This window comes from Diceros bicornis, chromosome 22 (assembly GCF_020826845.1).
Source record: "Diceros bicornis minor isolate mBicDic1 chromosome 22, mDicBic1.mat.cur, whole genome shotgun sequence".
In the NCBI taxonomy this organism is placed as follows: domain Eukaryota; kingdom Metazoa; phylum Chordata; class Mammalia; order Perissodactyla; family Rhinocerotidae; genus Diceros; species Diceros bicornis.
Window position 1 is genome coordinate 2,961,501 of NC_080761.1, and position 72,089 is coordinate 3,033,589.

Consider the following 72,089-nt stretch of genomic DNA (forward strand, 5'->3'; position numbering starts at 1 on the left):
AGAGCCATTATGGAAAACAGCATGGAGTTTCCTCAAAAAATTAAAAATAGAATTACCATATGATCCAGCAATCTCACTTCTGGGTATATATCCAAAGGAAATGAAATCAGTATCTTACAGAGATATCTCTACCCCCATTTTTATTGCAGCTTTATTCACAGTAGCCAAGATTTAGAATCAACCTAAGTGTCCATCAATGGATGAATGGACAAATAAAATGCAATAGAAAGAAAGAAGATAAATGATAGATAAATAGATAAACAGATAAACAGATACATACATACAATGGAATATTCTTAAAAAAGAAGGAAATCCTGACATTTGTCACAACATAGATGGACCTGGAAGATATTATGCTAAGTGAAATAAGCCAGACACAGAAAGACAAATGCTAGATAATACCACTATGTGGATTCTAAAATAGTTAAACTCATAGAAACAGAAAGTAGAATTGTGGTTACCAGGAGAAGGTAATGGGAAATGGAGAGATGTTGATCAAAGGGTGTAAAACTTCAGTTATGCAGGATGAATAAGTTCTGGAGATCTACTGTTCAGAATGATGACTATAGTCAATAGTACTATATTAGGTACTCGAAATATGCTAATAGAATAGATCTTGTGTTCTCACCACACACACACAAAGGTAACTATGCAAAGTGACAGATATGTTAATAATCTTGATTGTGGTGATTATTTCACAGTGTATACATATTTCAAACATCATGTTGTACAACTTAAATATATACAATTATTTTTGTCAATTATACTCAATCAACTGAAAAAATATCAAAACAAACAAAAGAACAAATACAAGCTTACATATTAAATTTCAACTAGGTTATTATCATTTTCATTCTTTAAATTATAGATAATTATTGTAGCCAGAGGTCTATCATGACAATTTTTCTCCAAAGTAAATGAAAAATTCTGTATCACTGTTGGAGTAAAATATCTTTAGTCCAACAAGAAACAACAAAGAGCCTTAAACAGCATTGCAGTTAAGAATTAGCTATTATAAAATGGCTTTCAAGAAATCCCAGTGTTCCACAGACTCCACATGGCTGAAGGTCATTATTATGATAAAAGTTGACCTCTGGTTAATTCAGAGGTCACTACCCTTATTACTCTCAAGTATCCTAGAACATGATATGCTTAATAAGAAATGGAGGAGAACTAATGTCCTTTTGTATTTTATACCTCTGATCCTGCCCTTACAATTTATGGGATTTTGAGCTCTTTGAGGAGCATGGTTTTTCTTCTATCATTCGTATGCCCACAGACATCTAGGATGTCAGTAGTGTTATTAAGTAATGTTTGCTGACAAAGAGGAAACTGGAAAACCTTTAAATGTATTTACTCTGAACATGTGAACTTTAGAAGACACTAATTTTTCGGTGATCTGTCCTGCACAATTTTTAATCTCTTTCATAGTAACCTCAGTTCACTTGTCTTTATATGGCAAAACTCTCTTTAATAAATGTTTAATGAAACTTTCCCATTTTATTTGAGTTTATTTCAGTTGATATGAAAATAATAGAAAATGCCAAATTCCTAGTATGGGTGAAAAAAATGCTTCTAGTTTAACCAGAATTTCTTAATTTCAACCAAAATCCAGTTGACGTTCAAATGTCCCTGATTATCTTATAAAATTTTTCACACTATTTTTTTAAAAATCAGCATCCTAACAAGGTTCATACATTGCAACTCGTCAATATGTCTCTAAAGTATATCTTAATCTTCCCCTGTCATCTTTTTTCTTTCTGTGCAATTTATTTGTTGAGGAAACTCGGACATTTTCTGGATTTTTATGATTGTGTCACTGTGACATCATTTAACATGTTACTCTATTCCCAGTGTTTGCTGTGAAACCCATATATCAGGGAACATTTGACTGTTTTGTTTGCTGCCACATCTCCAACACTCAGAACCAATCTTGCAGCAATCAATAACTATTTGGTGGTTTTTGACTGAATGCCAGAGGGCAGTGCAGGTGGGCTCTATCAGAGCACAGCTGTAAACACACAAGGCATGTAGGCACAAGGGTCCTACGCTGCTGGGCCAACACTCCACTCTCTGCTCCCCAAACAGCCTCTCTCCTTCCTCAGCAGCACAGGCATACTCTCTGGGCTCCAACCTCTGGGGAGTTCTGACTGACCAGGGGGTATATGAGTACCAAATGTACAAAGAGAACAAGGAGACTCAGAACCCAGCAGGGGGATCGTCTCAGGACCTTAGGACATTCAGTACTTTTGTGGGGGTAGGAGAAGCAGTAAGTAGCTCAACAAATAAATATATAGTGTCAGATATGGATAAGTGCTATGGAAAAAAATAAAGCAGGAAAGGGCAAGATCTCCATGGGTGGACAAGGGAGCCCTCATTGGTAAAGCAACATTTGAGCAGAGATCTGAAGGTGATGAAGGAGTCAGCTCTTCAGGTATCTGGAGCAAGCTTGTTCCAGACAGGGGAAAGAGCAGGTGCAAAGGCCTTGAAGCAGGAACATGCCAGCTGTGTTCAAGGAGCAGCAGGCTGTTGTAGCTGGAATGGAGCGAGAGAGTAGGAGATGGTGGGAAATGAGATCTGAGAGAGGCTAGATCATGCAGGATCTCGCAGGCCATTGTAAGGACTTTTGCTTTTACTTCTATAGAATCAGGAAGCCATTGGAGAGTTTTGCATAAAGAAGTGATATACCCTGATGATTTTTAAAGGACCATTCTAGTTGCTGAGTTACAAATAGATGGAATGTGGCACCTGGGAGACCGATGAGGCGGCAATTGCAATCATCTGGGGTGGCTGATACACTCTATCTTGGAAAGTTGCTTGGCTCATGTTTTTTATTTTAGGCACGTTCATCAGCATTTACTTTCCAGATTCTTAATGAGCCTCTCAGTCTATTTAGGGGATATGCCACATGTCTAAATAATCAGCACACAGTAGAAGGTAGAAAGTGATGAGTACAATAATAGAGGTGCCCACGGAGGGCAAAGTGAGGTCAAGAAAGGGAAGGACTTTAGCCAGCTTGACATGTGAGAATGACATAGGAAAGGATTTTCCTTGAGATTGTCACAAATGAAACCCTATAAATTTTCACAATTAAATTGCTAAAATTTTTCACAAGTAAAATCCACATAGCAATTTGAAATAGGTTTCACTCTAATGAGCTGTGGTACCTATACATACAAGTACCCAAATCCCATGTGTGAGTAACCTTTTACTATAAACACACATACCTTCTCAGTGTTCTCTTGTTTTTAATCCAGTGTGTTCCAAATACCAGTCTGACCTGAGCTGGGCTGGGGTTGGCACCCATAGAGGCACCAAGGGCGATTTCCGTTTGTGTTTTGTATGTAAGTCTCATGGGCTCTACTCCTCACCTTCTCTATCAGAATTTCTATGGGAATTTCTGGTGGGAATCCAGAGTGGTATTGATTTGGAAAGCACTGCTTTAGTTCCCATTTTACTGCTTTCTGGTCCACAGTCTACAACAATAGCCTTCATAATAAACTAAATGTTGAAGGCTGTAGAGGATTTAGATAAGTAGAAATGGGAGGAAAGCCATTTCGGGCAAAAAGGATAGCAGAATAAACGACACCGGATCAGGAAGGCGTGGTGCTCACAGTGAGTTCTGACGACTTTGACAAGTGCTTGATGACTGGGTTGACCTGGGGTGTAGGATCTAGGGTGCTTTGAGGGAGCAGAAAGAAACAACGTTGAGAAATGCCTGGGATTCGATTGCGGAGGGCCTTGCAGGTTGAGTGAAGGACACTAGAGTTCATTTTCTAAGCACTAGGGAGCCTTGAAATGAATGATGACATGATAGAACAATGGTTCAAGAAGCATCCATCTAACAACCATGTGTAATAAAAACTGATGTGTCACAAGACCAGACACAAGAAAGCTTTTTGCAATAGCTCAGGAGAGTGGTAGTCAGAGGCTTCAATTAGGAACTGGCCATTGGGATGTGTAGTTTGGAATGAATGTGAGACACGGAAGACATGATCAATAGAAGAAAGAGGGTAAGGTGAAAGGAGGCACTGGAGTTTCAAGTACAGAAAACTGGGCCAGCAGTCTCAGTTAGACATAGAGGAGAAAGAAGAGATTTGGGAAAAACAGTATGAGTCACACAGATTTTGGGGTGCTGATGACATAACCAACCATATCCAATGGGAGATGATAATACACAGTTCTAAGTTTCTTAAGGTCAATTGTCCCATTTGGATAGAAAACGCCCTTTTCATTTTCAAATTTAAATTTTTATTCTTAAAATTTACTCATTTAACTCAGAATACTCTGTGAATACATATTGAATAAATGTGCTCACTTTTAGAATTTATAACTTGTAGTATCTCCATTTTACTGTAGCTTTTCAAAAAGATCTCAGTCTTTTATGAAAATTATATTAAAATAAATGAGTCAAGAATTTAGGATTACCTTCTCACTCAAGGTCCTATCTGTAATTATCCTCTTGTTTAACATTATTGCTTTTGGATCTACTTTATTTTTTAACTTTAACATTATATTATTCATTACCCTGAATCTAATTTTGATTTAGCAAACTTTAAAGAAATAAAATTGGGTACAGTTTATGACATTTTAGAAATCGAGGAACATATTTAATTGTAGCACCCAGTGTCACACTCCAGAAAGGAGAAATACAGCAAGGCCATTCCAAAGCAAATTCCTTCAGTGCAGCCCCTTCAATCACCTTTGAGTCTTCTTTCTTTACTGGTCCCTTCTCTGTGTCCATTTTCTACTCTCTATGAAGAGGAATTCAAGGATCACATTTTGTCAAGGCCTTCACTACCTGAGCAATGAGCATTTATGTAAGTCAACATCCCCCGTTTTCCTCTTGATCAGGCTTTCAAGGATATTCACTCTCCTTTGGAGTAAGGAAGCAAGTGAAGATCATGTTACATCTCCTTTCATCTTCCATCCTTCAGAGCTCACCGGTGGCCAGGAGGGCCCAATGGGGGAGTATGTATGGGAAGTGAGGTATATAGGGACAAATAAACTCTCTTCTGGAGAGGCCCCCAGGAGTCTTATTCTGCGAGTAAAGAGTCACCTATCTTCAGAACTGTCAATCTAGCACCTTTATAGAGACTAAATTCACCCAGAACGTAAAAAGGAAAAAGGAATGGCTGAGAACTTTCTAAAATTCTTGACAGACAACAAACCACAGATCCAAGAAGCTCAGAGAACACCAGATTCAACTTTCCTAATGAAACAAATTGAAGGCTTATTTTATTAAAATAAAAAAAAGAAAAAGTAATAACTTAGTAGAGACACCAGAGTGGAAGAGAAATGAATCCCATGTGTCAAGAGATTGCTAAAGGACACTAAAATGCTGGCACTAAAAACTATAAAATAAAAACTTAGCAGTCAGTTCCTGCTTCTGTGGATGTGGTAAATAAATATTCCATCCATCACTGTACTGCTGTGAATGAGTCTTTAGTTTACTAGATGAAGGAAAAAATAAATTTAAAAAATGGACCACGACTCATCCTCATACAGTACCTCATAGATGTATAGTCTCTATAAACTATAATATCAATTTATGGTGACAGAATTATTTGAAAATAACTCTGCCATTTAAAAATTCTAGATCAATAACTTTCTTAGACTATTTACTAGATTTAATATTATGAAAATTCATATACAATATCTGTTAAATTGGTGTCCTACCTTTAGAAAAACAGGTTAAATTTGTCCTCAAAGTGAATTAATCACTTACTATTTCCCAGGCTTGCTACAATCTTTAGCAAATAGTTTCCTTTCACTGTGCTTTTTCACTTTGATAGGTTATAGCAATTATGGTAATGGGCCTTTTTATACTTAGAGTATTATTTTTTTTTCTATTTTTATTTGGTGTTTTATGTTTAGACATATTTTTACCTACAAGTCTGCAGTTGTATAATCTCTGGTAAAATTTAGAAAAGTTATTCTATGTTGTATTTGGCAATTTCCTAATAAGCCCAATGAACTATTGTTTAGGGAAATAAAGAGAATACATGCATGGTGGCAAGGAGTTTTATTAACTAGATCCTACTTTTTGATGTATGTTCTTTATTTGTTCCATACTCTCTTGGAATGTAAGTTCCTAAAAGCATAATGATATACAAGTCTCAAATAGCTCAGAAGCAATATTTTTTTAAACTTCAGGTTTGAACACTTGAAGAACCTTCAACTGCAGGGCAAAGTATGTCTGGTGGTAATGAGGGAGATGATGCAGTGCACAGGGAGAGCACCACCAAATTTGCATGCTCTCTACTATTCACTGTCTATATGTTCATCTCTGTGGCCATCTATTTCATCATTAACTCCTGAAAAGAAAATGAACAAAATGAACAAAAAATATTTTCTAATAGAATTCTGACATAAAAATTGATTTAGTATTCTAAAGTAAAAGTATACTTTAAATATTTGTGTTTCCATTTAAAACTATATATATGTGTATGTATATGTGTGTGTGTGTATAGATATATATATATTTGCTAAAGATTGGTTTTAAAGTCATTAGAATGTATTTTTATTTATCAGCATTCATCAGTTTTTGTGAAAATCAATATAAGAAATGATATGGAAGAAAATAGATAGTACCCATAATACTAACACCCAGATCACCACTATTAACGCTAAATTGCCCTACAGCAAATTGGTGTCAACTTGGATGTTCATCAACCATACATAAGATTGTCTACCCCTTACCCCCGAAAGAGCATTCTGAATGAGCAGTAGACCATTATGATGTTGTCTCTGAGACTTGGGGCTTATTTGCAATGTAAACACAGCTCACTTTATCTTGATTAATATTTTGGTTTAACTTTTAAAGTGTCTTTTAAAATTGTCATAATTTGAGAATTTAGTGTCCAAATTCTGTATTATGTCTAATTACCTTCTAAAATGCATCTAAATGCATTTCTTTTCCTTGATATAAACATATTATCTGAACTACTATAAAATTGAAAAGCCGTAACTGAGGCTTTTATTTTTTTAACTTTACAAATGAGATAAAGGAGAGGAGGAAGGATGAGATTCCCCTGAGATATTTAGAGAAATGTTAGGTAGAGGAAAGAAAAGATTCAAGATGGTATTTTGATAAGCATTGTAAATTAGATGGAAAAAGCTGATGTATACGAGGGTAAACAGAAGTGTTACCGCACCAAGTCCGTTTTTGCCCGCTGCCCAGAAAGCCAATCCCCAAGACCACAAGATTGCAGAGAGAGGGTTTATTAATCACAAGGCAGCCAAGTGTGGAAACAGGAGAATGAATCTCAAATCCACTTCCCTGAAAATAGGGACTCAAGGATATTTATGGGGTAGGGGCACGTTGGTCTGAAATGATTGGAGGTGAGGAGAGATGAGGTAATTGATGATCTGTGCAAGTGTAGTCAGGCTACCTGCCTCTTCATAGGAGACATGTTCACAAAATGGCGGCCTTAGCATGCCCTGATGGTGGAGTTCCAACCTCTTGCAGTCAAAATATCACTTATCGGATGCTTGTCTGTGTGGGCCCAGTTGATGGGCTGGTGGTCTCAATCTGGCCTGAAGTGGACAAGGGGTTCAGTTCCTGAAAAAAAAACAGCTCAAACACCCATTACCATGGTGACCCTGGCTCCAGGGGGATGTTACCTATAGGAGCCTAGTGGGAGTCAGATAGCATATTGCCTAAACAGCACAGTTAACAATGGGTAAGTTTATCATGCAGATTTAAGTCCTCGCCTTCTGTTCTGACAAATTTCTAGGTAAGGCCATCACCTCCTTTCCTCCTGGTACAGGGAAGAATATACCTTTACATATGGAGATTTTCTTTACAAATGTAAATGTCTTTTATAAAGGGCAACCAGAACAAGAATGGGCTTAGCATGGACCCACCCAGATATCAGAGATGTCTATGTGATGTCCTGTTCTAGGGGCAGGCCTCCCATCCCAAACTCCTTTGGTTAGTTAGTGGGGGTAGGGGCCAATTCTGATCCCCCATAGTTACTAGCTGCTTAATCATCAATGGCTGTTTGCCAGTTTCAGAAGGAAAACCAGTATAGCACGTATGTGACCACTGAGTGTAGAAAAGAAGGAAGATGAAGAAGGAAGGCGGGGTTGATAGTCCCTCATGTTGGCCCCAAGGTCATCAACTGGCCCAGAATCAACTGCCAAGAATAAAAACGGCAGTGAGAAAGCCTGAAACAAGAACTGCAGCGAGAAAGGTTCAATGTGGATGAAATGTTGGTTTTTGGGGGTACTTCTGTTAAGCCAGTAGTTGTTAAATCAGTTTTCTTTAACAGAAAAACATACTTAGACTTTTACAAGTACCAAAAAAGTGCTAGAAACAATGAATAAAATGTTAACGTCAATAAATTCAAGCAGTATTTTCTAAGCAATTTGTTCCATATTGTCATATTTGAATAATATTTTTTCAGAAGGGAATTCAGGTAGCATTAACCTAACTGGTGGATACTAGACCAAGAGGCAAAAGTATTGATGAATTCAAATAGCCAAAATATGCCTTAGTTAAAATGTAAGGAAACTAGCTATTCCATGCTAAACAATGATGACTTCAAGCTACAGATAGCTGTGGTTCTAAATAAATAGGTTTAAAAAATTAATGACATACTATTATGAAATTATTTTATAAATTTAAAATGCTATTGTAAATAGATTAATTCTCCTGAAAAAAAATCTTCTAATCAAGTGCAAGAATATATTTTATTGTTTGTGTTAGTCTGGGTCATCAGAGAAGCAGATGCCAACGAAACAAGCAAACAGTTAGCCATTGACGATTAACCAGCTAGTAACTATGGGGGATTGAAATTTGCCACCTCAAACTATGTGTCTGCCTGAATGACATTTTGACCCCCACCCCCACTAACTAACCAAAGGAGTTTGGGATGGGAGGCCTGCCCCCGTTACCATAGACATCTCCTGGTACCTGGGTGGGTCCATGCTAAGTCCATTCTTAGTTCTGGTTACCCTTTATAAATTTACATTAGTGAAGAAAATCTCCATTTGTAAAGGTATCTTCTTCCCTGTAGCAGGAAGAAGCCGGGAGACGGCCTTACCTAGAAACTTATCAGAACGGCAGGTGAGGACTTAAATCTGCATGATAAACTTACCCATTGTTAACTGTGCTGTTTAGGTAATATGTTATCTGACTCCCTCTAGGTTCCTATGGGTAACATCTCCCTGGAGCCGGGGTCACCATGGTAATGGGTGTTTGAGCTGTTTTTTTCAGGAACTGAACCCCTTGTCCACTTCAGGCCAGATTGAGACCACCAACCCATCAACTGGGCCCACGCAGACAAGCATCCAATAAGTGACCTTTTGACTGCAAGAGGTTGGAACTCCACCCTCGGCATACTAACGCTGCTGTTCTGTGAACATGTGTCCTACGAAGAGGCATGAAGCCTGACTCCTTGTGCAGATCATCAATTACCTCATCTCTCCTCACCTCCAATCATTTCAAACCACCTTGCCCCTTTCCCATAAATACCCCTGAATCCCTATTTTGGGGGAAGCGGATTTGAGATTCATTCTCCTGTTTCCACACTTGGCCGCCTTGTGATTAATAAACCCTGTCTCTCTGCAATCTTGTTGTCCCAGTGATTGGCTTTCTGGGCGGCGGGCAAAAACGGACCTGGTGCGCTAAAACAAGACAGGATTAAAGGTGGAAGGATTTCACTAGGGGAAATCCCTGTGTGATAGGCAAAAAGGAGGGAGCCAGGAGGGCTGAGAGAACTGCCATACTGCAATGCAAGTCTGACCCCAAGTGAAGGAGAGAGGGGGAGAAGGGGAACTGCAAGCGTCCCAGACTGCTCTGCTGTCTACAGAAGGCTTGGCAAAACCATGAGGAAGTCCTTGAGACACAGTCAGCTGACAAAGGAATACAAAGTTTCTCAAAATTAGTCTGTAACCTCTTTTAGTAACCTCACCACATTGAGCTGAACTGAAGAAAAATTTGAATGTCAGAGCACAGCAGCTGGGCTCTCAGTCTACATTCCCTGGAGTAGAAGTCATCAGGTTGCATTTCCATGGATAGTCATGAAAATATGTAAATTTAAACTATTGTTTTTCAATAGAAAAGACACCTAGAAATAGAATTCCTTGCAGACTGAAATCCAAGGACAAGGGTATGTGCAAAGAAGTGTACACACGTCACCATCTGGTGGCTTAACAATTCTTTAGAGTAAAAAAGCATGTCGAATTATTCCTATTTAATTGAATGGTAGTTATTTGAAGGGGATGTGACTAGAATTTAAAGATCCTGAAGTCTTACAATGAAATTAAATCTGCTTCATAAACAACTATCAAATATTAAAAAGTGCTTATATGTTTTAATAAGCTACTCTATAAAATGTTTCTTTAGGGGGCCGGCCCGGTGGCGCAAGCGGTTGGGTGCGCGCGCTCCGCTGCGGCGGCCCGGGGTTCGCTGGTTCGGATCCCGGGCGCGCACCGAAGTACTGCTTGGTAAGCCATGCTGTGGCGGCGTCCCATATAAAGTGGAGGAAGATAGGCACCGATGTTAGCCCAGGGCCGTCTTCCTCAGCAAAAAAAAAAAGAGGAGGATTGGCAGATGTTAGCTCAGGGCTGATCTCCTCACAAAAAAAAAAAAAAAAATGTTTCTTTAGAAAATCTTTAATTTTAAAAGTAAATTCTACACTAGTTTATTTATTTGGAAAGGATTTATCTCATCTTAAAAAGTACTACCATGTCAATTTTGGTAACTTCTAGTCTAATTCCTTTCTGGAGAACTCATGACAGTTCTTATTCCTTTAGTGTGTTCAAGCACAATGCTTTATTTGACAATTAGGGGATACGAATGTAAGTCTTCAAAGAATGATAGAATCTCCAGAAGCACATTAAGCAATCAGTACATTACGGATAGTATATTCACTGATGCCCATTATAGATAATTGCAAATCAACAGCAATGGAAGAACAGGCCTCAGTTTATTGTCTTTATGAGACATCCTTTTAGAACTTTTGAAAACTACAGAAAAGTAAGCTTATTTTGGTGTAGAAGCTAACTTATTTACTCTCCATTGTTAGGCAGCCACTAATCTACTTTCTGTATCTATAGGTTTGACTATTTTGGACATTTCGTATAGACTAATACTAACTGTACTCGTTCATGACTGGCTTCTTTCACATGGTATAACGTTTATAAGATTCACCCATGTTGTAGCATGTATCAATAGATCATTCCTTTCATTGGTCAATAACATGGTATTATATGGATATACCATATTTTGTTTATTCATTCATCAGTTAATGGACATTTGGGTTGTTTCCACATTTTGGGTATTTTGAATAATGCTACAATGAACATTCAATTTTTTGAAGAGTTTGTGAAGAATTGATATTAATTCTTTAAATAATTGGTATTATTCTAGAATTTGTCTATTTAGTTATGGTTATCTAATCTGTTGGTACACACTTTTTCTCCATAGCATCTCTTATTCTTTTTATTTCTGTAAAGTTAGTAGTGATGCTCTCTTTCCTCTAATTTTAGTAAGTTGAGTCTTTTATTTATTTATTTATTTTTTGGTTAGTCTACCTAAAGCTTTGTCAATTCAAAAAAACAACTCTTGGTTTTGTTGCTTTTCTCTATCACTTTCTATTTCTTAAATTTCTACTGTAATGTTTATTATTTCCTTCCTTCTGCTTACTTTAAGTTTAATTTTCTCTTCTTTTTTCCAGTTTCTTAAGGTGGAAGCATAGGATATTAATTTGAGATCTTTATTTTTTTAATGTAGGTATTTCCAGTTATAAATGTCCCTCTAAGCACCACTTTAGCTCATTTCATATGTTGTTGTGCTTTTATTTTCACTCATCCTAAAGTATATTCTAATTTCCATTGTTATTTCTTCTCTTAGTCATTTGTTATTTAAAAGTGTGTTGTTAATATTCATATATTTGTGCATTTCCCAAATTTCTTCCTGTTTTAATTCCTTATTTAATTCTATTTTGATTGGAGAACATACTTTGTATGATTCCACCATTTTACATTTTTTGAGGCTTGTATTATGGCCTAGCGTATGGTCTATCCTGAGGAATGTTCTGTGTGCACTTGAAAAGAATAAGCATTCTGCTGTCTTGGGGTAGAGTGTGCTATAGATGTCTGTTAGGTATAATTAGTTTATACTGTTGTTCACGTCCGCTATATCTTTGTTGATCCTCTGTCTAGTTATCCTATCCTATATTATATATCTATAGTATATATATTATAGATATCTACAACTATTACCATCTCCATCTATTATTGTTGAATTTTACCTTCAATTCTGCCTGGGTTTGCTTCATGAATTTTAAGGATCTATTGTTCAGTGCGTATATGCCTATAATTTTTATACCTTTCTTGATGTATTGAATCCTTTAGCATTATAGCATGCCCTTCTTTATCTCTAGTAACATTTGTTTTGTTTTAAAGTCTATTTTGTCTGATATTAGTATAGCCACTCCAGCATTCTTATGGTTGTTGTTTTCATGGTATATCTTCTATCATTTTATTTTCAATTTATTAGTGTCTTTGAAGTTGAAGTGTCTCTTCTGTAGACAGCACATAGTTGGATCCTGTTTTTATTTTGTTTTGTTTTTTTAATCCAGTCAGATAATCTCTGCTTTCTGATTGGATTATTTAATCCAATCACATTTAACGTTATTATTGATGTGGTTGGATTGACTCTGCCATTTTACTTTTCTTTTTCTATATTTCTCATATTTTCACCTCAGTTTCTCTTTTGATTTCTTTTTCCTTACATGAATCTTTTCCAGTGTAACTTTCATGGTTTTTTTCCTTTCATTAATTCATTTCATGGTTTTTTTCATTAATTCTTTGAAGTTTTTTTCTTAGTGGTTGATCTAGGTTTTCCAGTATATATCTTAAGTTGTCAGAATCTACTTCACAATATATCAACTTAATTTCAGCAAGATACATAAAAATGTTACTCCTATATACATCATTCCTCCTTCCTCTTTTTTGTGTTATTATTTTTATAGATAATACATCTGTATATGTTACAAACCCAACAATATTTGTTGTAATTATTACTTTATATAATTTTATATATTTCAAAGAAGCTGAGAGAAGAAAGGAAAACTAGTATATATTTATAGTTTATGATATTAACTTCCTTATTTATCATTTCAGGTTCTCCTCATCTGTTTCTGTAGGTTCAAATTATTATCCACTATCATTCTCACCCCACTACAGCTTTGCTTCCACCCACCTCCTTTGTGCTGTTATTGTCAAATATATCACCTTTCTGTTACAGGCCCAACAATATATGCATACACATGTTGTTTTATGCAATTGCATTTTAAATCAGTTATGAGAGGAAGGAAGACAAAATACTCAATTATACTCTCCTTAACAATTATCTACATAATTATGATTAATGGATTACCATGTGGATTTGAATTACTGTCAGGGGTTATCCTGAAGATCTTTTTTCAGTATTTATTATAAGGTGGCTCTAGAAGACAGTGGATCTTCTAGCAACACATTTCTCAATTTTTGTTTGTCTAGAAATGTCTTTATTTCACTTTCATTTTTGAAAGATAGTTTTGCTATGTATAAGATTCTTGGCTTCTTGTTTTCTTTCAGCACTTTGAATTTGCCCTTCCACTGTCGTCTGGCTTCCATTGTTTTTGATGAGAACTCAGTTGTTAATCTTATTGGGGTTCCTCTTCTGTGATGACTAGATGATGAATCATTTTTACGCTGCTGCTTTAAATATTTTCTCCTTGTGTTTGCATTTCAACATTTTAACTATAATGCATCTGGATGTGGATATCTTTGCATTTGTATTTATCCCATTTGAATTTTGCTGAGCTTCTTGGTTGTGTAAATCAATATTAATGTTATTATTATTTAACATTATTCATCAAATTTGGAACATTTTCAACCATTATATTTGAGAATATTTTCTTCAGCTTCTTTCTCTCTCCCCTCTCCTGGTAATCCCATTGTGCATTTGTTGATGTGCTTAATGGTGTTCCACATTACTCTAAGGCTCTGTTGATTTTTCTTCATTCTTTTTCTCTCTGTGTTCTTTGCATTGAAAATCTCTATCAATCGCTCTTCAAGTTTTCTGACTCTTTCTAGTGCCAGTTCAAATCTACTGTTGAGCCCCTCTAGTGGATTTTTCATTTTGGTTGTTGTACATTTTGATGCCAGAATGTCATTTGGTTCTTTTTTATATAATTTCTATCTTTTTGTTAATATTCTTTGTTTGATGAGACGTTGTCATCCTACCTTCCTTTATTTCTTAAAACGTGGTTTACTTCTATTCTTTGAACGTATTTATAATGACTGCTTTGAAGTCTGTTAAATCTGACACCTGGGCCCTCTGTTTCTGTTGCCTGATTGTATCCCCATGTATGAATCACCTGTTTCTCTGCATGTCTCAATTATTTTTTAAATTGGAAACTGTCTATTTTATTTAATACGTTACAGCAACTCTGGATGCTGATCTCCCTTCCCCCAAATTTGTTGTTTTTTGCTTGTTTGATTGCATATTTCTTTAGTCACTTATTTAGTGATGTAGTAGACAGTGCAGTGCATTTCCCCTGTAGTGAGCAGTCTCTGATGTGCCTCACATAGTTTGCACCCTGGGGTGTGCACTCAGTTGCCCTGATTCTCCACCTGCCAGGATGGATGTCTGTGGTTTTTAGCCAGGCTTTCTTGACTGTCTGTTTCCCTAATCTCCCTGTGAAGTTTCTAGTTGGCATGCTTCTATTGGTATCACACCCAGCTGTTAGTCTCCACTAGTTACTAGCTGGTTTCTGTTATTTTCAACAGTTTCCTAGGCCATAAATTGCTGCACAATCTAATACGATGTAAGTCAGACTCCTTTGCAGAGTCTTGTCTGACACTAGAAGGGTTCTTCTTAGCTGTCTCTTTCAGATTATCTCTGTAAAATACCTAGCTGGTCTATCATTTTATTTGTTGCTATCATGCTACCAGCCTCCTCTTCACTGTTCACCACCAAGATACCCATTGTTTTTGACAGTACCTTTAGTCTTGAACTTCCCCATACTATGTTCCAAATAAAGTATATTCCTTTATGGAGAGTTACAGAGCTTTTGGTTTTGTTTATTTTCTCTATTGATTTCCTGTTTTCAATTTTATTGATTTCTGAACTAGTTTTTATTATCTTTTCTCTGTTTACTTTGAGTTTAAATTTCCCTCTTTTTCTAGTTTCCTAAAATGGAAGCTTATATTATTGATTTGGGATTTTTCTTGTTTTCTAATATATGCATTTGATGCTACAAATTTTTGTCTAAGCACTGCTTTCACTGCATCCTACAAGTTTTCATAAGTTGTGTTTTCATTTTCATTCGGTTCAAATATTTTAAAATTTCTATTGATACTTCTTTGACCAATGTGTTATTTAGAAGTACAATGTTTAATCTCCGTGTATTTTGTGGTTTTCCAGCTGTCTTTTTGTTGTTGGTTGCTAGTTTAATTTCATTTTGATCTGAGAGCATAATTTGTAGGATTTACATTTTTTACATTTGTTAAAGTGTTTTTTAATGGTCTAGCTTGGTGAGTGTTCCAGGTGAGCTTCAGTAGAATGTGTAATCTTCTGTTGTTGAATGAAGTAGTCTATAGATGTCAATTATATCCAATTTATTGATGATGCTGTGCAGTTAAACTACATCCTTATTGATTTTCTGCCTGCTGAAACTGTTCATTTCTCATAGATGGGTGTTCAAGTATCCAGCTGTAATAGTGGATTTATCTACTTCTCCCTGCAGTCCTATCAGTTTCTGCCTCACATATTTTGACATTTTTGTTAGGCACAAACACATTAAGAATTGTTGCATCTTCTTGAAGTGTTGATCCCATATTATTAAGTAATATCGTGATAACTTGACTCATTCTACATTCTGCTCTGTATGAAATTAATATAGCTACTCCTGCTTTCGTTTGATTAATGTTAGTATGGTATATTTTTCTTCATCCAATTGGGAGAAGATATTTGCAAATCATTTCTCCAATAAGGAGTTTATATCCAAAATACATAAAGAACTCATACAACTCAACAGAAAAATAACAAACAACCTAATTAAAAAATAGGCAGAGGATCTGAACAGACATTTTTCCAAAGAAGATATACAGATGGCCAACATGCACATGAAAAGATGTTCAACATCAGTAATTATTAGGGAAATTCAAATCAAAACCCAATGAGATATCACCTCATGCCTGTCAGAATGGCTATTATTAAAATGACAAGAAATAACAAGTGTTGGAAAGGATGTGAAGAAAAGGGAACCCTCTTACACTACTAGTGAGAATGTAAATTGTTACAGCCACTATGGAAAACAGTATTACGACTCCTCAAAAAATTAAAAATAGAACTACCATATGATCCAGCTATTTCACTTCTGAGTATTTATCCAAATATACTAATTTGAAAAGATACATGCACCCGTATGTTCGCTGCAGCATTATTCACAATAGCCAAGACTTGGATGCAACCTAAGTGCCCACTGAGGGATGAATGGATAAAGACCATGTGGTGTATATATATGATAGAATACTTTTCAGTCATAAATAATTGAAATCTTGCCATTTGCCACAACATGGATTGACCTTGAGGGTATTATACTAAGCAAATTAAGTCAGATGAAGAAACGCAAATACTGTATGATTTCACTCCATGTGGAAGATAAACAAACACATAGACACAGAGAACAGACTGATGGTTACCAGAGGGGAAAGGGGGATGGGTGGGGGTGTAAGGTGTACAGAGACACAGGTGTATGGTGAAACTAGATGGAAACTAGACTTTTGGTGGGGAACATGGTGTAGTCTATACAGAAGGCAAAATAAAATGATATACACCTGAAATTTATACAATGTTATAAATTAATGTTATCTCAATTTAAAAAAAGTGAAATATATAGTGGCCATGGTTGCACAACATTGTGAATGTACTTAATGCCACTGAATTGTACATTTCAAAATAATACACTTCAAGTAATATAAAACGTGAAATCTTGTCAAAGGGAAGGATCTATACTATGCAAATTGCCATTTTAAAAGAAAGTGCCACAAAGTATGTGCTCTGATGATCTTAAGTCAGGTTTCCATTGCTTTGAACATCTGGCAGCCGGCGGGTGGCCTCGGATGCCCGGGCTCCGGGCCCCACCCCCTCCGCGCAGCGGGACGCGGCGGCCGCGTGTCCGCGGACGTTGACGTGGGCGGGCCCGCCGGGGGGGCGGGGCGCGGCGCACGGCCGAGGGGCAGCCAGGGAAGCCGCGCGCGCCGGCCCGCAGCGTGTCCGGGTCCGCGCCGGAGTTCTCCGCGGGCCGAAGACGCGGAACACATGGTTAGGACACGGGGACGCAGGCAGAGCCCGCATCTGCACGGCAGCGACGAACGAAACCTCCTTCCCATCCTTTGTCCTTTCTCCTTAGGAAAAGACAGGCAGAGCAGGTACCTGTGGGCCACTACCTCCGTTGCCAGGGTTTTGAGCGGCAGGTTTTTAACTATGGTTGGTTTAAATACAAATAGCTGGCTTTCTGCAAATAACAGAGCTTCACGGGAAAGCAAGTATGTGGGATGAATGGAAGAAAGGCTCTGCCATTTAGTTTTCTAAAATAGATAATTAAAACACAGTTTTAATGGGACTGTCAACTTTAAAATAAAATAGCCAGTTATTTACCTGCGAAATGAGTTTATTCGGGAATAGCCAGAGGAATCGTTAACCGGGATGTGCATGCTGTGGCAAACCGTAGGCAAATCCAGAAAACACAGGAGGGGGGCTGCTTTTACAGAGAAGAAGGGGGAGTGGGGAGAGGCTGTTCTAAATGAAAGTTCCTTGGAGAATTCAGGATAGCAACAGCTCCTCGTTGGCCGAGCTGCAGTTTTCCATTGGTTCGGCTTGTTGCCCGGCAGAAAGAGAATGTGTCTTCCTCCTGCTGGGATGGTCAGGTAGTAGCCCGCTTCCTGCTGGAAATGCAAGTGCCCTCTCTTCCTGTGTGCAGTAATGGACAAGGAGCGCTAGAGCCCAAGAGCTCCCTCTCAGGCCTTCTGACTACAACTTTGTTGAGGTTTCTTTTATTAATTTTCACAGGACTCACAGCCAATAATCCAGGGGATTACATTAAAATGACTCCTGGAGATGAGGACAGAGATCTGGAAATCCTAATTGTTTTTGCTTATTATATTAACTGCTATATTGTATGATGCATATAGATTTCTGACTTTTATATTGTCTTAACAAATTGTACTTAGCAGATAGTGTCCCATTTTATCTTGTTCAGTTCTTCTAATCTTTAATTGTGTTTTGTCTGATGGCAGTATTGCCATTTCTTAACTTTATTAGCTGTTGCCTGCTAGCTCTTGGTGCACACCCTTTTTTTTTCAATATTCTAAGTGCATTTAACTTTTTTTTTAACCTAGTCACAGAATTTAGTCCACTGACACTTAGAGTAACAACCACTATATCTCATTTTATTATTTTTATCTTTTTTATTTTACGTGTTAAAAGATAAACCGAGGCGCATTAAAAATTTTAAGAGTTTATTTGAGCAAAAATGGATTCAAATCTTGCAGCATCCGATCTAGCAGATAGAAAGGTCTGAGGAGCTGTACAAAATGAAAGGCTTTTATAGGCAGAAGGGATCAGGAACAAGGAAGTTATACGGGCAAAAAAAAAGTGAGTTGGTTATGTAAGGTTACTTTCCTTTAGGGGATGCCAGGGGTCTACTAGGCAGACTACTCAGTGGGTGCTGATCAGGGGATTCCTGATTGACTGGTTTAAGATTCCATTTCTGGAAGAGCTGAAACTGTAATTAAGTCTGGGTTTGGTGAGTGGGGCTTAGTATAAACAACTTCCATTTTGGGCCTATTGTCTTGTTTTTAACACATGGTTGTTTCATCTTTTTCCTTTTTAAAATTTTGCTGGTTTACTCAGTTTCTTTCTTATTTCCCTTTTTCCCTGTTGGGAGTTTGAGAGCTCTTTTCAACTTTCCCAGTGCTCACAATCAAGGTATTTTTTACACCATTATATGAAAACAAGATATTCTTTTCTCAACAAGACAGTCTACCCCTCACTTTCCTCCACTCGCGTCGGTAGGATGAACCATTTGACGTGTTCTTTCTCCCCTCCTTCTCCCAGTCTTGTCCCCACGTCTTTCCCCACACATGATGCTTGGAAAGTTTTTACTTTTTTCATCTCTCAATTTTCCCTCCTTACACTCCTTTCTTTGGTTTTACTCTGATACATTTACTCCCTGACCAGAATTACAATTTCCTTTACATTTATGTTTTTTTTCTGTTATGTTTCTTCCATTGTAAGAATCTTAATATAATTAGATTTTTTTTTCTTCTGAAAAAGAACTTTGACACGATTGACAAAGATTCTCTCCTTGACCAAACTTCAGTCAGGGTCCTCAGAGCCTCTTGCTCAACTAGGCCCAACTTTTGGGCTTCCATGATCATTTTTGCATTGCCTAGTTTTAGCCAGAATCCCCCATCCTTGATATCTAATCAGCATCCTCGTTTCCTACCATCCATCAGATACTATCTGATCATCCTGGCTTGTCAGCAAGAACCCAGTTAGATCCGTTTAGGAAGAATTATCCTACCCTCACAGTACTTTTCCATCCACTGACCCCCCCTACTATGCTCTTTGGCTATAAATCCCCACTTTTCCTTGTTGTATTCAGAATTGAGCCAAGTCTCTCTCCCCCACTGCAAGACCCCAATGCAGTGGTCCCTACACCTGTTGCAACAGTTCTGAATAAAGTCTACCTTAGCATTTTAACGTGTCAGAATAATTTTTGGGTTTTTTTTTTTTAATTATATATATATATATATTTTGTGTGGGTGTGAGGAAGATCAGCCCTGAGCTAACATCTGCCAATCCTCTTCTTTTTGCTGAGGAAGACTGGCCCTGGGCTAACATCCATGCCCATCTTCCTCCACTTTATATGGGATGCCGCCACAACGTGGCTTGACAAGCGGTGCATCGGTCTGTGCCTGGGATCCAAACCTAGGCCACCAGCAGCGGAGCGTGCGCACTTAACCGCTGCGCCACGGGGCCGCCCCCCAGAATAATTTTTTGTTTGATACAATAAAATACAATATGATCTTGCATTAAATAATTGCATTTTAGAGAAGATTCATACAACTTTAGGGGAGATATGAAACTGAGTAGAACTTTCCTACATTCTCAATAAATGACTTACTTAGAAGATGATCAGCAGACATACTTTTTGAAGAGGGAAAATCCTAAAGAAAGGAATTTCTTTGCCCTCTCTGAAGTATACCTGCAACCACGCCACAACCAGGAAGAAACCCAAGGACAAATGTGTACTCCTGGCATTTGACCAGCACTGCTAGCAGTTGTTTATCAATAGAACAAATAAAACTCATCTCTCACCGTGGTGATGTGCATATAATTCTACTTCCCTATTACTTTGACAAGGCAACACTGTTAAAACACTTGCTTCTCTTAGCTGATTAGCTCTATTCAAAAGTGTAATTGGCCTGTGTGGCCTCCTCTTTCTGTGCTCTTTCTTCACCCAGTGGTCCAGCACCCAGGCCCTTCCAATTCTCTCTTCTCTTCCATCAAAGCCTGTTCTTGAATAAATGCACTTTTGCATAAATACCTGATTATGGTTTGTGATAACACTCTTAAGGCTATGTGTATTTTAACAGGAGGAAAGACTTTGAGGCAAAAGAATGAATCTCTAACTATGAAATTTGAAACAGTAGCACTTGAGGTTGTGGACAAAAGCATCTGAGGTAGAGCTGCCTTTCCAGCCCACTGAAATCATGCCAAATAGACAGATATCTGTCTTCACTAAGTGTGCCACTTGGTTGAACTCAAGAAAAAAATGACTAGATAAGTAAATAGACTATACATGGGGCAATATGGTAGATACTACTCACATGTGACCACTGAAATTCAAATCAATTAAAATTAAATAAAATTAAAAATTCAGTTCCTCAGTTGCACCTGCCACATTTCTAGTGCTTAGACGTGTCTAGAGACTACCATAGAGGACAGAAGATATATAGTACATTTATATTGTTACAGAAAGTTCTTCTGGACAGCGCTGGTCTTGATTACTTACGATTTCAAAGACCAAAACATCTGTGACTCCTAGTTAATGGGTTAAATTAGAAAATCTTAGAATTTTCTATTGAAGGGAACCTTAGAAAATAATTTAGTCCAGCCTCCTTATTTTACAGATAAGGAGGGGTTAAGTGATATAATTAATCTTTGATTTTTCTTGAAAATAATATAAAATTTCCTGTCTTCTTGATATATTTTAGACTTTTGTTTGTTTTTACTCTATAATGTTGGGAGAGGCAGTCTCCATCGGGCTCTGAGTGTCTCTGCATGTTTTTGCTAGGTATGCGAAGAAATGCAAGACCCTGACCGTGCTTTACCCAGGCCATTTCTCAGGGTTGTATATGGAGCAAGCCACCTTGAAGGATGAGGTCATGTCTCCCTCTAGAACAAAGAATAGGCTTGCTCACTGCTTGCTACAAAATCTGTGGATTCCACAAGCTCAGTGTACCTCAGCTGCAGTGCAAACCTCCTGCAGGTGCAGCATTATGCTGGACCCCTAGCATTGTCCCCATGAGATTTGAGGACCAACGGGAAATGACACAAACATGCTGATGCTCATGGGGCTTGCTCTGCCATGAGCTATAGACCCAGGAGTCTTATGTCTTCTGCCAGCATCCATAAAACAGGAATAGGCTAACTTATTAGGTTGTAAGTCAAGTAAAATTAAATCCTAGACCCAACACATAACATCCTTTCTAAATAAGATAAATACCATAGCATAAAAATAATGAAAAATGCATAGGTCAACAGAGTTTTAAATGTTAAAGCTATATGTCTTCTGTAACATCTCTTTACAGAACTCAAAGGGAATTTCTTAGAGCTATTTAGTTACGAAAATTATTTGGCATTCTCATATATCTAGAGCTTTATGTGAAATACAGTCCTTCAGTGGATTTTCTTTTCTTCTACCCAGAATGGATACCTCCTAAGGGTTCTAAGCATAACTGTATTAGTATGTGACTATTTACAGGCTATTGTATTTTCTGGGGAAGACAAAAAGACATATCTTAAGCTTCTGCTCTTCCTGTTTTGTTTTTACATATATATATATTTTTTAAGTTAGTGGTTTTTTTAATTTTTAAACACTAAAAGCAAAATCAAGAGAATACCAATAACACCAAAGTAGTTGGAAAAACAAAACTTAACAAAAATGATAGGTCACCTTTACTGGATTATAGTATTTTAAGTGTTCACATTTTTCAAGACTGTATCTCTGATAAAATTCAAAGCTATGTAGAGAATTCAAAATCTGAAGAGTTTACATTTAATTAGGTATACTCTGAATTGATCTTGTGTTAATCTTGGGAAAACTTAACCTGGATCATCTTCATTAAGTAAAATTCAGAAATTGCAAGATAACAGCATGTTAATTATGATGGACTCTGGATGATTTTGTCCTAAAGCACGTTAGGGTACATGATAATACATTAGATTGGATGTGAGCGTTAATTTATCATAATTGCTCCCATACTTGCCTGTGTTCCCTGCTGAGGTGAGTTTGGTGGGGTGGGTGCAGTGTCACTCGTTCATAGGCTTCTCAGTGCCTCATGAAGTGCACAGAGTAGATGCTCATGAAATAAATGGATGAACTAATGATTCACAGGGACTCATGAGAAATAAATACTGATAACTTATCACAGATTGTTTTGGGTAACTCTCTTTGGGAAATTAGAGCTTCTCTGTTAGCCAGTTTGTTGGTTTATTTTACTGTAAGTTAAAGAAATAAAGCACTTCCTGTACCACTACAAATTTGCATATAAAATTATCATCTTGGTGTAATTATTAAATGATCTGAAAGTAGTAAAAGACTTAGAGCAGAACCAATCCTAAAATGAAGTTGTCCAAAATATGAAGTTTTTATTAACCTTTGATTATGATCTCCACTTCCAGGCACAGGCAAAATGAATATTTACAATTTTCTGAGATCAGTTCCTTCAGACTACATACTTCACTGATGAATTTGAACTTTAATTTTTATACCCTAAGTTACATGCCTTTGAATATCCATCCTTGAATAAAAACATTAACATCTTCAACTCCATGTACTTATTTAATTGTAAGGAAAGAAAAAGTTATATAATAAACATTATTATTCTACTTTTTCATCCTCGTCCTATTATTTATAATATAGCTAATTTTCTTAATTGACTTATATGGCAGATATGTTTCTTCACAGAAAGATTAGTTTCCTCAGTTATATGTGATCAGTAAGTTTAAAGCTAAGCTGCTTTCAAAAATGTTCCCCTGTTAATATCATGTACAATTATTGCAACTTTCTACCTTGCATAATAGATATTTATGACATGCCTCATCTCTCCTGTTAGATGCTGCAGTCACCGAGGACAGAAACAACCTCGCAAAGCAGGACTTGGGAGCTCACACTGTTTCATCTGTGGAAAGAAAAATAAACATTTCTTTTGTCTTCAATTTAAACCTAGTTTTATCATTGGATGAAGGTCCCTGGATTTGATGCAAATTAACACGTAATCTATGAATTCTGCATCTGCTTTGATAACATTTCATTTTTCAAAAAGTGTTAGAAAAATGCCATATTCATTCTGCATGGTTGCCAAGTGAGAGGGTAGGTGTGGGAGCCCTCGCCTCTCTACCAGGCAGCACGTACTCATGATTCCACGTACACTCAGACAGGAGTGCTATTTCTGCCTTGATTGTCACTCACTGGGAAATTATTATTCAAACAAGACAAGGAGCTGCTTTCAGCATGATGAATGCTTCCAGTTTGTGACATAACACCTATGATCTGAAGTGTTTGGAGAAAAGGCTTTTTCTTCCCTTTACCTAAAAACGTTTCCAGTACGAGGGATTTGACAGCATTGAATTCTGTCCCTGATGACAAGATAACTTGTCTCTTTGGTCTCCGGTTAACCTATTAAGTGTCCCATGAGAAACAAATATTAAAAGGAAGTGCAGGGTTAATGATAAGGAAACAGAGAATAGGAAAAAATGATAAAAATAAATCACTTGTAAGTGCTCCCTCAAAGGTTAAAGACACTCCCTTCAAACAAGCAATCATTTAGAGGGAAAGCTGTTTGTGAACAATTCCAGAATGCCAGCAGCTGCCACTCCATCCCACTGTCTACCCCTCTCCCTGCTTTACTCTTCACACGTTAAGTGTCTATAATTGGCAGAATCCACAAAAAGAGGACAGCAGCCGTTTGAAACTTAAATTTTACTCATTCTCTGGAGAAAACTTGAAACAGGAAGCCAAGAAATGTTATTCTATGTGGATTTAAAGTCTGTTTTCCTTCTAACGCCAGTGACAATGTATAATTACTTACTCTGTTCTGACTCAGGTCCGTTTTCTTATTTGTTTCCATGTTAGTGAAAATCATGTGTGTTGTTAATCTTGTGTTTAAATTGCCATAGTATATGTTCTTTTATAATCAGATGGAGACAGGTCCCCACTGAAATATCAATTAATGGATTCCATCAATAGTCACCACGATAAACTAGACAACATTTCCTTACCGAGTAAAGTAAAACAAATAAGGACATCTTGACGTTTTAAATGGTCAGATATTAATAATAACTTTGACAGAATCACATTGCTAAAGCCAAACAAAACAAAATAAACAACCAGCTCCCCCTCCCCCAAACCCTGGCTATATATGACTTCCTATCCTTGACTTATGGAAGAACAGCACTGAATGGGTTGTTCTTTTATTAATATTTATTATCAGATTTTAGTATTAGGTTGTTCATTCTCGGAATCATAATATTAGTTATTCTGGCTTTGGGGCTTGCTGCATTACCTCTAGAAAGACCACTGCTGCTTCTCTACTATTCTTCGCCTGGTGAAGGTGCCCATCAGCTATGTTTTTAAAATCAAAGTTAAAAGCATCAGGATCGTGATGTCTGTCTAGCTTCTACCTGATCTGCAAACTTCCTAAAGAAGAAAATAAATGACATTTTAAATTAAAACAATATTTACAAAAACTCTTAATGCAGATTCTAGAGCATTTTTATTATTATTTACTTCATGCACTTTTGAACCTATTCAGCTTAGATTTGGATGCTCTCAATAGGTGTCTTTCTTGGAAGAGTGATTATTTAAATGCCAAACTCTGAGGCCAATTATACTATTTTAAAAGTTAAGATCAAATTTATTGACTATAAACACTTCCTTAAATGAAAAGGCTTAAATTACACATATGAAAACTCTGAACTCAGCTCTAAATTAATTATGACTGTGATATTTATTTTATGAAATGATGAAATTCCATGTAATACTATAATAACATTGTTTCTATACTTATAACTTCTTTTAATATGACTTATTTTAATGTATTACTGACATGTGCACAATTAAAGATTCTTTTCAATAACCAGAAATTTTTTCTAAAGCTGCCATAACCAAGAAATGGGAAGGGAGGGTTTTGTCAGGAGACAGTTCTGTATAGCATTGGCAGCTCCTGGCGCACACACTGCTCTCCTACACAGACGCGTCTTCCTTACCCGCAACTCCTACAGCTGATGCTAACTAACGTCCTGTAGTCAGAGGCTTTGTAAGTTTTTCTATAATTAAATTTCTGTCCTAACTCACTACAAACAAAGTAAAAGCTGGGCTTGTGGTCCAGCTGTGAGAACCTGGAATGCCCTGGTTGTCACTGGTTGAGAGTCTGTCACTTCACTTTTGTTCTTATGTAGTTGTGATACGACTGACTTCTCATCCACTGATGAGATAAAGAACAATTGTATCTGTTTGTTGCTTGTGGAAACTGGCTTTTATATGGTTTTACTATAATATCCATATTAATGCCCCTCTACTTGGCTTAGAATGAGCAGGGAGTATACTTCATATGTAAACTAGATAGCTTATTTCAAAACGAATTGCAAAACCAACTTAGATTATCATGTACTGTTAAAGACATCCTATCAATAATGAGAAGTACAAGTTCATATCTAATCTGTAAAATTATCATACTTGTAATGGGAGAAAATCACCTTAATTTAATCTTGAAATGCTAGCCTTTATGATAACCATTATGGATGGTACTGAAAAATCAAAGAAATAAACATGACAGTTGGAAGGCATGTAATTTTCTTTCCTTGTTTGTAGCTGGAACTCTGAAAAAATCCATGTCATTACAGTCCTGTTTTTCTAATTCAGATTTGTTTTCTTTTCTCACACAAAAGATATTCACCATTTTTGGCGAGGATAACTGAAAGTTATCCTCACAGAAAGTCCTCACAGAAAGAGCTCACATAAAGCAATAAGCTTGGAGTTCGTCTAGTTTGGAAGCTCAGTGTGATCATTTCTCTGGTCGGTGTTACATTCTCATGTAATGAAGAAGAGCGAGAGCTGGAGTTTTCACTTAAGGTGTAATGTTCTTGACAATCAGATCACTGAGGAGCCAGTTTCAAAATACGCAGAAATCTCTGTAATGATAAATTTTTGTTACGTAAACAAAATGTAAGCACAAGGGTCTTGTTTTAAGTATATTTAAAGAATGAATCCAATCCTTAAATATTCTGGGAGATAAAATCATAATAGAATGCTTTCTTGTTTTGTTTTGATTTATTTTCACTTTTTTAAGTTTTTTAAAAAAGAAAGTATGAAGAAAAAAGTACAGTACCCTGACATACTCATAACTCAGAATGGAATAACAAGATTTCATTTAATTCTCCAAATTATCTTCATCTTAGATTTACGTGCCTAATTCTCCAGTATAAATGTATAATTTAAAAGTAATGCTCTCCACTTTGGGTTCCAATTTTTTCTAAATGGTTAGTTTTTTTAAACACCTTTATTGAAATATTCACATGCCATACAAGTAACCCAATTAAAGTGTAAAATTCAGTGACTTTTAGTATATTCATAGACGTGTGCAGCTGTCACTACAGTCAACTGTAGAACATTTTGATCACCCCTACCCTGAAAAATACTCCATACCGTTAGCAGTCACTCTCTCTTTCTCCTCATAGCCCAGTCTAGGCGACCACTAATCTACTCTGTTTCTACTGATGTTCCTATTCTGGACATTCCACATCAATGGAATCATGTAGTTTGTGGTCTTTTGTGACTGGTTCTTACACTTAGCATGATATTTTGAAGGTTCATCAATGTTGTAGCATATATCAGTACTGCATTTATTTATACTGATGAATAATATTCCATTGTATTTTGCTGAGCCATTAATTGATGCAGATCTGGGTTGTTTCTACTTTTTGGCTATTATGAATAATGCTGTTATGGAACAGTCATGTGTAAATTTTCATTTTTATTAGGTCTATATACGTAGGAGTATAATTTCTCAGTCTTATGAAAGTTCCATCTTTATCATTTTAAGGAACTGCCAATTTTTTTTCCAATATAGCTGCACCATAAATTGCAAAAGCAATTTATGAAGGTTTCAATATCTCCACATCCTCACCAACATTTCCTATTGTCTTTAATTATAGCTATCTTAGTGGATGTGAAGTGGTGCCCTCATTGTGGCTTTGACTTGCATTTCTCTACTGACCAGTGTAGCCAAGCATCTTTTCATGTGCTCACTGACCATTTTGATATATATTTGTTGAAGAAATGTCTATTCATAAGCTTTGCCCATTGTTTAAATGGGTTGTCTTTTTATTATTCAGTTGTAAGTGTTCCTTATATAATTTGGATATGAACCCTTATTAAATACATGATTTGCAAACATTTCCTCCCATTTTTTGGATTGTCTTTTCACTTTCTTGATGGAGCTCTTTGAATATCAAAATATTTAATTTTGATGAAGCCCAATTTATTCTTTCTTTCTCCCATGTTTTCTTTTAAGAGTTTTATAGATGTAGCTCTTACATTAAGGGTCTCTGTTTTTGACAATACATTGTTATAATTATTTTATATAATTTGACGTCTTTTAAGGAAGCTGAGAAAAGAAAAAAAGGTTAGTAAATATTTATAGACTCTGTGACATTAATCTTCTTAGTTATCATTTCTGGTTCTCTTCATTTGTTCCTGGGATTCAGGTCACCATCTGATGTCATGTTCTTATTCCAGCTTTCTCCCACCTGTCTCCTTTCTTCTCTCTTTTGTAAACACATTACATTTCTAAGAAGTCAGCTGTTAATCTTGGTGTCCCTTGTACATGAATCATTTTTCTCTTACTACTTTTAAGATTTTCTTTTTGTCTTCGGCTTTCAACATTTTTACCATGATATGTCTGGGTGTGGATTTATTTGTATTTATATACTTGGATTTCATTGAGCTTCTTGGATGTGTAGATTAATGATTTTCATTAATTTGGGGAAGTTTTCAACTATTATTTAAAAAAATTTTTTTCTGCTCTATTCTCTCTTGCCTCTTCTAGTACTCTCATTATATATATATATATGTAGGTGTGCTTAATGATGTCTGACATTTCTCTGATGCTCTGTTCGTTTTTCTTCATACTTATTTCTCTCTCTGTTCTTCAGATTGCATAATCTCTATTGATCCATCTTCAAGTTTGCTAATTCTTCTTCAAGCACAAATCTATTGTTGAGATCTCTCTAGTGAATTTTTCATTGCAATTTTTGTACATTTGATGTTAGAATTTCTGTTTGTTTCTCTTTTAAAAATAAATTTTACCTCTATTATAATTCTATATTTGATGAGCTGTTGTCATCACACTTTCCTTCACTTCTCTGAGCAAGGTTATCTTTAGTAATTTGAACATATTTATAATAATTGCTTTGAAATCTTTGCCTGCTAAGTCTGACATCTGGGCCCTCTCAAAGACAATTTCTATTGCCTACTTTCCCCCTGTGTATGGGTCACACTTTCCTATTTCTTTGCATGTTGCACAATTTGGTTGGGGGGGTGAAAATTTGACATTTTAAATAATATATGGTAACAACTCAGGATATTAATCCTGCCCCCTCCCCAGGGCTTGCTGATATTATTGTTTTATTTTTTGTTTGTCTAATGATTTGGCTGGACTATTTCAGTGAAGTCCATTTCCCCTGAAGTGTGCAGCCTCTGATGTCACTCCTTATGGAGCATGGCTTTGAGCCTGTTCACAGTCACCTGGGATGACAGTGGTTTTGGCAAGGCTCTCTTTGACTGTCTCTTTCCCTTTTCTCCATGTTAACCTGTCTGCCTCTGTTGGTATCCCACCCAGTTGTTAGCCTCCACTAATTCCCAACTGTTTGCTTTATTGTTTTTGATAATAATCCAAGGCATAGATTATTCCACAGTCTGATCCAATTAAACTCAGGTCTCTCTGCAGGAGTAGTCTTGATTTCAGTCTTTGAGGCTTATTCTGACTCCAGGAAGAGTCATACCTGAAGAGCTTCTTCCCTGGAGGTGGGGACTTGGTGTACAAAAGGAGCCCCAGTATCTCAGCTGCTTCTGCCTCTCACACAAAGCTGGGAGTGATGAGAAATGCTGGCATCCTGCCCTTCTTGAGGTAAAATTGCATTGATGGAGTTAGAACTGAGGAAAGAGGAAATTCTGTCCTCTTGGCTTTACCCACATGGAGTAGAGCTTCCATCATTCTGAGCTGGGGGTGATGGGAGGGGGAGAGAGGAGGGCAGGGAGTGAGTCTTGGCTCAAATGCCTCAAACTCTTGCTGCTCTTACCAAGGTTTCATAGATTTTCTTGAATACATGTTTCTTCATTTGCTATATTCTCTTAGGACATTTTCTAGAGACTGTGAATGGTTTGTTTTTAATAGTAATTTTCACCAGTTATGGTTGTTTCACGTGGGAGAGGATTTATAGATCCTTAGATGGCCATTCTGGAAGTGACTTTCTGAGTACCACAATTTTTTAATTTAAATGTAATGTCCTCTTTTGAAATCTTTATAGGGAGCACTCCTGCAGTAGCTAGGAGGAGGCATATTTGATGACCAACATCTTCCAGATAAGCATCTAGAAATTTTCTTTTATGTTAAAAGTTCTTTCTCAAATTTATTGTTCACCGGAAAATAAAAGCTAAGCTATGGTGGTGTCTACATTGTCCTGAGAGAGAAGATAAAGAGCTTTCCAGCTTCTCCCAAGACATTCTATGAAAAGTTTACTTTGTGTGTGTGTGTGTGTGTGTGTGTAAGATCAGCCCTGAACTAACATCCAATGCCGATCCTCCTCTTTTTTTGCCAAGGAAGATTGGCCCTGAGCTAACATCTGTGCCCATCTTCCTCTACTTTATACGGGACGCCGCCACAGCATGGCATGACAAGTGGTGTGTCGGTGTGTGCCCAGGATCCGAACCTGCAAACCCCGGGCCACCACAACAGAGCGCAGGCACTTAACCGCTTGAGCCACTGGGCCAGTCCCTGAAAAGTTTACTTTTTAACTTTATATCAGATGAATTCCCTCAAATGTGTTTAGTACACGTATGTACACACACACGCACTATATGTATGTGTATATACACACACACACACATATATGTATATATATACACACACTCATATAAATAGAAGAAAGATATTAGGAAGTTATCATTGTTTTGGAATACAACTCCACTCTTTTTTATATTTCCATAAAAGATAAAGAATTCACTGAAAATTAGATCATTCTCATTAGATTAAGTAATCTAACCATAATTTACCTCTTGGCCATTGGAGGGCCTTTTCCCATTCACCTACAATACAATGTCTCTGTCTAATATAATTTTAGGTTACAAAAATAACATTCAAATTGCACTTAGCAAATGTGAACTGGGAATTATTTAGAAATCAATACTTGTGCTCATGAAGAAGTGGTCACCCCTGAAGTTGACATTCATATACAAAGAGGATTCTGTACCTATACCAGAACTATGCAATTTGTTAGATCTTAAATTATAACTTATTCAAGACGATGAATAGAAGACTTGTAAAGGTGACCTTTTAAAAATTTCAATGACTTCTACATAACTAATTCTCAAAATTTCTTTGAAAGCCAAGAGTTGTTTCAATCTAGCACTCAATGTTTGTAGCAATTGAAGCCTATTGTGCTGCTTAACATAAAAATGTGACAGCCCAGGGACACTTTAAAAAAGCTATTAAATTGAGCTTTGATGACTCAATATTCTAAGACATTCCATGAAAGTATCACGAAGTTCAAATATATTCAGACAAGTCAGTATAGTTTACTTAATACTAAAATCTGTCGCTTCCTTTCTTTCAAAACATGACTTGTACCTGAGCAGAAGCTGAGTGATACCTCCCATACTCCTCTAAGAACAAACATCTTAGAGCAAAATGTCTGAGTGGTCCTGTTTATTACATGTCAATATTTAATTAAATATGTATTTTCCCTTCCAGTTAATATATTTGTTTGTAAGAAAATGCAATTTTAAAAATTCATTGCCGCAAATAAAAATGATGCTTGAAGGGGCTTAAAATCAGAACAGCCCAAAGATAAGAGTTTTGAAAACCAAATTATTTTGAGAGCATTAGTATTGAACAGAAGACAGAAAGTTACACAAAGACCTTCCAAATAAGAGATCCAGAGAGGACTGATATCCTATTTAACAGTCATGAAGTTTTCAAAAATAGAGTCATACCCCTTCTAAATTCAACAGAGCAATTTGGGACAGAAATAATTCTATTTCAAACAGTCTTATCCTTTCCTTATAATGTCAAATGGAATGTTCTTCATAGTCTTTGTTTCCCATCCTTGCCCTATAACCTGCTCCTTGGTCACACTTAGCATTTGAACAGAATGGCCTGTGATATGCAGAGAAGGCACAGTCACAAGTGATCCCCCTGAGTTTTTCTCTACATCTCCCTCCATTACGACACAAGTGTCTGTAGCTGCTGCAGTGTCCTGGACACCCTGGCTCCACCCCTGGCATCACCAATGCTCTTTCTTCCAGATCCAGGGCCAGCCCATTCAACCAAAGAGACCAAATGCATCCCAGAAAGCCTCTCTGTCTGGTTGCTGTTCCACCTACAATGGAAACACCACAAATGGAAATGTGTTCCTTGCTCTTGTTTTCAGGATTGTACGTCCATTTCAAACTCAGGCCTATGGAGAGTGGCAAAAATTGCAATTTGTCAAAAAGTTTTGTGACATATATGATTTTTAAAACACAACTTGTTATACGATATCATGAAACTCTAAATGATATTGAATAAAACACTGATTCACATCACTTTTAAACATAGTAAGCTTGGCCAATAATTATTTTAAAAGTATTTCTTTAACTTCAGTTAAGACAGATTTTCACTTTAGTCTCATTACAAAGAGTAAAACATAATCCACATCGACATTATTTTACTTTTATGAACAATGGTGTGCATTATAATGGCTATGTATGAACTATCAAAATTTTCACAATACGAAGAATATATGTAGATAAATTTCTTTCTTGGGTGAACTCTCAAAATAAAGTATGAAAAGAGATTGAGAAGCAAAGAAAGGGAAGCTTGGCAAGGATGAAACCAACCACAGGATCTTATCCAAGTTGTCCCTTACTCCATCCATGCCTCTCTGGGGACACAGTAGTGAACACTAACTGAACAACACATATGTGTGTATTTCATCACGTCAGATTTGAATGCTAAAGGAACTATTCAGAGAAGTCTACAACACTTGGGTGTGGACAAATACCATTATTAAGGCAATAATCCTCCATATTTGGAGCACAGGAATTACCTGGAGAGTTTGTGGAAAATGCAGATTCTTGAGCCTCTTCCCAGAGATTCTGATTCAGTGGGCCTGGGGGTGTGTCCACAAATCAGAGTTCAACCAGCTTCGTGGGCAGTTCTGAAGCCAGAGATTCATCTACCACAGTTTTATCTACCTTCATGTGAAAGCTGACTTAGGTGGATTTTCATGTTAAAAATATTCCTAGGTATTCTGTTAAATAATCTCCAGGATTTTAAATGAAAAAATAAAGTTCCTTAATTTCACTCATCTGTGTTTTCCTTTTTTCAGTCAGTTTGATGGTTTAAAGTCCTTTGAAGAGATCTCATCTCACCCTAATATAGGAACCAACCTTATTTAAAGCTGGGTTCTATGGGGCCATGGAATATACACCTCTCCACGGGCCACCCTTTCCTCCCCTCGCCACAGACTCGTACACATATGAACTCACCAGGTAGCATTTTGTACCTGGAAGTTGTATGCACCCTCCTGCAAAGTAGGCTGTGAGGTAACTGCGATTTAGTCCAGTTTCTAATTGGACTGTGTCCTTATTTGCTCATTTGCATAAGAAATGAGCAAGTGAGAGCTACTTCCTAAATATGCTTGGTTCCTAAGTTGGAGTAGACTAGTTTGAAAAGTATACAGCAAAATATATTTTCCCCCATGAGAAAAATAAACAATGATAAAACAATAAATACGCAAAGGGAAGGAAAGACGTTCATTACCCAGAGCTGTAAGGTTTAAATGAATGGGCTGCAAAAGTAAAGGAGCAGACCTGGTTATAAACATGGAGCCTGTGATGAGACAGCAACAGAAGGCAGAAGAGGAATGAGGCCAACCAGGAGAGGGGCTGGTGAAAGTCTCACCGTGGACAGACTCGCTATGTCTGTGGCTTCGGCTACTCAGGTCTTCTATGGTCTGTTTTTGAGGAAACACTGGAGGACTTCTGTCCCAATTATAAGACAAGTTCTCTAACTCCACTGAGAATTGAGACTGAAGAAATGGATACAAATGTCTAATTCTCACACTAATGGTGTTGATAAAATGTAGCTGTCACGAATGCCAGTCATCTGTAATACCAATTGTTCAAGCTTGGGAATCAGCTATCACGGGTGTGGATCCCTCTTACTCGTTGGTTACGCCACATCTCTGAGGCTGGTTAACAGATGACAATAGCACCTCAAAATAAGATCTCAAATAAGAAGTACACAGCAAGTTCCTGGAACCTACTAACATCAATAAATAGTGCCAATAGTAGTAGCATTTGTTGTCTGCAATTGTTCTTATCACTGCTTTCATAGTTATGATTTCCTCTTGCTCCATCTCTGCATTCACACCACAGTTCACTTATAAACCAACATTGCTCACGAATGAAGAGCTGGCTGTTGAGCTGTAAATGGATGTGGCCATCAGCCAGGGCAAGGTGTATCTTTCGAGGATGCTGATCGACTTGAAGAGATGCTTCTTTAATGGTCCTCTCTGCCCTCACAAGTTGCCACCAATTGTCATCAAAGGGAGCGAGTGACTTCACTGTGACCTCACAAGGTCCATTCCCCATGTCAAAGGAAAAGGTCACTTCTGTGGGAGCTAAAAATATTAGATATGAATATTGCTCAAGTTAATTCACAGGGGAGAAAATTTAGCCTTGAGTAGACATAAGAAAACACCATGACATGCTCATTATGACAGGAGATAATGACATTGATAGAGGAAAATGTTACTCTGAGTTGGAGAAGGAGGGCAAAATAAATTTGTATCCTGGAGGAACAAAACCAAACACACAAAACTGACTTTAACATATTTATCCTCAGAATTTATTATTCAATCTTGCTAAGTCCTAAATAGTAAAAATATTTATCCATAGCTGGAATACTAAATAGTATCTGTTTTATATGTATAAATAATTTTATTTAAAAATGGTTCAATGCCTCATTTAATTTTAAAAACACTGAGTGTAAATTTTGACAATAATAAATTAAGCTTTGGGTAAATGAAAAACAATGTATCTGGTAAAATATTTTAATAATTCAGTAGACAATTAGTCATTTGATGAGTTTGGTTAAAGCTGCACTCAGCTATAGTCAAGAGAAGGCATGACATTTTTATGGATTATTACATGCTTCCTGCCTCATAGTTTCTCTTAAAGAGAGAAACTTTCTCTTTCTCTTAAAAATGATTAACTAAAATCATTGAATTTTAGTATTTATTAAGGAAATACAACTGATAGAGTAAGAATGACAATACTTTAAAATTTTGTTCTGCTAAAGGTTTTACTGCTTACTAAATGGGCATCCCATGAGTTGTCCAGAGTGGACAACTTACCACGTAGCTCTATCCTGGTAAAGTCTGTGATCCCCAGGTTCTCCACAAACACACCAGAGGAAACTGTGGTCCTAAAGAAGAACTATATGTCAGCAGTAAGTTCTCCATGGAAAGTAGGGAAATGAAGGTATGAAGTCTCAGTACTGAAGGAAGCTGAATTCCAAAATGACTCTATTTACAAAAAGACTAAAAGAAAAAGTCACAAGACAAAAGCTGACAGAATTTTTACTGCTGAACATTAATTATCTATACAAACCTTGCCTGGGGGGTTCTGAACATTCATGTTGTGTAGCCATGATATTAACACCCAAATGGTGATTATTTTGAGGATTCTAACTCTGTGTTGAGAAAAAGCTAAGGAAGCCAAAGCAAAAGTAGTGAGAAAGACCAGCTAGGAGATCAAGAGATGATCTTGTAGACGGCATTCTCCTCATGCCATCATATCATCTTCCCTCTATATGTATCTGTCTCTGTGTCCAAGTTTCCCCAAAAGGACACAGTCATATTGGACTAAGGCCTGCCCTAATGCGCTCATCTTAACTTGATCATCTGCATAGACTCTAGTTCCAAATAAGGTCATATTTACAACTAATGAGGGTTAGGACTTCAATATCTTTTTTTGGAAGAGGGGCACAATTTAACACATACCACATGTTGAGGGGCCTCTTAGTTTAGACACGATTCTGTAACTTTCTGTTTATATGCCTTTTTTATTGTTAAAAAACACATAACATAAAATTGACCATCAACTATTTTTAAATGTACAGTACATCAGTGTTAACTATACGCACAATCTTGTGCAACAGATCTCTAGAACTTTTCATCTTGCAAGATAGAGACTTTACTCCTATTGAACAACATTTCTCTTTTCCCCCTCCCTGCAGCCTCTGGCAACTACCTTTCTACTTTCTGTCTCTGAGTTTGACTACTTTAGATATCTCATATAGGTGGAATCTTGCAGTATTTGTCTTTTTATGACTGGTTTATTTCACTTAGCATTATGTCTTTAAAGTTCTTGCATATTGTAGCACATGACAGGATTTCCTTCTTTTTTAAGGCTGAATAATATTCCATTCTAAGTTTATACCACATTTTCTTTATCTGTTCATCCATCCACAAACATTTAGTTTGCTTCCATCTCTTCCTCATTCAGTGGTCTTGGCAGCCTTGCCGAAAATTATTTGATTTTCTGGTTGTTTCAGGGCTTTCTATTCTGTTCAATTGGTCTATATGTCTGTCTTCATGCCATTACCACATTGTTTTGATTATTGCAGCCTTGTAACAAGTTTTGAAATCAGGAAGTTTGAGATCTTCAACTTTGTTTTTCTTTTTTAGGATTGTTTTGTCTATTTGGGGTCCTTCAAGATTTCATATGAATTTCAGGATGGATTTTTCTATTTCTGCAAAAAAAAAAAAAGACCATTGAGATTTTGACAAAGATTGCATTAAATCTGTAGATCACTTTGGATAGTACTGACATGGTAACAATATTAAGTCTTCTAATCCACAGCATGGGATATCTTTCTGTCTATCCATATCCTCTTTAATTTTGTTTTAGTTTTGTAGTTTTCAGCTTATAAGTCTTTCACCTCCTTAGTTTATTCCTAAATATTTTATTCTTTTTGAAGCTATTGTAAATGGAATTTTCTTAATTTCATTTTTAGATTATTTGTGTATAGAAACACAGCTGGTTTTTGTGTGTTGATTTAAACCCTGAAACTGCTGAATACTTCTTAATTCTAACAGTGTTTTGTTGAATCTTTAGGAGTTTCTTCATAGAAGACCATGTCATCTGCAAACAGAGATAATTTTACTTCTTCCTTTCCATTGTGGATGCCTTATAATTCTTTTTCTTGCCTAATTGCTCTGGCTAGGACTTCTAATACTATATTAAATCAAAGTGCTGAAAGCAGGCATCCTTATTTTGTTCCCAATCTTAGAGGTAAAGCTTTCAGTTTTTCACCATTGAACGTGATATTAGCTGTGGGCTTTACATAGATGGCTTTTATTACGTTGCGATAATTTTCTTCTATTCCTAGTTTGTTGAATGTTTTCATACTGAAAGGGTGTTGAATTTTGTCAAATGCTTTTTCTGCACCAATTGAGATGATCATGTGAGGGTTTTTTCCCCTTTATTCTGTTAATGTGATGTATTACATAGAATAATTTTCATATATTGGATCATCCTTTCATTCCAGGAATAAATTCCACTTGGTCATTGAGTATAATCCTCTTAAAGTGCTGTTGAATTTGGCTTGCTAATATTTTGTTGAGGACTTTTGCATCTATGTTCATCAGGAATATTGGTTTCTAGTTCTTCTTCACTTGTAGTGTCTTTGTCTAATTTTGATATCAGAATAACACTGGCCTCATAAAATGAGTTTGGAAGTTTTCCCTCCTCTAATTTTTTGCAGGAATTTGAGAAGATTGGTGTTAATTCTTTAAAAGTTTAGTAGAATTCACCAATGAAGCCACCAGAAAATCACCACCTGGGATTTTCTTTGTTGGGAGGTTGTTGATCACTTACTTAATATCATTATTAGTTATAGGTCTGTTCAGATATTTTATTTCTTAATGATTCAGTTTTGGTAGGTTGTGTGTTTCTAGAAAGTTATTCATTTCTTCTAGGTTATCCAATTTTTGGTATATAATTATTCATAGTAGTCTCTTATGATCCTTTGTATTTCTGTGATATCAGTTGTAATGTCTCCTCTTTCATTTCTGATTTTATTTATTTGTCTTCTCTCTTTTTTCTTAGTCTAGCTAAGAGTTTGTCAGTTTTTTTGATCTTTTCAAAAAACCAACTCTTAATTCCATTGATTTATTTTTATTGTTTTTCTACTGTGTCTTTCATTTATTTCTGCTCTAATCTTTATCATTTCTTTCCTTCTGCTAGCTTTGGGTTTGGTTTGTTCTCTTTCCAGTTCCTTGAGGTGTAAAGTTAGGCTGTTGATTTGAGATCTTTCTTCTTCTTCTTCTTCTTCTTTTTTTTTGTGAGGAAGATCAGCCCTGAGCTAACATCTGCTGCCAATCCTCCTCTTTTTTCTGAGCAAGACTGGCCCTGAGCTAACATCATGCCCATCTTCCTCTACTTTATATGGGATGCCGCCAGAGCATGGCTTGACAAGCAGTGCGTCGGTGCATGCCCGGGATCCGAACCAGCGAACCCCGGGCCACTGCAGCGGAGTGCGCACACTTAACTACTTGCGCCACTGGGCCAGCCCTGTCTTCTTTCTTAATGTAAGCATTTACTGCTATAAACTTCTCAATTAGTACTGCCTTGCTGCATCTCATAGGTTTTGGTACACAGTGTTTTCATTTTCATTTGTCTCAAGATATTTTCTAATTTCCTTTGTGATTTCTTCTTTGTTTGTTCAAGAATGTGGTATGTAATTTCTGTATATTGTGAATTTTCTGGTTGTATTTTTGCTGTTAATTTCTTGTTTAATTTCATTGTGGTTGGAAAAGGCACTTGGTATGATTTCAATCTTCTTAAATTTGTTAAGACTTGTTTTTGTGGCCTAACATGTGATCTATTCTGTAGAATCTTCCATCTGTGCTCGAGAAGAATTTGTATTTCTATTATTGAAAGTGGGATATTGAAATCGCCTATTATTATTGTGTTGCTGTCTATTTCCCCCTTCTATTCTGTCAATGTTTGCTTCATATATTTGTATGCCCTGTTGTTAGGTGCATATACATTCAGAATTGTTATGTCTTCTTGGTGAATTTACCCTTTTATTGTTATATAATGTCTTTCTTTGTCTCTGTGACAGTTTTTTGCCTTAAAGTCTATTTTATCTGAAATAACTAGGGCTACCCCTACTCTCTTTTGGTTACCATTTTCATGGAGTATCTTTTTCCATTCTTTCACTTTCAGCCTATGTATGTCCTTAATATCCTTAGTGAGTCTCATAAACAGCATATAGTTGAATCTTGTGGTTTTTTTTTTAAATCCATTCAGCCAGTCTGTCTTTTAACTGGGAAGTTTAACCCATTTTCATTTACGGTAATTACTAATAGGGAAAGATGTACTATTGCCATTTTGTTAATTGTTTTCTGCATGTTTTATAGTTATTTTGCCCCTCTTTTCCTCTCTTGCTGCCTTCCTTTGCGTTTCACTGATTTTTTTGTGGTAACATGCTTTGGTTCATTTCTTATTTCCTTTTGTGCATCTTCTATAGGTATTTTCTTTGTGGCTGCCATGAAGAAAACATAAAATATTTTATAGTTATAACAATCTATTTTAAATTGATAACAAATTAACTTCAATCACCTACAAGCTCTACTCCTTTTCACGCACTTTATGTTATCTATGTCACATATTATATCTTTTTATATTTTGTATCCATTAGCATAGTTTTATAGTTACAATCATTTTTATGCCTTTATCTTTAAAATTCTGTACTAGGATTAAAAGTGATTTATGCATCATCATTACAGTATTAGGATTCTGTATTTGTCTAAATATTTACCCTTACCAGAAAGCTTTATATTTTCATATGATTTTATGTTGCTCTCTAGCATCCCTTCATTTCAACTAAAAGACTCCCTTTGTAATTCTTGTAAGACAGGTCTAGCGATGAGGTACTCCCTCAGCTTTTGTTTAGCTGGGAATATCTTTATTTTTCCTTCATTTTTAAAGGGTAGTTGTTTCGGATATAGTATTTTTAGTTGGCAGTTTGTTTTTTTTTTTCTTTCAGCACTTTGAATATATCATCCCATTCCTCTCTGGCCTGTAATATTTCTGCTGAGAAATCTGCTTATAACCTTGTGGGAGCCCCCTTGTATGTGACAAGTCATTTTTCTCTTGCTATTTTCAAGATTTTCTCTTTGTCTTTGATTTTTGACAGTTTGCTTATAACGTGTCTCAATGTGGGCCTCCTTGGATTCATCCCAGTTAGAGTCCTTCAAGCTTCTTGAATGTGGATGTTCACTTCCTTCATCAGATTTGGGGAGTTTCCAGTTATTCCTTCCTCAAATAAGCCCTCTGCCTCTTTCTCTCTTTCTTCTCCTTCTAGGACTCCCATAATGTATATAGTGGTCCACTTGATGATGTCCCATAAGTCCCTTAGGCTCTCTTCACTTTTCTTCATCCTTTTTTTTTTGTTCCTCTGACTTAATAATTTCCAATGACTTGTCTTTAAACCTGCTGATTCTTTCTTCTGCTTGATTGAATCAGCTGTTGAACCGCTCTAGTAAATTTTTCAATTTGGTTATTGTATTCTTCAGCTCCAGAATTTCTATTTGGTTCTTTTTTATGGTCTCTATCTCTTTGTTGATATTCTCATTTTGTTCATGCATTGTTTGCTTGATTTTGTTCAGTTGTCTATCAGTGTTTTCTTGTAGTATATTGAGCTTCTTTAAGATGACTATTTTGAATTCCTTAACAGGTAATCATAGATCTCCATTTCCTTAGGGTCAGTTTCAGGAGATTTATCTTGTTCCTTTGATTGGGCCATGTTTCCATTTCTTCATGTGCCTTGTTGTTTTTTACTGTGATATGTTCATTTGAATCAACAGCCACCTCTCCCAGTCTTTACAAACTGTCTTCATACGGGAGAAGATCTTCACAAATCAGCAATTCCAGAGATTCTGGAAGTGTCTCAAACTTTTTCTTGGGATCAATCTTCACTGAGCTTGTGTGCATAATTTCCCAATTAGAGTGTTCTGCCAGTTTCTTTTTCAGAAACTTGTAGTCTCTTGCTCCATCTGATGTCTATCTGTGATATTGGAGGCAACATGCTGTTGAGCTCTCTTTTATTCTCTGCAGCCCCCAGGCAACTGAAGTATGCTGGTCCTGTCAGCATTGCGAGTCAAGCAAGACAGACACCAGTCCCACAGGCAGCCATCTGAAAAGCTGGAACATTGAATGAACATTCCACTCTTCTCTTTCCCACCCAAGGGAGAAGCTGTGAGCTGGGCACTTTCTCCTTATTGTGCAGAGGTGTATCAGCATCCACCTGTGGTCGTGAAGTTCTCTGGTGCTGCAAAAAGCTGCTGAGCTCTCTTTTGTTCTCAGCAGCCCACATGCATCCAAAGTATGCTAGTTCTCTGTCAACGCTTGGAGTCAGGTGAGACGGAAACCAGTCCCTCAGGCAGCCCTCTGAAATGCCAGAAAGTTGGGCTTATGTTCCACAGTTCTCATTCCTTCTCAAAGAAGAAGCCACAAGTTGGACTTTTTCTCCTGATTGTACCAAGCTGTGCCAGCTTGGGGGTGGAGCTATCATGGCTGAAGTGAAACGGCTTTTCTTACCCACTTCAATGAAGCTGCTCTTGGCCTTGGGCTTGCCTAAGGTGCTGTGACTTCTTGACTGGTTTCTGAAGTTCTCAGAAAGGCTTTGTGAACCATATATCTTTGTTAAGTCACTGTCTCTGTGGGGGAACGAGGTCTGGGGCTTCGTATTCCACTGTCTTGCTGACACCACTCTCCATTTTTCTGTTTATTTCTTAACAAATCTCCAAACACTTCCTCTGGCTCCAATCATGCCAAGTCCATTTTATTCCATCACTTATACATTACAAAGAGAAAAACGAGGAGATAGTGTTATACAAATCATTTCTGATGCTTTATTTTGCTTCTACTCCAATGTAATAAGTTCATGGCCAGCAGTGGAATGTGATGTCTTCTTAGCTGGGCAGGAAATAGAAAAAGGTGGAGAGGAGAATCTCTAAGTTAATGAAAGTTACTCCAATTGACTGCACTAAAAAGAACACTGGCTTTAGAATCAGATAAATAGCAGAATAGCTATCCCAACTTGACTACACAGTATATAATACTGAGCAACTTAAAATCTCTGAGCCTTAGCTTCTTAAGTTATGAAATAATACCACCTCCTTCATAAAGTAGATGTGAGTGTTTAATAATGTATGCAAAGTTTCTAGCCTAGAACACAGAACACAGTAGGCACTCACAGTAAACATTTTCTTCCTTCTTTAATTAGTCAGATTAGATGAGAAATATTGTAGGAAGGAATAAATCATGTGAATAAGTTCAGTACAAAACATGTACATATGCAAAAAATATTGTACAATCCAAATGTTTTCAAAGGAAAGCAAAATTATGTATGCTTAAACTTTCAAATGTTATCTAGTATCTACTATACATTTTTGTAAACCACTGGTTCTCAATACAGAGAAATTTTGCCCCTCAGAGGAGATTAGGCAATGTCTAGAGATAGTTTTAGTTGTCACGACTAGAGATGGGGATGGCCCCACCTAGTGGATGGAAGCCAGAAATGATGCTAAACATCCTACAAAGGACAGGACAAGGAATCCTCACAACAAAGAATTATCTAGCCCAAAATATAATAGCACCAAGGTTGAGAAACTTTCCTGGAAATAAAGGCCAATCTATATTGTGCTGTTTATACATATTCTATGGAAGGAAAATAATTTATTTAGCCCATTGCATAAACACAATGATTTCTTCTCACCTACCATGGTCACATTTTTGTTTGTTCCTGTAGTATTCTTTACCCTGTAAATAATTTCAAGATCTGTTGTTAATGGAATTACTCTGGTCACATTAGTTTATCATACATGTTCATTCATTTCCCTCTTCACACACACACTGTTCAGGCAGTATGCTGGGTGTTGGAGACACTGTTCTAAAACAAAGAGGCAAGGTCCCACCCCATGTGATGCTTACAATCTTTTGTAGACACAGGGAGTTCTACGACTCAAGGATTGACAATGGAGAGTTTTCTGTGCCATATACCACCAAGCACATTAAATATCGCTGGTGTCTAAACATCCTTGGGACACCTGGATAAAATTTCAAAATTTCAATTTCATCAATTACATGTTTGGCCTACTTAAATCCACACAGCTAGAGGTTCAGAAATATGCCATTGTTCAGTATTATTTTGGCTCAAATTTGTTGTCCCAAGCCAACTAAATATGGTGAATTGGTGAGTTTTATTTTTTTCACTTGTTATCTAGAAAACTATTTTAGAACATAAAGCCTGAAAAAAATGCCAGGTAGGTGTTGATAACTGACTAAGTGATCACTGGGAGGTTGAATAGATAAAGTGAAGGATAGTGACCAAAAATTCTTTAAATTTATGGAAAGAGAAAAAAATATATAGCCAACATTTTGCTATCACTGTCAGCTTTGTTTTAATAAATAATAACAGAAGACATGGAAGACACTGACTTGTCTCTATAAATGTACACAATGCCAAATTAGACTCGAGCCTTAAATTTATAGCCCTGGTGGTCTAGTGATTAAGATTCAGCACTCTGGGCCGGCCCCGTGGCCTAGCGGTTAAGTGCGCACGCTCTGCTGCTGGCGGCCCGGGTTCGGATCCCGGGCGCGCACGGACGCGCCGCTTCTCCGGCCATGCTGAGGCCGCGTCCCACATACAGCAACTAGAAGGATGTGCAGCTGTGACATACAACTATCTACTGGGGCTTTGGGGGGAAAAAATAAAAATAAATAAAATCTTTAAAAAAAAAAAAAAAAGATTCAGCGCTCTTACTGCCACAGCCCGGATTTGTTTCCCAGTCAAGGAACCATACCATCCATCTGTTAGTTGTGTGGTGGCTGTGTGTTGCTGTGATGCTGGAAGCTATGCCACTGGTATTTCAGATACCAGCAGGGTCACCCAGGTGGACAGGTTTCTGCAGAGCTACCAGACTAGAAAGACAAGGAAGAAGGACCTAGCCATCCACTTCAGAAAACATTGACCCTGAAAACCCTGTGAATAGCAGCGGAGCATTGTCAGATATAGTGCTGGAAGGTGAGAGGATGGTATAAAAAGACCAGGCAGGGTTCCACTCTGTTATACACAGGGCTGCTAGGAGTCACAATCGACTCCACAGCACTAACAACAACTTAAATTTATATAGAGTAAATTTTGTGCATTGACTCAATCTACCACTTATTTTCAATATTATTTTTAAAATCTCAAAGAAACATTTCCAATTTGAATGATTAATAAAATTCACCTTTCAGATCCTGACATTCATTTAAAGTACCATCAGCAGTATATCCACTCACTCCTACCAAGTAGATGGCAAAAAATATGCCAAAGAGTCTAAATACACATGGGTTTTTAAAGCTCACTTGAAAACAAACCATCTCATTAAGCTTCATGTTGTCTGTTCCTGGCAATAATGTAGATGTTCAGCAGAAAATGTCACAAGGAGGAAGGGCTGAGTCAGACTATGAAGGAATAACCAGTGCACCACACCCCTTATTAGGAAGCTCTGTGATTAGCTATCTTCACTAAGTATCTGCTGGCTGATGGAACAAACACACAAAAGCAAACAGGTTTCACGGGACTTGGTGCCAAATCCAACGACTGTTTATGCTGTAATTTATTTTGTTCTAGACACCTTCCTTTGCAGAAATGCCAGGAAAAAGGGGGAAAGCGGAACTACCAGAGAAGTTACAAAATGTTTTACAAATAACACTGAAATAGGTGCGAAAGTTCATTCATTCATTTGTTTGTTTGCCTTCAAACGTGCAGCAATTAGGAGCATTTACCATATGCCGGGAACAGCTCTAGATACTGGGCAAGATCTCATGAGACACAACCTCCTGGGCCACGTAATCCAGGAGCCAACACAGAAAATAATAGCACAGACAAGTAAATACATAAGATAATTTCAAATAGTGATATTCTACAAAGAAAATGAACTGATGTCACTGTTCTATCTTAACAAGTTAGAAATCACAAACTTTGTTGATCAGGCACGAGGAAAGGCTAACTTATGTTTCAATCTGGAAAGGATAATTTATGTTTCAATCTGTATCGTTACATAGCAAACTGCTGAGGCAAGCCTTCCTCAGCTGGATTCTCTGAATTAATGACCAGCTCCCCCTTTCCTATGGACCACTTGACTCATTCATAGACAGAATTTTATTTATTCTTTTGGAATGTGGAAAATAAAATTACAATTTTTTGAAGGATAAGAAACAAAAAAGAGGGGAGAAGTCAAGATGGTGGCATAGGTAGACTCTGAACTCACCTCCTTCCGCAGACACAGCCAATTTACAACTACTCGTGGAAAAATTACCCCTGAGACAGAACTGAAAACTGGATAAGAGGAACTCCTGAAACAAAGGACAATCCTAATTGAGGTGGAAGAGGCAGAAACTCCCTTCTGGAGAGAAAAAAATGCTGCCTTCACAAGCCGCCAGCTTCACGGCCGCCGGGAGCAGCCCAAAGGTATGCAGCCCTCCCTGGAGGCGTGGGACCCTGAGCCAGGGAGCGCCCTCGCTGTAGGCATTTTATGGACCCAGCACAATCGAGACCAGTGGCATAATATCTGACTTTGCCCCCAGAAAACCTGGTTCACAGAGTAATTAAAACCGGCTCTTAGAGGGCCCGTGCGCAAATTCACCTATTTCAGAAAGCATCCTAAAATCACCAGAAAGAAAGGTGCATAGTGCTTTGATGAAAAGAGACTCACCTGATAGGCCCTGAGTGCATCTCGGTGAGAGGTGAGACCTCTCCAGGGACTGGGACATTGGCGGAGGCCATTGTTGTGGCCTGGTGTGGGTGTGCTGACACAGACGCCATTGAAGTTCTCCCTGGGGCGTGCCAGCCCAGGTCTGCCCCACCCACTAGAGTACCGATATAATCCAGCTCAGCCAGGGCTGGCAGCCCACCCTAGAGACTGGCCCCACCCAACAACAAGCCCTCAGGCAACTTGTGGGCCTGCATAGATTCGTGACTGGATTCTCTGCAGCCTGGCAACTGAGCTGACTTCAGTGGGCCAGGGAATGCACAAGGAGCAGGTGGAGAGTGTGGGGCAGTGGTGGAGTGTCTGGGGCTCCCACCGTGGAGAGACTGGGTCCACGTCGGGAGGTCGGGGTGAGCACATGGGGCAGGACTGTGTTGACTGTGTGTGTGGACCTGTGGGCAGCAGGGCTTGTCAGCTGCAGAAGACTTGTGCTTCTCAAAGACCCACATAGGGGGTTTGCCCCGTCTTCCAAAGTCTGAAACAATTGGGTGCTCCTGTGCCTGAGGCCAGCCCCACCCAGCTGCAATCCTCAGAGAACTGACAAGAGACCTAAAGGCTGGAGACTTATAGCAATTGTAAGCCCCTGAGCCTAACAACATGCCACGATGGCGGCCTACTCACTTAAAAGAAATACTGCAACACAAATGTGGTATTGGAACTTGCAGCAAACTGTGCTGGGGCTCCCCACACCTGATAAAGAGACTGAAGGGCCTACAACAACTACAAATAGCTGAGCATTACAACAGCTGGCCAGGAGCATAACTCAGCCTACCTGGGCACATACAGGGAGAGCAAAGAGGCCACAACAGAAGGACACACGTAGCCAACATAGGGGTCACCCCTGGAACATTGAGAACTGATGGAAGCACACTGCGGACCTCCTAAGGCATCACTTGTATAAGGTCACCTATCCAAGAGCAGGAGACATAGCTGTCTACCTAAAACGTAGACACAAGCACAGGGAAAGAGGCAAAATGAGGAGGCAAAGGAATAGATTCCAAGTAAGGGAACAGGACAAAACCCCAGAAAAGGAACTAAGTGAAACAGAAAGGAGCAACCTACCTGACAGAGAGTTCAAACAAAGAGTGTTAAGGATGCTCACTGATGTGGGGAGAAGAATAGATGATCTCAGTGAGAATGTCAACAAAGAAATGGAAGATATAAAAAAGAACCAATCAGAAATGAAGAATACCATACTGGAAATGAAAAATTCATTAGAAGAACTCAAAAGCAGAGTAGAGGATACAGAAGAACGGATCTGTGAGCTGGACGAAAGACTAGAAGAAATTACCCAAGGTGAACAGGTAAAAGAGAAAAGAATTAAAAAGAGTGAGGACAGTCTAAGGGACCTCTGGGACAACATCAAGCACACTAACATCCATGTTATAGGTGTCCCAGAAGGAGAAGAACGAGACAAAGGGGCAGAGAATCTATTTCAAGAAATAATAGATGAAAACTTCCCTAACCTAAGGAAGGAAGCAGACATCCAGGTACAGGAAGCAGAGAGCCCCAAACAAGATAAACCCAAAGAGGCCCACACCAAGACACATCATAATCAAAAAGTCCAGAATTAAAGATAAAGAGAGAATCCTAAATGATGCCAGAGAAAGACAAGTTACATGCAAAGGAAACCCCATAAGGCTATCAGCTGACTTCTCAGCAGAAACCTTACAGGCTAGAAGAGAGTGGCATGATATATTTAAAGTGCTAAAGGGAAAAAACTTACAACCAAGAATACTCTACCAGCAAGATTATCATTCAAAATGGAAGGAGAGATCAAAAATTTCCCAGACAAGCAAAAATGAGTTTGTCACCAAGAAACCAGTGCTACAAGAAATGTTAAAGGGACTGATTTAAGGGGAAAAGAGAAGACCATAAATAGGAAAAATTATCTATTTCTATGATAAGAGGGCAATGGATACAAATGCACAAAAACGAGGTTAGATATGATATCAAAAACATAAAATGAAGGAGTAGGGGAGTTAAAGAGTAGAGCTTTCAGACAGAGGTCAAACTAAAGAGACCATCAATTCTGCATAGAAGGAGAAAGGAACAGAGAAGGACTACTACAACACTGAGAAAAAAAGTTTAAAAATGGCAGTAAGTACATACTTATCAATAGCTACTTTAAACATCAATGGACTAAATGCTCCAATTAAAAGGCATAGGGTGGCTGATTGGGTAAAAAAACAAGACCCATATATATGCTGCATACAAGAGACACACTTCAGACCTAAAGACACTCACAAACTGAAAGTGAAGGGATGGAAAAAGATACTCCATGCAAACGGCAATGAAAAGAAAGCTGGGGTAGCAGTACTCATATCAGACAAAATAGACTTTAAAACAAAAACTGTAAAAAGAGACAAAGAAGGGCATTACATAATGATCAAGGGAACAATCCAACAAGAGGATATAACACTTGTAAATATCTACGCACCCAATGTAGGTGCACCTAAATATATAAAGCAATTATTAACAGACATAAAAAGAGAAATAGACAGTAACACAGTAATAGTAGGGGACTTTAACACTCCACTTACGCCAATGGATAGATCATCCAAACAGAAGATCAATAAGGAAACATTGGCCTTAAACGACACACTAGAACAGATGGACCTAGTAGATATATACAGAGCATTCCATCCAAAAACCAAAGAATACACGTTCTTTTCAAATGCACATGGAACATTCTCCAGGATTGATCACATATTAGGCCACAAAACAAGTCTCCATAAATTTAAGAAGATTGAAATAATACCAAGCATCTTTTCTGACCACAATGGTATGAAACTGGAAATCAACTTTAGGATGAAAATCAGAAAAGCCACAAATATGTGGAGATTAAACAAAATGCTACTGAACAACGACTGGGTCAATGAAGAAATCAAATTAGAAATCAAAAAATACCTGGAGACAAATGAAAATGAAAATACGACATTCCAGAATTTATGGGATACAGGAAAAGCAGTTCTAAGAGGGAAGTTTATACCAATACAGGCCTATCTCAACAAACAAGAAAAATCTCAAATAAACAATCTAACAATGCACCTAAAGGAACTGGAAAAAGAAGAACAAAGAAAGCCCAAAATGAGTAGAAGAAGGGAAATAATAAAAATCAGAGCAGAAATAAATGAAATAGAGACTAAAAAAAAATAGAAAAAATTAATAAAACCAAGAGCTGGTTCTTTGAAAAGATCAACAAAATTGACAAACCTTTAGCTAGACTTACCAAGAAAAAAAGAGAGAAGGAACAAATAAGTAAAATCAGAAATGAAAGAGGAGAAATTACAACAGACACCTCAGAAATACAAAAGATTATAAGAGAATACTATGAAAAGTTATATGCCAACCAATTCGACAATCTGGAAGAAATGGATAAATTCTCAGAATCATGCAACTTTCCAAAACTGGATCAAGAAGAAATAGAGAATTTGAATAGACCAATCACCAGTAAGGAGATCGAAACAGTAATCAAAAACTTCCCCCAAAATAAAAGTCCAGGACCCGACGGCTTCCCTGGTGAATTCTACCAAACATTCAAAGAAGGCTTAATACCTATCCTTCTCAAACTCTTCCAAAAAATTGAGGAGGGGGGGAAGCTCCCTAACTCATTCTATGAAGCCAACATTACCCTGATACCAAAACCAGACAAGGACAACACAAAAAAAGAAAATTACAGGCCAATATCACTGATGAACATTGATGCAAAAATCCTCAACAAAATACTAGCAAATCGCATACAACAATACGTTAAAAAGATTGTACAGGGCCGGCCCTGTGGCTTAGCGGTTAAGTGTGCGCACTCCGCTGCTGGCGGCCGGGGTTCGGATCCCGGGTACGCACCGACGCACCGCTTCTCCGGCCATGCTGAGGCCGCGTCCCACATACAGCAACTAGAAGGATGTGCAACTATGACATACAACTATCTACTGGGGCTTTGGGGGAAAAGTAAATAAATAAAATTATTAAAAAAAAAAAAAAAAAAAAGATTGTACAGCACGATCAAGTGGGTTTTATTCCAGGTATGCAGTGATGGTTCAACATTCGCAAATCAATCAACATAATACACCACATTAATAAAATGAAGAATAAAAATCACATGATTATCTGAATAGATGCAGAGAAAGCATTTGACAAGATACAGCATCCATTTATGATAAAAACTCTGAATAAAATGGGGATAGAAGGAAAGTACCTCAACATAATAAAGGCCATATATGACAAACCCACAGCTAATGTCATCCTCAATGGTGAAAAACTGAAAGCCATCCCTCTAAGAACAGGAACCAGACAAGGATGCCCACTGTCACCACTCCTATTTAACATAGTACTGGAAGTCCTAGCCAGAGTAATCAGGCAAGAAAAAGAAATAAAAGGGATCCAAATTGGAAAGGAAAAAGTGAAACTGTCACTATTTGCAGATGACATGATTTTATATATAGGAAACCCTAAAGAATCCACCAGAAAACCTTTAGAAGTAATAAACGAATACAGTAAAGTTGCAGGATACAAAATCAACATACAAAAATCAGTTGTATTTCTGTACACTAACAACGAAGTAGCAGAAAGAGAAATTAAGAATACCATCCCATTTACAATTGCAGCAAAAAGAATAAAATACCTAGGAATAAACTTAACCAAAGAGGTGAAAGATCTGTACACCGAAAACTATAAAACATTTCTGAAAGAAATTGAAGAAGACACAAAGAAATGGAAAGATATTCTGTGCTCTTCGATTGGAAGAATTAACATAGTTAAGATGTCCATACTTCCTAAAGCAATCTATAGATTCAATGCAATCCCTATCAAAGTTCCAACAACATTTCTCACAGAAATAGAACAAAGAATCCTAAAATTATGGAACAACAAAAAACCCTGACTAGCTAAAGGAATCCTGAGAAAAAAGAACAAAGCTGGAGGTATCACATTCCCTGATTTCAAAATATACTACAGAGCTATAGTAACCAAAACAGCATGGTACTGGCACAAAAACAGACACACAGATCAATGGAATAGAATCAAAAGCCCAGAAATAAACCCACACATCTGTGGACAACTAATCTTTGACAAAGGAGCCAAGAACATACAATGGAGAAAAGAAAGTCTCTTCAACAAATGGTGTTGGGAAAACTGGATAGCCATATGCCAAAAAAATGAAAGTAGACCCTTACCTTACCCCATACACAAAAATTAACTCAAAATGGATTCAAGACTTGAATGTAAGACCTGAAACTATGAAAATTCTAGAAGAAAACCTAGGCAGTATGCTCTTTGACATCGGTCATAGCAACATATTTTCAAGCACCATGTCTGACCAGGCAAGAGAAACAATAAAGAAAATAAACAAATGGGACTACATTAAACTAAAAAGCTTCTGCACAGCAAAGGAAACCATCAACAAAACGAAAAGACAACCTAACAATTGGGAGAAGATATTTGCAAACCATACATCTCATAAGGGCTTAATCTCCAAAATATATAAAGAACTCATGCATCTCAACAGGAAAAAAACTAACAACCCAATTAAAAAATGGGCAAAAGACCTGAACAGACATTTCTCCAAAGAAGATATACAGATGGCCAACAGACACATGAAAAGATGTTCAAAATTATTAACTATCAGGGAAAGGCAAATGAAAACTACAATGAGATATCACCTCACGCCCGTCAGAATGGCTATAATTAACAAGACAGGAAACAACATGTGTTGGAGAGGATGTGGAGAGAAGGGAACTCTCATACACTGCTGGTGGGAGTGCAAACTGGTGCAGCCACTATGGAAAACAGTATGGAGATTCCTCAAAAAATCAAGGATAGAGCTACCATATGATCCAGCTATTCCACTGCTGGGTATTTATCCAAAGAACTTGAAAACACCAATGCGTAAGGATACATGCACCCCTGTGTTCATTGCAGCGCTATTCACAATAGCCAAGACTTGGAAGCAACCTAAGTGCCCATCAAGGGACGAATGGATAAAGAAGATGTGGTATATATACACAATGGAATACTACTCAGCCATAAGAAAGGATGAAATCCAGCCATTTGTGACAACATGGATGGACATTGAGGGTATTATGCAAAGTGAAATAAGTCAGAGGGAGAAGGTCAAATACCGTATGATTTCCTTCATTAAGTAGTAGATAATAACAACAATAAACAAACACATAGAGACAGAGATTGGATTGGTGGTTACCAGAGGGGAAGGGGGGAGGGAGGAGGGTGAAAGGGATAATTTGGCACATGTGAGTGGTGGTGGGTTGTAATTAGTATTTGGGTGGTGAACATGATGTAATCTATGCAGAAATAGACGTAGAATGATGTACACCTGAAATTTATACAATGTTATAAACCAATGTTACTGCAATAAACAAAAAATTAAAAAAATAATAATAATAAAGCAATATTCTGTAAAAAGTGCTGCTTGCACTATTTTGCATATTGGTCCACTCTGGGCAACAGCCTCTTCGATGCAAGATTTTGAGGGATCTGTCCACTTAAGTGATTGTATATAAAAATATATGGAGATTGTCTTTAATTTAGGACTTTATAATGAAGATATTATTTAAATTAAAAAAAAAAACAGAAACAAAAAAGAACTCCTTCAAGAAATGATGCTGGTGATAACACAGCCTCTTTGCAAAGTTTCTACCTCATTCTGAGTAGGCTCTTTAATGTTCCAGAAGTTGGTTTTGGGGCTCATGAAAAATCTTTTGAAATTTAATGCTTTATATACTCACAAAAACATAATCAAATGTATATTTTTTATTAAAGTTCCTCTCATGATTTTCATTTATGGTAAATGCAGCTATATTATAAGATAAAAAGAGCACAAGCTGATAAAGAATCTCCCTCAAAAAAGATTTTGGGAGTCGCTTCTCCCTTGCTATGACAAATCATTTCTGATGAGATTTGATTGACACTGTGAAGTCTACACCTGGGCTGATTTCTTGTCTGTTTTTGGAATTAGAATATGAATTAGTACTGACAAGTCTGTACAGTCTTTAGCTCTTTAAATGGAAGAAAATTTTCAGTTTTGCAAAACAAACTAATTATGATATACAATAAAATTACAGCTCAGATTATAGTAACCAGGCTGCAAATTCCTGTCTAATCATAAAAGGGTCCTAACAACTTCCAGTTAAATATTTGCATTCATTTCATCAGAGCATGGAGTAGGGCATGTGAACATTTAACCCTGGTGCAGATGTAATTGGGGATCCTCTACCTGTTTAGATAGGTGTCCCCACAACATGGGAAGCTGGATCAAGTGCCTACCCCCTCTCGGAGCAGTGAATGAGACCAAGCATTGTTCTCAGCAGGGGAAGGTCTGCATTAGTCAGAGAGATTGTGAAAATCAGGCAGGTGCTTTAAAAGAGATGCATATATCTCAGTATATGATTTTTTCTAATACTTCAATCCATCTCTATTCCTTATCCAGAATATAGAAAGGCCTTGTGAAATGTCCCTATTTCTTTTAAAAGGTGCTTATTTCAATTTTTAGGCAATTCATTAGACATTTTTCCCTATTAAGTCCATAAAAATAAAGTCTATTCCATCACTATTAGGAGAATTTTGCAAAGGGTGATAAGGCAGCCCAAAGCTAGTTGCTTGTATAGCCTACTGTTATTTTCATAAAATTCATAAATGAATTACTGCCTGAACAACCAGACTTTTATAAATCTTCATGTTAGCTGCATCCAATAAATTGTGCACAGCACTCTGACAGTACATTTTTCTAAGGGAAATCACAGAATTGTGCAAAAGGTATTTGGATTCAGCTTCCAGGTCACATTTAACATAGCAAATCTGCCTATCCAGTAGACATTGATGGTAATCAAGGCTAAGAGTGAGAGAAGCATTTTTTATATCAGATGCATTTAAAATCCCTTGAGATCAGACTACGTGACAACCATTGTCTGGATGCATTCATATATGGTACCTCTTCCAAAGCATATGCAATTTGGAATCCATGAAATTGGATGTTGTAAACTCATTAAAATGCAATCTTTGGAACTAGTTTTCCAAATGAAGAAACATCATAATACAATTTTAGATGCCAATGTGGAAAGGATGTGTTAAAGATTTTGGATCTCTACTCTCCACCATGTTGATCCTCTCAAGGTTTTCAGAAGTCACTGCAGACTGTCTGGCCTTATTAGCATTGTTTCCCTCATTTGGAACACCTATTCCCTCTCACACACCACCCTTGTTTCAACCACATCATGCTTAAAATCTTCCCTGATCCTCCTGATTGCAATCAGTGTCACTCTCCTCCTTTGCTTTCATAGCATTAAGCATTATTTTGTACTTCCTAGAAAGTAAGGTCCATGAGGAAGGAAGGGAATTTTGTCTGTTTTGCTCATGGCTCCTTCCCTGGAGCCTAGCACAGTGACTGGCACCTGGAAAGTTCTCATCAGATATATCTGAATAAATAAATTATAACACTTTCCCCAGCCTTCTGTCTGAGTGCCAGTGGAAAAAGAATGCTGTGAAGGCCATGCTGTTCCCCCTAAATAAATGGCCTAAATCTCCATGACCTGCACAGTAATTAGTGCATAGTAGGTATATTAGTCCCTGTGGCTGCTGTAAGTAATTATCAAAACTGAGTTGCTTAAGACTACAGAAAATTATTATTTCTTAGTTCTGAAGGCCAGAAATTCAAAATCAACATATCAGCAAGGCCACACTGCCTCAGGAGGCTCCACGGGAGAATTTGTTCTTCGCCTCATCCAGCTCCTGCTGGCTGTTGGTATCCCTTGATTTGTGGCCCCATCACTCCAGTTTCTGCCTCCATGGTCACACCGCTTCTTCTTCCTGTGTCTGTGTCATCTCCCTTTGCCTCTCTTTTATAAGGACACTTGTGATGGTTAATTAGGGCCTACCTGGATAAACCATGGTAATCTTCTCATGTCAAGATCCTTATTACATCTGCAGAGACCCTTTTTCCAAATAAGGTCACATTTATAGGTCTCAGGAATTAGGACTTGATATCTTTGGTTGGCCATTATTCAATCTACTACAGTAGGCATTCAATAAATATACTGAATTTTACCAGAACAAGCATAGTGATAGATGATCTGTTGGTCATTACAGGTATCTTGCTTTTAACACTGTTTTCTAGACTACACTATTAGTTCAGTTGTTTGGTTGTTAAACTGACTGTGATATTTTCTGAAAAAAAAATCAAAAGATCACAGTTCATTTGCAAGGTAGTCATGTGGGTAGAGAGAAAACTCTGTTCTATGAGAGGACCAGGATTTTTTGTCATTATTGTTTTCTTCACTGGGTAGCTGTGATTCTCCAACACCCTGCAGCATATTTTAACAGCAGAATGTCTGTTGTGTCTACAATCACCTCAATATATAGAAGTATAATGATGTACACCTGAAATTTATACAATGTTATAAACCAATGTTACTACAATAAACAAAAAATTAAAAAAAAAATCACCTCAACAGTCATTTTGCACTCACTCACTGCTGACTCAACGGCACAGCTCTGCCACATGGCAGAGCATCCTCCATCTTTTTTGTGGCACTAACATGATAAGACACAACACATTTCTGACCTCTTATTTTCAACAAACTGGTCCCTCACTCAGCTCAAAATTTCATCAAACAGATATTCTCACAACAGCTTGAGGGTTAGCTTATTTCAATGGCATATTAAAATATAGCTCAGTTGTATCCAGCATCAAAGAAAAGCAGCAGATGGTAAAACTGGCCTGGGATGAAGTCAGCACCAGAACCCAGATGGTGCACAGTGGATGTGGATTTCAAAAACTCTTTCATAATCGACAAGTTTGAAAAGGACCAAGAACTACACGTGTTTTCATTGTTTTCATTTCATTAATGGCTCATTTAATAAGGGCCATTAATTTTTTTCTATAAAGCCCCTTGATCTAACCACTGGCTAAGTTATTTGTCTGAAATCCTCAACTCACTTTAGCAAATTAAAACAAGCATTTTGCTAGGATTTTGGTTTTTTGTTCATGTTTTGGCAAATTAAGTTCTGCAGAAGTTAGTTTCACATGACCCAACTTACCCACGTCAAAACATGTGTTTACTTTTATATAGGTGGAGGCATGATGTTACTTCTTTTATAGTTTAGTCTAGAAAACAGTACTTTCATATTTAGTTTCCAATTTGCTATGTATAAATGAAAGGGTTCTGTGTCATTAAACAATTTCATTTAAATAGAGAAATTTTTAAGGTTACACAAATAAATTTGAAATTAGAAGGAAATATTGAGGATTCAAATAGCAAAGTGGCTTACTAAATTCCAGACAGGCTCAAATGTACAATTACAGAGTTATGGTCAAAACATATATGCATTCCCTCTCAGTGCAAGCTGTCTTGCAATATGGACCCGTTACCATAGTCTCTTTTCTGTGCTTTCACTGATATTTTTAAAGCTCTGCTTGCAACACCACCCTGTGCCACCCACCTGAATTTTTAAATTACGTGCATCTGTATACATTCTGACTGCATAACTACCAGGTACTGGGCTGTTCTATGCTAGGTGCTACAAGAATAAAAATATGAAAAAATATGATCTCTGCCACAGGGAATTGCCAGTAGCCCAGGGCTGGCCCTGAGACAGAGAGCTAGCTATGAGAGATGTCGTGAATGCTACTCAGTGACACAGGCGCACAGAGGAGGGAGAGGTGAATTCACAGGGCTGGAAAGAGCAAAGAGGGCCTTCACGGAGTAGACGGCATTTCTAGGCCATGGATGTTGGTTAGCCTTTGGGTAAAGAAGAAAATAAAAGGTTTTTCAGGTGAGAGAACAGTGTACTCACATTGTTTGGTGTGTTCGCCAAACAGCCTGCAGACCAGGGTGATCAGGGAGACTAGGAGAACTGCACGAGAAAAGAGCCTACATCAGAAAACAGGGATCAGGCTAAGGTTGGAACTTGAATCATTCGACTCTGGAGACCCATCAGAAAGGTTTGAGCCAGGTTATGTCAAACGGGTATCAAATACTCCCGGGATCAATTCCTGCTTAATTAATTATATTTTACCCACTCCCCCAAGCCTACCATTAGTAACAATGTGAGTGGTAAACGTCGCACTCTAATCACTACTTTCTCTCCTGTTCATGCAGAGAAACCAGTACGAGCTGCTGCTTTGAGCATTCTCAGCTCATGATCTGGCTGAAGTGCTCCAGGCACGAGCAGGGCCAAGCATGTTTTATACTCTTGTTTCACAAATAGCACTCAGGAAGCATAATTTATGATCCACTTCATATTATCATAATGTAAGACCAAAGCAATTACTCTCAGATAACAAGATAAAACTCTTCATATTGGAAGCAAATATAAGTTATTCCCTTTATTGTTCAATCCTCAGTTTGGCTGGAACACATAAATCTTAAGATGGCCTATCCCATCCTTTTTAGAAGAAGGAAGAGAAGGATCATCATGTGTAGTGTAGCACTTTGGCCTGGATCTCCATGACAGCTCTAAGTGCTTTTCACATTTTAAATACCACAGGTGCAAAACAAATGTATAACTTCCCCTTTTAAATAATTTTCCATTTATATTATAGAGAAACACAACACAGTATAACAGCAGGAGTTCGATTCTTTTAATAGAAATTGTATAATCTAAGCAAGAAAATTCAATAACAGCTTCTACACAGATGACAAAAACCTCTGGAAAATTCTAAGAATAATAACAAATAATTGGAATGTGTACACAAAGCTGAAAATAACCTGTCCAAACCAATATCAGATAACCTAGTTCCAATGTTTTCTCTTTGATTAAAAAATCCTGAGCCAGCCCTGATGGCCTAGTGGTTAAAGTTTGGGGCTCTCACCAGTTTGGCAGCCCAGGTTTGTTTCCCGGGTGTGGAACCACACGTCTCATCTATCAGTTGCCACGCTGTAGCAGTGGCTCACATAGAAGAACTAGAAGGACTTACAACTAGGATATACAACCATGCACTGGGGATTTGGGGAGAAAAAAAAAAGTAAAAAAGGAAGATTGGCAACAGATGTTAGCTCAGGGCGAATCTTTCTCTGAAAAAAAAAAAAATCCTATAATTATAATGGTTTTTTTAGTAGAATGTGGCCTACTCAAATGGCCCAAATGCAAGAAAGTAGCTTTAAATAGAATGCTTTACATGAAGTAATATATACTATTTACTACACTTGTTTATTAAGAGAAAATAGTCACACTTACCTTTATTCACATGCTTTGCAGTTTTAACATTTCTTTGTGTTCCATAACGTGTTCCTCTCAACGTAATAGAAGATGGAAAAGAATAACAAAACCCTGAAACACACACTTCTGACACACCAGCAACACCACCAGTTAAATCCACATATTAAGTCAGGATGTTCAGGTTAGTGAAAAGTTGTCAGGCAAGTCAATTACTTGATCCATTTAGCTAGTGTGCTGAGCAGCCCCATAGGAAACCGCTGTACAACAGTCTCTTCCATGAGCAGCCTGAGGCCGCCAAGAGACTGAGAAGTGTCTGAAGGCCCACTCGGAAAAGGCCTGGGCAAGGAACTGAGGACTTTAGAGTCCAGGTCAAGAGTTCTCTGCACAGCACAGCTGGAGAAGATGCTTCATAAGAAAAAGTTTTAGCGGGGAAAGTTGCAGTACACGTGTGGAAAGTAAGATTTTTTTTGGTGCTTTTTAGTTAACAAGCTCAGTAATGTTGGCAAATACATGTATTCATTTCCTGAGCTGAGTCGACACAATGAAAATGAAAGAGAATCTGGGGGAATATAAAGGAGAATATTTGGCCCTGAATTAGCTAGTCTGGGGAGGCCACAGTTATCACTGATGAAGGCAGCCTAATCTCCTCCACCATAGCACATTTTTGGCCATGAAGACACACCATAGCACATTTTTGGCCATGGAGACACACCAGTGCTTGTGTGTGCACAAGCACTGAAGAAGTCAGGCCTTGGTAGGTCTTCGCGGGGGAAACTGATACAGCAACCCTGCAGGCCCCCCCTTCGCTTTATAATTTCACAATGGGTTCTGATTTGTCCAACCACCTCCTTCTACCCTTTGTTTTACCATTTCCCTATTGGAGAGTAAATTCTGTGGTTTAAATTACTTTGTCCCCTGAATGTCAGTCCGGCATCAGCAAACCTAGTCGTCGCCATACGTTACTGGCAAAGTTCAATCACCAGGGGGCGCCCAAAACCTGCCGTGGCAGAGACTGTGTGTTTGTCAAAAACAAGAGGGGGTCAGTAAAAGACAGCCACACATACCTAGGATCCTCTTTAGGATTCCTGTCTTCTCAATTTTGTCTCTTTTGGAATTCCACAAAGCTGATATGATAGGATAGGGCTGGGTCTCACCTCCCACCTGCAACTGGGAACTGGAGGTCAACAACAGTGTGTGGTCCTGTAAGTTATCTGTACGCTCAGGTAAGGGGGGAGGGGGTGTTGAAGGGAGCAGTCCTTGGGGGCTAGGGTGGCCAGAGAAAATACAATACAATACAATGCAATATTTGGGACATACTTATACTAAAAAATTATTTGTTAGTTATCAGTAATTCAAATTTGACTGAGTGTCTTGAATTTTTATTTTCTGAATCTGGTAACTCTCTTGGGAGCCATAAAAAATGAGTTAAAAAAATCTGAGTCTGCTGTGTTGGAGCCACAGAGATTAATAGAGCAAGAATCCAGGCTGGGAATGGAGAAGTGGCTGAGGTCATAATGCTCCTTGCTGGACTGCCCTGGATTCAGAGGATGGATGTTGAGCGCTTTGCTCTGGGCATATTCGAGTCAAGCAACATTCTTACGATAACGCGGAGAGTGCCGTTTGAACACATCGGATTTGGGATGCTCCAGTTAGCAGCGGTCACACATTTACCACATTTCAGTGCAAGTGTAATAGAAGGGCTTTGCACACATACTGTGGTTATTCGGAATGCAAATGAAACAGGCTGGAAATGGAGGAGATGAATCTAGAAAAGGAAGGAAAGAAAAGTGTTAAACATGAAAAGCAGGTTTCTCTCCAGGAAGAGCGACGGGGTGGGGGAGGGGGCTGGGAAGCGCTCAGGTGCTGGCGGTCTCAGGAATGGGGCTCACCCCAAATGAGCGGGGGTATATGTAAACGCGAGGCCACCGGCTAAAAATTAGTGCTCTAGGCAGACAGTAGACCTCGCCAAAGTCTACCTTGAAGGTAAAAACTGCACATTGAAAGCAGCTCTACATATATTAAAATTCCAAGAAACATAAGTGATCATCTAACTTGTATTTTGTGGATAATTATCTCTCCAAAAGGCATTTCCTTTTGTGTATGCCAGAATAAAGACCTTCAATATAGTAGAAAGAGTGGGTGGAGGACGTACTAAATATGTACCCTCACCTTGGGTGGGGGTGGAATACTATTGCCAGGAATATGATAGAACTATCAAAAAGATATTAAATTAATTACCTGTAATACAGAACATAAGTCAAGGTTCTACTTGTTTCATGACGGTATAAAAGTTACACTTTTTTCTAGATAAAATAAGGAAAACAACATTGAGCACGGAGAGAAGTTGGTAGTTTTCTGTGGACCAGACCTATGTAGTAGAAAGAGCTTGTTCTAACCATCAACTCCTGCCTCCTCAGACATAATGCTGTACTAAAGGTGAACCAGTGTCAGTGTGGGGAATTGTTTTGGTTTTAATATGCAAAATCAAATTAATTTTAAAGTAATTTTGTTAGGTAAGGTCTCCCGTGTCTCTTAATATGGAAGTGTAGATGTATGGTGTACCATTAAAGAAAATGGAATGCGGCAGCCTTGAGAATCTTGACTGAATCAAACAAGTCTGGAAAAATTCCCTCATTCCTCTTTCACACCTTTTCTTTAATGTCCTTGTAGTATTCACACTGTTGTCTCCTAAAATAGTTTTGTTTTGTAATCAGTATTATCAATGATAAATTGGCATACATAATCATAATATGTATTGTAGGCAAATCCTCTCCCTGTTTCAATAAGAAATTTAATTTTTTCTTGTAGAAAACAATAGAGGTTTCCCCCTAATGATATGTATAACTACACTTCCTATTAAAAAAATTTAACTCTCTTGTGTTTTCTAAAGATTTCACTATACCATTCAGCAGTACAGAAATAAAATACTACTGAGTTCAACATCTGTATTTGTTTCCTGGGGCTGCCATAACAAAGTACCACAAACTGGGGGCTTAATATAACAGAAATTTATTGCCTCCCAGTTCTGGAGAAAGAAGTCCAAAATCAAAGCGATGGCAGGGTTGGTTCTTTCTTGGAGGCTCAGAAGGAGAATCTGTTCCATGCCTCTCTCCTAGCTTCTGGCCAACCTTGGCATTCCTTGGCTTGAAGCTGCTTAACTCCACTCTCTGCTTTCATCATCAAATGGTGTTTTCCTTCTGTGTCTATGTGTCTCTTCCTTTAAGGATAAAAGTGATTGGTTTACAGTACACATGAATCCAGTATGAACTCATCTTAATTATATTGGGAAAGACCCTATTTCCAAGTAAGGTTGAATTCTGAGGTTCCTGGTTGACAAGAATTTTGAGGAGACACTATTCAAGCCACTGAACGTCACTATTCTGAAACTAAGTTTCTAACTAATTCTTCGCATTATTTTCCCATTACTTTCTAGTTTCTTGTTCTAGCACATCAGTCTGGTAGCAGATAAAAAGGGGTGGCTGAACAGTTTCCGAGATTCTTTTAGTATTCGTTTCCCGGTTATGCTCCCTCTCCTCCCACTCTTTCATGACTTGAGTAATTGTTCACAGTTGGATGCCTGATGCTAGGTGGACCAACATGAGAGCCTGTCCACTATACCTCAGTGATTCTTCCAGATGAGCAAGGACCAATAGAGCCTTTGCCTGGGATTCTTTATGCTGAGAATTAGACAGAAAAACATTTTTCTCCCTCATCAAAAAATCCAAAACTCCAGCTGCTATTGTTTCAGCCTCATGAAGAAGCTGGTCTGAGAATATAAAGTCAGCACAAGAGAGAATCTGAAACGAAAGATGGAGAGCATCCCAACAGCATTCATCTTCCTGATTTCAGACATTAAGGCCAGCATCATATGACCCAAAAAAATCCATATATTTTTTAGTATTTGTTAATTGCAACCAAGGAATTCTGACTAATGTAGACATTGGTATCTTGAAAGGAAGTGTTGCGTATTAGTTTCCTAAGGCTACTGTAACATATTACCATAATCAGGGTAACTTAAAACAACAGAAATTTATTCTCTCCGAGTTCCAGAGCCTAGAAGCCTGAAATTGTCACCAACTAATTGCCCCCAGGATCTCAAGGGTGGGTTTGGATGCATTTAACTGTTTAAGAGATGCAATCACCAACCACCGTGAACCAGACCAAGCCCCACCACAAGAGCGATGCCTGTGAGCTTTGCCTCATGTTTAATGCTAAGATCTGTTCTCTGGGAGGAGCTTAGGCCTCATCACCATAACCCACAGTGTATGTGGAAGCATGTTTTCCAACTGAGCCCGCCCAAGAGAATACCCACCTCTCCCTTTTAAGTATTCATTATCCAAAATAATAGGTCCCTGCTTCCCTTTGTTCAGGGACAGCCACTAAGTTGAGAATGATTCTGTATGACCTCCTATTTCCTGCAAATAAGTTCTACTTTGTGTGACAACTACTTCTGGTCGAGAGTCTGATTTTAACTCTGCCAGGAGGTGAACCCACTTTTGATTTGGTAACAAAATCAGGGTGTCAAAAAAGTCATGGTCCCTCTGAAAGTTCTAGAGAAGTATCCTTCTTTGCATGTTCCTAGCTTCTAGTGGTTGCCACCAATCCTTGGTGTTCCCATCTTGTAGCTGTGTCACTCCGGTCTCTGCCTCTGTCATCACATGGCCATCTTCCCTGTCTCTGTGTCTCCAAATCTCCCTCTTCTCATTGGGACACCAGTCATTATAGTTAAGCTCCACCCTAATCCAATATGACCTCATCTTAATTTTGTTACATCTGCAATGGTCCTACTTCCAAATAAAGTCATAATCACAGGTTTTGGGTGGACATGAATTTTGGGGGGACAGTATTCAACTCACTACATGTTGCAAGTGACAAACACTCAAATTATAAGTGAACATAAGTGAGGCCATCTTGTTACACTAAAGGACCCCAGCCTCTCTTCTCACTGCTCTGCACATACTCTAAAAAATTCACATGCTCTCCTGATTTATGACCTCTGCTTATATATGTACTCCCCTATAGCTTGACAAATTAAAAACTTTGTTCTATGAGTTTCTCTCCAGGAACAGGCTGACCACAGGCAGGAAACACACGTACAAGGTATCTATCACAGCTGACAGAAGAATGGATCAATAAAAGACCCTGGAGTCCATCATGCCTGGAGACCAACATCCCTGGACCCCCTCCTTACTGCCCATTTTCCCTATATAACTGCCTCAAGATTCTGTAATCTTCGAATATGGTTTTTTGAGACATTAGTCTTCCGTCTTCCTGGTTATGCCAGCTAATCATCTTCCTTTCTCGATTCCTAACTCGTTGTGATTAATTGGCTCAGATCACAGCAAGTGGAGTGAGCCCATTGCTTGGTATCAAAATTTTGGCCTGGCTGAGTCAGGGTGTGGTGGGGAACCTTGATTAGACTTGGGAAAGCAAAAATACTTTGCTGTTTAGTAATGAAGCAGTGCATTAAGTTAATACTATTTCTTGTATGGAGTCAACACATGTGTATCCTGAGATGGGAGCTTTAGGGAACTTGGTAGAAAAAGCCAGGTAGTCAATGTTGGCTACTTTCTAAGAAATTCATTAAGGTGCAATGGAAAGGAGAGAAGCTTCAGTGGCTGCCCTGCCTGTACAGAGAAACAGAACAGGAGAGAGGACATGCATTGAGAGGCCCATTTTCCCCATACCCCCAAATTCCAAGACCATTCAGGACTACTATGCAATGACAGGAATGGGGACACCCAGGAAGAGCAGTGGAGTGGACTCCCTGAGGCAAAGGCCAGGGAGTAACTTCTACCAAGAGGCAGAAAACACCAGGGCAGGTCCAGACTCGAGACACAATTTTTAGTGCTATTTCTCAGCTGTGGGAGATCAGATTGTTGTCTATCAAGGATTCACTCCCTTCTCCTTAACTCAATGGCAGGAGTAAGTGTCCCTCCCCGGTGATGGTGGGCTTGGCCATATGACTGGCTTTGGCTGACCGGATATTACCGGGCCTGACCCAAGCAGGGGCTTGAAAAGTGCCTGAGCAGAGAAGAGCCTGTGCCCAGTAGCTGCTGCACAAGGACAGCGGCTATGCGGGGCGGACTTGAAACCCAGCCCTGCCCCCGCCAGCTGCACCCCGGGCCACCTGCAGGGGCATGAGCAGAAAGTCGATACTGGTTGTTGTAAGCTGCTGAGTTTTGGCGTGGTTCTCAAAACACACTTGTGGAATAAACCAAAGAATACAAAGTAAATCTTAGAAATTGTCAAGTAGGTGGCAAGTTTAGTCTGGGATTCCAAGCAGGGGAGTGGGAGGCAGATAATATGTATTATTAATTTCAGTACTTTAAACTCAATTAAAAAAAAAACATAGCAATAAACACAAAAATGGCTACCATTGGTTGAGCACTTGTATGTGTCAGATCTGTGTCATACTATTTAATCCTCACTGAATCTGTATGGAATATATCCTCTCATTATTCCCAGTTTGCAAATGAGAAAATTGAGGCTTAGAGTACATGACTTGCCTAAGGACATAAATTATTAAATGGCAAAGTCATGCTTGAATCAAAAGCCAAATTCTTAACCAGCACACTTATACACATTGTCAAGTTAGAAGAAAACTTAGCCAAAGTCCATGGAAAGAGCAGAGTGCTGGCAGTCAGGGAATGTTCTCGGGTTTGTGGACCCAGATGTCCAGATATCACTGCACACGTGAATGCCTCCTCCTCACCCAGGGCTTGTTCATGGAAAACCTGCTTCACCAGTCAGCTTCTGCCTCTGATGCTCCGAGTTACCAAGGAGTATGTTAGGGCAGACACTGAGTGAGTACCAACAACTCAATTGTGGGTGAGCTGCTATGTGTCAGGGACAACAACCAACTGAATTCAACACCTCTCCGTGGAAGGGAAAGCCAGAGTGATCCATCTGACTGATATTCATTAGAAAAGATGACTGTGATAAAACAGAGGCAGTATTTAATCACTAAATAAAGGTAGAGTTTTAAAGGGCAATAAACCATAGCAGGCTCGGATACTATTTTTAAAAATTGTATTTGATATCCAGGGTCCAAGAATCAAAAACACCAAATATAAAATCAGCTTTTGCCATGGCTACTATCACCAAAGAAAAGCCATCTTTAAAAAAATCCAGAGCCAGCCCTGGTGGCCTAGTGGTTAAGTTCAGCGCGCTCTGCTTTAGCAGCCCAGGTTCAGTTCCTGGGTGCAGACATACACAGCTATGCTGTGGCAGCAGCTCACATACAAAAAGAGGAAGATTGGCAGTGGATGTTAGCTCAGGGCAAATCTTCCTTAGCAAAAAAAAAAAAAAAAAATCCAAAGAAGATAGAGAAGTGTTAAGCACCAATTAAAGGTTCAAGAAGAGGCAAGGGATTAAATAAATAATGGTGAATTCTGGGGCCAGCCTGGTGGTGTAGCAGTTGAGTTTGCTTGCTCCTCTTTGCTGGCCAGGGTCTGCCAGTTCAGATTCTGGGCACGGACCTACGCACCGCTCATCAAGCCATGCTGAGGCAGCATCCCACATAGAGCAACTAGAAGGATGTAGAACTATGACATACAACTATCTACTGGGGCTTTGGGGAGAAAAAGGAGAAAAGGAGGAAGCTTGACAACAGATATTAGCTCAGGGCCAATCTTCCTCAAAAAGAAAAAAAAGACTCTCTCTAAAATAATAAAATAATGGTGAATTCATACTATGAAATATTACAGAGCTATGCAAATGATGTTTCAAGTAATTTTTATGACATGGGAAATATGTTCACTATATAATATTGTATGAAAAAAGCATGCATAATACCAATCTGTTTATACAATGTGATCTCAATTATGAAAAAAACCATATTTATGTATAAGAAAAAACAACCCTAAGAGGACGAGGCAGACTCCAGTGGAGGGCAGCTGTGCCAAGCAGAGCCATGGCCTTACAGGCCCATTGGCAACACAGGCATAGACCTGTGGGATGAAGAGTCTGGAGGGACCAGAATTTTAAGACATATACTTCTCTGAGTATACAGCTATAAAAAGAAAACAAGAATTTTCAACAGAGGCACAATCTACAGACTTCCTAATGACAGGCATCAGCTGTTTGGGGTAACATCCCAAAGATCTTATGCCTACAATACAGAAAATTATAGAAGATTCATTGAACTTTCCTAATTATTCAGACTTGTCCCATACTGCCATATTTCATTCTTCTATGGTAGAAGACTCACATTTGGTGGACTCAAGTAATGGCAATTTAGAAAATGTCTGATGCCTTTGTTTGTGAGTCAATAAGGTGCCCTAAAACTTTGCAGGATTTCTCAGTGGTCTTCAACTTCTTCAGTCTCTTTGAGTTCATATTTGGTGGCAGAAAGGTAGAGTCTGAACTTGAGCGAGTAGGAGGCCCCAGAGCTGCCGTCAGTCAACTGGGGAAAAGAGCATACAGACTCCTCAGTGCTGTGTCATCCTTGTCTTCACACTGGCTGTTCTCTGCGTGCATCTGAGAAGCTGGCTTCACTGGTTTAGAACTCACTGAAGGCTTGACAGGAACTCAAGGAGAATTGAATGCCACCTCCCCGACCCCCCAAGCACCAGAGGCCACCTCTAAGTCCTCCTGGGGCTGAGTCTAGCTTTCCTCTGAGAGGTCTTAACAAGATTAATTTCTCCAAATTCTCCTTCCACAACTGTAGAATGATCTCAAAGTTGATTTTCTTTTTAAAGAAAAAGAACAATGGCACAGAGCCACTTATATCATTATTACAGAAGCAGCCTACATAGTACATTAATTGGAATTTTATTAGTATAAATGCATTTTTATTTGAATTTTGTAAATGCAATTTCAGTAAGCCAAGCTTTGGTTTGTTGATGTTCAATGTTCATAATTTCATAGAGATGTGTTTTAACTGTTACTCTCTATTTCTACGCTTAGAGGACTGTTTGATGAGTCTAGGAATCTGACTTCTGGCGCTTTGGTTAAAGTATATGTTGCTTTTCTCATAAATTGTATTTGTTAAAATTATTAGTTAATCAAGCAAAAATCCTTGATTAGCAATAGCCAAGAAAAGTTCTCAGACTAAAGAGTTATTAACCTAACCTCCAGAGAAGATGTGCATGAGTGGGATGTTACCATGCAATAAAGGAGCATTCCAGCCAGAAGTCACGGCAGAGCACCTTGGATTACTAACCTAGATGGGACAGGCACCACTGCATAGCTAAGGCATTTAGATCTTCCTAAGCCTTATGGAATGTCTCACAACTGTCCCCACACTTTGCAAATATTTGATCACTGGCAGTTAGTATAAATATATCTGCCAGCTAGGAGAATGTTTCCACCTTGTGATGCGCTGAGTTCTTGGAGGACTTGGGAACAGTGATAACAGTCCTCCTGCTGAGTCCTAGCACAAATCATGAAACCCAAAGCTGTGAGAAGATAGAGAATTGGCACTTACTGTCTGCTGGGGGTATTTCCAAAGGCAGAGAAGATGAATTGTCATCTGAGGCAGAATCAGTTACACAGCAACTTATATGTGCAAAGAAAATATCTCTCTATTGTTTAATAACCAAGCTGATTTTTCTGAAGACCCCCCCCCCCCGGTTATAAGAGGAAATTGTTCATTAAGGTTTAAAACTCATTATATACAGTCATGCAGCACATAATGACATTCTGGTCAATAACGGACCATGTATATGACAGTGGTATCATAAGATTAGCACCACAGGGGCTGGCCTGGTGGCGCAAGAGGTTAAGTGCACGCGCTACACTGCGGCAGCCGAGGGTTCACCGGTTCAGATCCTGGGCACACACCGATGCACCACTTGTCAAGCCATGCTGTGGCGGCGTCCCATATAGAGGAAGATGGGCATGGATGTTAGCCCAGGGCCAGTCTTCCTCAGCACAAAAAAAAAAAAAAGAGAGAGAGAGGAGGATTGGCAGATGTTAGCTCAGGGCCGATCTTCCTCACCAAAAAAAAAAAAAAAAAGATTGGCACCATATAGCCTAGGTGTGTAGTCGACTACATCATCTAGGTTTGTGTAAGCACACTCTATGATGTTCACACAATGCCGAAATCGCCTAAGAATGCATTTCTCTTAACCTATTGTCAAGTGACACGTGACTGTACAAAAATTTAAACAAGCTTCTCAATTGATGCTCAGTATCTCATGGGAAAAAACATCCAATCCATTAGTTTTCTCAGCCTTCTACCTTCCCCATGGCTCCTGATCAAGAGAGCATCAGGACATCATAGCTCATCGATAACAAACATTTGTGTGTGTATATGTGTGTGTCTACTCTGTTCCTAGGCAATGGGGACACTATTGTGGAAAAAAAATGTCAAATTCATACAGCTTATATTTTAGTGGGGAGGTGAGAAAGAAATAAACAGATACAGGAATCAGGTAGTGATAGGTGATAAAAAGAAAAACAAAACAGGATAAGGGGATATAGTGAAAGTGGCGAAGGGAGAATAATTTTAGAAAAGAGAGTTAAGGAAGCCTCACTGATATGGTGGCAACTGGGAGCAGAGATGTGAATGCAGTAAGGGAACCAGCCCTGTGGCCATCTGGGGGAACACATTCCTGCATGGTAGAATAAATGGTAAGTGCAAAGGCCTTGAGGCAGGAGGGCACCTTGGCGTTCCAAAGAAAATCTTTATGGGGAGCTGAAGAGAAGTGGGGCTTATGTAGTGTTAAAGTCAAGACCCCGGGTTACAGAGTCTGGGACAAAGGGCCTCTCCGTCTTGTTGCTTCTTGCTCTGCTGGCATTCTCAGCTAAATCTAGGCTGGATGCTGTTCATGGTTCCTTTCATGCTGGCCCAAACTCAGTGGCCTTCCCGGGTGATGTGGCCCTACCTGGGTTCACTCTGGTCTACACATGCCTCTGACGTCTGGCCCTGTCTCCTGTTTGGATCTGGCTTAGGGGGCCATGCTTTAGTCTCGTCACCTCTGCCAAGTGGCCCTTCTCAAGCCCACATGCGTCCCAGGAGCCAAGAGAGGCTCAGGAACACAGCACCACAGGGCCTTCCGCTTTCCGACCATCGTATGCCATCAAATTACAGTGGCTGCGACTGAGGTGAGTGTGGGGGCTGCTCAGGAGGCCACACATTCCCCCTCTAAGCCTGAAAGATGGAGGGGGCAAGAGCTGCCCTCCTCTGCACTTGGTGTGCCCGTGCCCCTGGAGACCAGAAAAGACCCTTTCATTTTTCTCACATCATACCCTCCATCATCACAGCTCCAGACCTGCATTGACAGAAAAGAGGGATATTTTCTGTACCACATTGGTAGAAACTAGGATCTGAGTCCTCTAGGCTTAGCCCTTGACATTGTTACCGCACCAGGTCTGTTTTTGCCCACCACCCAGAAAGCCAATCACTGAGATGACGAGATTGCAGAGAGAGAGGATTTAATCACAAGGCAGCCCAGTGAGGAAAACGGGAGAACAAGTTTCAAATCCGCCTCCCCGAAAATAGGGACTCAGGGGTATTTATGGGGAAGGGGGCAAGGTGATCTGAAATGATTGGAGGTGAGGGGAGGTGAGGTAATTGATGATCTGCGAAAGCAAGCGTAGTCAGGCATCATGTTTCTTTGTAGGACACATCTTCACAGAACGGCGGCATTAGCATGCCCTGAGGGTGGAGTTCCAACCTCCTGCCATCAAAAGGGCCCAGTTGATGGGTTGGTGGTCTCAGTCCAGCCTGAAGTGGACAAAGGGCTCAGTTCCTGAAAAAAAAAAAATAGCTCAAACACCCATTAGTAACCCAGGCTCCAGGGAGATGTCATCTATAGGAACCTAGTGAGACTCAGCATATTGCCCAAACAGCACAGTTAACAATGAGTAAATTTCTCATGCAGATTTAATCCCACGCCTTCCATTCTGATAAGTTTCTAGGTAAGGCCATCCCCCCTTCTTCCTGGTGCAGGGAAGAAGATACGTTTACAAATGGAGATTTTCTTTACAAATGTAAATGTCTCTCATAAAGGGTAACTAGAATGGGCTTAGCACGACGCACCCAGGTACCCTGAGATGTCTATAGTAATGGCCTTTTCCGGGGGTAGGCCTGCCATCCCAAACCCCTTTGGTCAGTTAGTGTGGATGGGGGTCAAAATGTCATTCAGGAAGAGACATATTTTGAGTTGGCAAATTCCAATCCCCCATAGTTACCAGCTGCTTAATCATCAGTGGCTGTTTGCCGGTTTCAACATGCTAAAAAGCAATTGACGATATTTGAAAAACTCTCTTTCACCCAAAGGAAGCTTACTCTGCTGTGAAGCCCTGGTCAACAAATCAGATGCTGAATATTACTTTTTTTAGTTTCAGTATAGTTTTCAAAATATTTCTGCCCTTAGACCACACTGCCTGGGGAAGTTATGCCCCCACCCCGACCTGAGAAGTCTTTGACTTATAGTCAAACACTTGCTTATTTTGCATATTCATCACTAGAGAAGTCACACCCCACTCTCCGTATTACTTTGATTTTGAAATCTTTACTGCAATTTAGCCCTTTAAAAAGATTTTGGATCTGGTCACATTGGTTAAAATAGTGTGATAAATAATTGTCATGTAAGAAATAAACACTGTAAGTATACAATTTTATAATTTTATATGTCTCACATATAGTTGATTGTATCATGTGACAAACCCATTTTTTAAACTAAAATTTACATATATAAAGATAGATGATAGACAGACAGACAGACAGACAGATGATAGATGGATGGAAATAGATCATTCACTGCATGGTTCCTGAGGTTATAAAGAATTGATGTGCATCTATTTTTTTAACCTTGTATCAGACCGAAGTTGTGTTTTTTCCTCAGGAGTTACCTTAAAAGGAGATGAACGGAGGCGGGAAAGGAGGTGTCTGTAACGACATGAGCAGCTCCTTTTCAACTGCCATGTAGGCAACTGCTAGACAAACTGTCAGCCAAGAAGGGGCTTGCTCTGGTTTAAACAACTCTAGTTGTTTGAGTCCACATGTTGATCTGTAGGGGAAGAGGGAGAATCCCCCCCTTTCCCTCTGGTTCTTATGGCTGGTCAAATAATTAAAATGACATAAGGCAGGTTAGCAGGAGAAAATTAACAAAGTTTAATAACATGTATACATGGGAGAAACCCAGGAAAACTGAACAACTCTCCACAAAGTTGTCACCTTAAATACCATCTGCAGCTAAAGACAAGGAGGGTGTTGGGGGTAGTGGTTTGGGACTTCAAAGGGGAGAAAGGCAATTCACATGGAGAAGGAAAAGCAAATGCTTGTTAGACAGCTGTTTGCTGGGCCACCTATAAAGAATGTGGCCGAAGAGATACAATTTCGATAAGATGGGCTTGTTGGTGCCTTTCTTATCACATCTATTTTATATTATACTATAGTTATGGTATTAGCTCCTTCCTGGAACAGGCTTTCTATCAAATTCTTTGAGCAATTTGGGAGAAGGACAAATTTTCTTCCTGAGTCTTCTGAGCCTTTATTGTCTTCAGCTCAAAATAATCTGCATTCCCGAGTGGTGCATCTTGGGGTGGCCTGCTTTGGATCCCATCAGATCCACGCCAGGATGCAATGTTTTCTCAAGGCTGTAGACACTGATCCGGGAAGAAACATCACTTCAGCCCAGAGGAAACAGCAGGGAGACTCTAGGAGAAGACCCCGAATACCACAGCTGTGCCTGGGGCCTCCTTGGGCAGCAGCTAGTCATCCCTGATTGAGAAGCGACCACAGTCATTCACATTTTCTTATTTTATCTCAGAAGCCATCTGTGTGGCTCCTAGAGGAGTCTGTGACTAATTTATATTCATGTTTTAAAGAAAAGGAAAAAAAATTATAGAGAAAGGAGATCAACGGCCATGGTTCAGGGTTGGAGGAACTAAGTTAATTGTTTTGCTTTTAAAAGTCTTGGATTATCACCAGATTTATAGTGAAAATATAGGTATAAGAGGCCCTTTTCCATCCACTCAAGAATGACACAGGGCAGGCTATTCTCCTGCTGTTTCCAGTCCAACTCATACGGATCCCTGGGTAACATGTAGAAAGTCCACCTTGTGAGGATGCAATGAGTCCCATATTCTTTTATCTTCTTAACAAAGTGAACCACAGACTTCTAACTCAGCGATGCTTGGGCCATCTGGGCACTCCTTACTCTGACAAGAAGGGCCCAGGTCTGGAGAGCATGGTGGTCACTGTTGGGGATTGGCTCTCAGTTGGGCTTTCTAGTCATGGTGAGTTGAGCACTCTGAGGGAGGAGAGAGTAGAGGCCAAACCCAGGAACCACTCCTGGACCACACCTCCCACAGGCAACTGCTGTTCATCAGTGTCCAGTCTCTCCGGGCCTCCTGTGGCAACCCCATCTGAATTACTGCATGCAGTCCAAGGGCCCACATGATGCAGAAGGTCCCTCTTTGTCAGCAGGAGAATGGCCCCCTCTTGCTGCATAGACCAAAAACCTACATGGGCCCCTCTGAGGCACCAAGCTTAATTCTCCTCAATTGCCTG

At 38.6% G+C, this 72,089-nt stretch overlaps 1 pseudogene; it reads right to left on the minus strand.

Annotated features, from left to right (window-relative positions):
* Positions 1-17,074: 17,074 nt before the first annotated feature.
* On the minus strand, positions 17,075-35,271 carry LOC131419843 (contactin-associated protein-like 3B; annotated as a pseudogene).
* Between the last annotated feature and the right edge of the window lie 36,818 nt (positions 35,272-72,089).